At 39.4% G+C, this 60,948-nt stretch overlaps 2 protein-coding genes and 1 long non-coding RNA gene across 3 annotated transcripts in view; 1 reads left to right on the top strand and 2 right to left on the bottom strand.

Annotated features, from left to right (window-relative positions):
• Window positions 1–18,535: 18,535 nt before the first annotated feature.
• Window positions 18,536–20,723, bottom strand: LOC131739454 (uncharacterized). The gene is made up of 2 exons (XR_009330539.1): window positions 20,221–20,723; window positions 18,536–19,086 (listed from the first exon to the last, which is right to left on the bottom strand). It is a non-coding gene; the product is annotated as an uncharacterized LOC131739454 (long non-coding RNA).
• Window positions 20,724–21,027: 304 nt separating this feature from the next.
• LOC117427175 (actin-related protein 2/3 complex subunit 2-B) lies at window positions 21,028–50,178 on the top strand. Its single transcript, XM_034045603.3, has 10 exons — window positions 21,028–21,286; window positions 22,794–22,828; window positions 30,660–30,772; window positions 35,488–35,533; window positions 37,586–37,772; window positions 39,814–39,907; window positions 41,044–41,170; window positions 44,010–44,110; window positions 46,492–46,592; window positions 49,746–50,178. Exons 1-10 carry the CDS (start codon window positions 21,213–21,215, stop codon window positions 49,768–49,770), a joined length of 903 nt encoding a protein of 300 aa, XP_033901494.1. The 5' UTR covers window positions 21,028–21,212; the 3' UTR covers window positions 49,771–50,178.
• Window positions 50,179–53,046: 2,868 nt separating this feature from the next.
• LOC117426982 (keratin, type I cytoskeletal 18-like) overlaps window positions 53,047–60,948 on the bottom strand; it is a 9,300-nt gene continuing 1,398 nt past the window's right edge. Inside the window, exons 2-8 of the mRNA XM_034045272.3 lie at window positions 60,284–60,366; window positions 59,471–59,627; window positions 58,919–59,083; window positions 58,118–58,243; window positions 57,299–57,519; window positions 56,037–56,065; window positions 53,047–54,907 (exon numbers count right to left, since the gene is read on the bottom strand). Coding sequence (XP_033901163.2) covers window positions 54,810–54,907; window positions 56,037–56,065; window positions 57,299–57,519; window positions 58,118–58,243; window positions 58,919–59,083; window positions 59,471–59,627; window positions 60,284–60,366 — 879 coding nt within the window. The 3' untranslated portion in view covers window positions 53,047–54,809. The remainder of the gene's footprint in view (window positions 54,908–56,036; window positions 56,066–57,298; window positions 57,520–58,117; window positions 58,244–58,918; window positions 59,084–59,470; window positions 59,628–60,283; window positions 60,367–60,948) is intronic.

Below are 60,948 nucleotides of genomic sequence, written 5' to 3'. Positions count from 1 at the left end.
TAGTGATGTCAATAAAGAGGTCAGAATGAACCGCCCCCGATGGAAAACACCAGCAGGATCAATGTAGAGTTAAAGGGTGGCATCATTTTGTTCCACTTTGTGGATCAAGTCCAGCCTCAACCCTGTTACATTGGTGCTGTGACCTGGATCTCATCTCCAAGGTTAAAGGTGGGAAGAGTGTAACAGGCAGTGTTGTGTGATGCACTGCCGATAAGGATTCTGTCCCCTGTCAGTGATATAAGAAGACTCCAGGACCCAGGCCAGAGGAGGTACTGCGGGTGCTTTATTTATTTATTTATTTTTTTTGTGCGTGTGTGAAAACATGGGAAGGAAAAGCTGCAGGAAACGGCAGCAGTGACACCTGCAGCACCAACAGCAGCAGCAACAGCAGATGCAGCAGGGCCGGACTTAGGGTCAATTTTAATCTTTGCAAACTTTGTTTTTGGCGCCCCTGTCAGTATTTTAACGAAAATGAAGAATAAGAATGAAGTATAAGAAAAAAAACTTTGAATAGTTTTAACATGACTATTTATTAATTCTATCACAAATTCATAACAAGTAACTTAGAAAAACTTCTCAAGCCTTTGTCGCAGCAAAATCGGCTATGGCTCCGGAAAGATCGATTTTGCGAACAACATTGTTTGCAAGGGCAGCAGTGCAGAGTAGTGGTTAGGGCTCTGGACTCTTGACCGGAGGGTCGTGGGTTCAATCCCAAGTGGGGGACACTGCTGCTGTACCCTTGAGCAAAGTACTTTACCTAGATTGCTCCAGTAAAAACCCAACTGTATAAATGGGTAATTGTATGTAAAAATAATGTGATATCTTGTAACAATTGTAAGTCGCCCTGGATAAGGGCGTCTGCTAAGAAATAAATAATAAGAACAAAAATAATAATAATCGATAGGACAGCTAACGAAGAAAGCCTTTCATCTCCCATAGTTGATCGTAAGTAGGTTTTTATCAACTTCAACTTAGAAAAACTCCGCTAGCCACTGAAATCGACAAAGTTAATAATAATCTGAGTGTTACCCAGGTGTTCAGAAAGTTGTCACTCCGATTATTATTCAAAATGAATTTGCATTACGTTGAAAATCATAGCCGGTAGTTGTTACTAATTTTCCTGGTTCATCCATGTCATCATCTTTTTTTTTTCAACTCTAGTTTCTATTTCTGTAGTTGGTGCAGAATTTCCTATACTGGTTCCACTGCACCCAGCATCAGCATCCTCAGTCTCAAAGTATTCGATTGGTTTAAAGAATGTTTTTAATGCTTCTGCACTTTTCTTATTTTCGATCTGTTGATCAGCTTTTTGCTTTCTGTTCTGGGACCCTGATCTTTTTTACTTTTTAGACAACATTATTTCGCTCCTTTTAAGGGAAACTAAAACAAATATTACACACTTGTGTTAGTAATATAAAATATTCCACGATTACTATTTATACTTTACACTGGCGACACAGTTCCGTCTTCACTAGCACACGACACACTTGCAAATACCAACAACGATACTATATGAACAAGATGGTAACACTGCCTTTGGAGGCGTGGCTTGCTTGTCAAGGGGTGGATGCGATCTCTGTACTGTATATTCAACAAACAGCATGCCACGATGATGTGCAGCATTTAACTGTGGAAACACAGTACATAAAAAAGGTGATATCTCCTTTTTTAGATTTTTAGTGATTATCTAACTCGCTACTCATACAATATTTGAATAATCTTGGTTTAATAAACTTTTATTAAATGTATGTCTTATTCATTGTCTTAATTTCTTTATTTTTCATATTATGTAAGTTTAATTTCATGGTTATTTAAAATCTGTAATGAATATATATTTCATTATTGAGTTATTTTGAGGGAACACCCTATTTGTGCATTACTAATATTGTTGGGCTTACATAATTCTTTTTTAGATATAGGCCAAACCTAAGGCTCGCCCTGAGACAGGGGGAAGTCTGCCGGGTCTTCTTTGAAGGAGAGGAGTGGTGTTTTTCTGTCCACGAGCCCTGGCATATCTCGATGGACGACCGCGCAATGCCACTATAATCGGCCGTCTGCCAAAGCTACGTCATGGACGAGTGGTGTCCTGTTTGTGGGGAGTTTGGACACATAGTGGCCATCTGCCCCACCCAGTACCAGGAAGAGGAGGTGGCTGCACGAGTAATGCCACGGCCACTCTGCTCAGGGATGCCACGCCCGCTCCGCTCAGGGATGCCACGTCCGGATCACCTGGGGTTGCCGGCTGGTCCTCATCGCCTGGGGTTGCCAGCTGGTCCACATCGCCTGAGGCTGCCTGCTGTGCTGCTTCGCCTGGAGTCATTGCAGCAGGAAATACTGTAGCTGGATCCCCACAAAGGGGAGCTGTCGGCCATGAAGAAGGGGGGGATGACAGGAGACCCGCTCCCACCGCAGCATTTTCGCTGCGGGATAGAGTGGCTACAGCCCCGGAAGAGGGAGCTGCAAGCCATGAAGAAGTTGGGGGTGAAGAACCTCCCACCATGGCCACCTTCCTTCCCCTCTTCCAGGACTTTGAGACTGAGGGGTGAGGTGGCCGTTTGGGGTCAAGTGTGTGTTGCACAAGGGGGGGGGGGGGGGGGATATGTGACAGGGCGAGGGGCCCTGTACATAAAAGGGGTCAGGGCAAAGCCCTGCTGTTAAATTATTGTGTTGTTTTATGGTATTTAAAACAAATGTATTGTTTATTTATTTTAGAAATGGGTGCACCTCCTCCCTGGTACAGTTTATTATTTTGTGTTTGTATTTATTTATTTATTTATTTATTTGTATAATGTTGGCAAAAGCCATGTGTTTTGTTATTGTTTTGTTTCTGGCAGAGGCGAGATTAGGCAGCTCATCCTCTGCCAGTGTATATTTAAAAACCTCGTTGGAAGGTGGCCATCTCATGAATTAATTAAGTGATTAATTTGTTGCTAATCGGGAGATGGTCACCTGCATAAAAGCCTTCAGCTCTCTGCACTCGGGGTGTGCGTGTTTGGAGGGGTGAACGGGAGCGAGAGAGGAGAGTTTAAAAGTAAAACTAATAATAAGTAGGATCACTGAAGGCTACTGCCCAGCCTGATCATATTGTTTAGTGTTTGTGATTTGTTTTGTTTACATCTTTTTTTTCTCTCTCTCTGTGAGCAGTGTGTTTTTGTTTAAACGTTTTATTTTATTTTTGTTATTTTTGAAAATAAAATGGCGCAAGCGCCATTCCACCATACCTGCACTGTCTGAGTCCTTCCTGCTTCTGGCCTGACGACACCACTACAGCCATCCCTGACACAGCTGGGTTCCAATGCTATTCACTTAGCCACACAAACACACACACACAGTGTGTGTGTATATATATATATATATATATATATATATATATATATATATATATATATATACAGGGAACATTGAAATTATGAATTGTGACATTTTCTTCCCAAGAACTGCTTCAGTGTTGCTGATACAGCTTATTAGAGCACAAGTTGAAATGTTGAAATATTTAATAACTTGTGTTTGTTGTTGTTATTTTTTGGGGAGGGCGGTTGCTCAGGCATGGGTATCTTATTATTATCATAACTAGAATTACCTTCAGAACCCCATTCAGCCGAGGCTGTGTGGTCCAGTGGTTAAAGAAAAGGACTTGTAACCAGGAGGTCCCCGGTTCAAATCCCACCTCAGCCACTGACTCATTGTGTGACCCTGAGCAAGTCACTTAACCTCCTTGTGCTCCGTCTTTCAGGTGAGACGTAGTTGTAAGTGACTCTGCAGCTGATGCATAGTTCACACACCCTAGTCTCTGTAAGTCGCCTTGGATAAAGGCGTCTGCTAAATAAACAAATAATAATAATAATAACAATGATCTTAGGGTTCGGGCCTCAGCTTGAGAACCATTGAAAGTATGCTCTGTCAAGACCAGGAAATACTAACCATATATAAGAAAATAAGAAAGAAAGTTTACAAACGAGAGGAGGCCATTCAGCCCATCTTGCTCATTTGGTTTGGTTGTTAGTAGCTTATTGATCCCAGAATCTCATTAAGCAGCTTCTTCAAGGATCCCAGGGTGTCAGCTTCAACAACATTACTGGTTTCAGACTCCCACAATTCTCTGTGTAAAAAAGTGCCTCCTATTTTCTGTTCTGAATGCCCTTTTATCTAATCTCCATTTGTGACCCCTGGTCCTAGTTTCTTTTTTCAGGTCGAAAAAGTCTGTTGGGTAGACATTGTCAATACCTTTTAGAATTTTGAATGCTTGAATCAGATCGCCGCATAGTCTTCTTTGTTCATGACTGAATAGATTCAATTCTTTTAGCCTGTCTGCATACGACATGCCTTTTAAACCTGGAGTAATTCTGGTTGCTCTTCTTTGCACTCTTTCTAGAGCAGCAATATCCTTTTCGTAGCACGGTGACCAGAACTGAACACAATATTCTACCTCACTGAATTTTGAGGTTTCTCCTCTAATCAGTACTTTCTTTTTTCTACATGTTAACCACTCCCTAATCCAAGTGCATGCATTTCCTTGAATCCCTACTGCGTTCAGTTTGAGGATTAATCTTTTATGCGGGACTTTGTCAAAAGCTTTCTGGAAATCTAAATAAACCATGTCATATGCTTTGCAATTATCCATTGTCGATGTTGCATCCTCAAAAAAGAATGTTAAACACAATATCCCTTTCCTAAAACTATGCGGACTATCTCCCAGGATACTGTTACCATATAGGTAATTTTCCATTTTGGATCTTATTATAGTTTCCATATGTTTACATTTCCAACTGTTTACATATAATAGAAGTCAGCCTTATTGGTCTGTAGTTAACTGGTTCGGTTTTGTCTCCCTTTTTGTGGATCAGTATTACGTTTGCAATTCTCCAGTCTGTCGGTACAACCCGTCTCAAGAGACTGTTGCATGATCTTAGTTAGCAGTTTGTAAATAACTTCTTTAACATTTTTTGAGTACTATTGGGAGGATCTCATCTGGCCCAGGGGATCTGTTTATTTTAAGAACTCCTATTCCCTTTAACCCTTCTGCCTCTATTTAAAACTGAATAGGAACAGGTCGATGTGGGGCATGTTGTGTGTGTCCTCCTTTGTAAAAACTTGTGAAAAGTAATCATTTAATATATATGCTGCTATTTTTCTTTTTTTTAAACCTAAAAGAGGAGACTCATTTTTTATACATTTAAGGATTCAACACACTTCTTTTTTTTAGATATGTCTAGAGAACCAGCCATTCAATTGATTTCAATTGAGGTAAAACAGTGTTTGGATATTCAGTAGTTCTTGAGGGAATAAAGGGCTGGATTCTCAGAGCTCTTTAAATCATCATTAGTGCATATATATATATATATATATATATATATATATATATATATATATATATATATATATATATATATATACAGACGTGCTCAAATTTGTTGGTACCCTTACAGCTCATTGAAATAATGCTTCATTCCTCCTGAAAAGTGATGAAATTAAAAGCTATTTTATCATGTATACTTGCATGCCTTTGGTATGTCATAGAATAAAGCAAAGAAGCTGTGAAAAGAGATGAATTATTGCTTATTCTACAAAGATATTCTAAAATGGCCTGGACACATTTGTTGGTACCCCTTAGAAAAGATAATAAATAATTGGATTATAGTGATATTTCAAACTAATTAGTCACTGTGCTTTTTGGTATCATTGTGTGCACCACACTGAACATGGACCAGAGAAAGCAAAGGAGAGAGTTGTCTGAGGAGATCAGAAAGAAAATAATAGACAAGCATGGTAAAGGTAAAGGCTACAAGACCATCTCCAAGCAGCTTGATGTTCCTGTGACAACAGTTGCAAATATTATTAAGAAGTTTAAGGTCCATGGAACTGTAGCCAACCTCCCTGGGCGCGGCCGCAAGAGGAAAATCGACCCCAGATTGAACAGAAGGATAGTGCGAATGGTAGAAAAAGAACCAAGGATAACTGCCAAAGAGATACAAGCTGAACTCCAAGGTGAAGGTACGTCAGTTTCTGATCGCACCATCCGTCGCTTTTTGAGCGAAAGTGGGCTCCATGGAAGTAGACCCAGGAGGACTCCACTTTTGAAAGAAAAACATAAAAAAGCCAGACTGGAATTTGCTAAAATGCATATTGACAAGCCACAATCCTTCTGGGAGAATGTCCTTTGGACAGATGAGTCAAAACTGGAGCTTTTTGGCAAGTCACATCAGCTCTATGTTCACAGACGAAAAAATGAAGCTTTCAAAGAAAAGAACACCATACCTACAATGAAACATGGAGGAGGCTTGGTTATGTTTTGGGGCTGCTTTGCTGCGCCTGGCACAGGGTGCCTTGAATCTGTGCAGGGCACAATGAAATCTCAAGACTATCAAGGCATTCTGGAGCGAAACGTACTGCCCAGAGTCAGAAAGCTTTGTCTCAGTCACAGGTCATGGGTCCTCCAACAGGATAATGACCCAAAACACACAGCTAAAAGCACCCAAGAATGGATAAGAACAAAACATTGGACTATTCTGAAGTGGCCTTCTATGAGTCCTGATCTGAATCCTATCAAACATCTATGGAAAGAGCTGAAACTTGCAGTCTGGAGAAGGCACCCATCAAACCTGAGACAGCTGGAGCAGTTTGCTCAGGAAGAGTGGGCCAAACTACCTGTTAACAGGTGCAGAAGTCTCATTGAGAGCTACAGAAAATGTTTGATTGCAGTGATTACCTCTAATGGTTGTGCAACAAAATATTAGGTTAGCGGTCCCATCATTTTTGTCCATGCCATTTTCATTTGTTTTATTATTTACAATATTATGTTGAATAAAAAATCAAAAGCAAAGTCTGATTTCTATTAAATATGGAATAAACAATGGTGGATGCCAATTACTTTTGTCAGTTTCAAGTTATTTCAGAGAAAATTGTGCATTCTTCGTTTTTTGTGGAGGGGTACCAACAAATTTGAGCACGTCTGTATATATAAAATGAATAATAAACAACTTAATGCTTAATTTAAGCCCCTCAATTAAAATTCTTATGGGTAGATGTATTAAAGTGTTGCAGCTGTTGCAATAGTCGCAAAGCAGTTGTAAAGGAGTCGGAAGTCTAGGGTGAAATGTACTAAACATGCTGTGACAGAGAGAGAAATAATTCAAACTGTAAATGCCCCTGATCAATATCCCCTTTGAACGCATCGCAATGGACATAGTGGACCCATTGAGCCAGTCTGACTGTGGATATATGCATATTTTAGTAGTGGTGGACTACGTGACCAGATATCCAGAGGCAGTACCATTGAGGTCCACTAGTGCATTAGCGATTGCAAAAGAGTTAGTGCAGATCATAGCGAGAGTAGGGATCCCCAAAGAAATTCTGACTGATCACAGAAATAATTTTATGTCACAGTGTTAAAAGGAACTGTATAAATTATTACAAATTCGGTCCATTCGGACCTCTGTTTATCACCCACAATTGGATGGTTTAATCAGACATTGAAGAAGATGCTGAGGCGGTTTGTCAACCAGGAGCAGAAACACTGGGCTAAACTCCTTCCCTACCTTTATTATTATTATTATTATTATTATTATTATTATTATTATTTATTTCTTAGCAGACGCCCTTATCCAGGGCGACTTACAATTGTTACAAGATATCACATTATACATTATTTCACATTATACAGATATCACATTATTTTTACATACAATTACCCATTTATACAGTTGCAGTGAGAGAGGTGCCTCAGAGCTCGATCAGGTTTTCTCCCTTTGAGCTGCTGTATGGGAGACAACCACGAGGTGTCATCGATCTTTTAAAGGAAGGATGGGAAGAGCAAAAAAAGATGCTAAAAACATAGTGAAATATGTAATTATGTTGAGAGATCACCTGCAGTTGGTTGGTCATCTGGCACACGAGAACTTAAAACAGGCTCAGCATCGGGAAGAGCAGCAGTACAATAAACAAGCACGGATTCAGACTTTTCGGCCAGGAGATAAGGTACTGCTGCTACTTCCCACTTCGGAGTCTAAACTGTACGCTAAGTGGCAGGGACCATATGAGGTGATGTGGGCAATTGGTAATGTAAACTACGAAATCAGACAACCCGATCTCTGCAACAAAACAGAAATTTATCATATTAATTTATTAAAACCCTACAATGAAAGGGAGGCCCTGTTTATAGCCAATGACAGTATAGAAGAGGATTTTGGTCCCTCTGTCAATACACCAGCTACAGTTAACATTCTGAAGGGGGAACTCCGTGGGTTAGTGAAACAATATGGTGATTTGTTTTCTGACTTGCCTGGCAGAACTAATATGATTGAACATGCTATTATTACTCCAGCAGGTGTCAGGGTCCGAGAGAGACCATATCGAATCCCGGAGAGCCGCAGGGGTGCCGTCGGCTGGGAGGTGGGGGATATGCTCGAACTTGGAGTCATTGAGCCTTCCCGGAGCGAGTGGAGCAGCCCGATAGTGATGGTGCCTAAGAAGGACGGCTCCACTCGGTTCTGTGTGGATTTCAGAAAGGTTAATGCCATCTCCAAGTTTGATGCATATCCCATGCCTCGTGTAGACGAGCTACTCAATCGACTGGGAGGAGCGCGGTTAATTTCGACTTTGGATCTGAAGAAGGGATACTGGCAAATTCCACTGACCCAGAGTTCTCAAGAGAAAACTGCTTCTCTACCCCAGATGGCTTGTTCCATTTCCAGACCATGCCCTTCGGGTTGCATGGAGCCCCGGCCACCTTTCAGAGACTGATGGACCAGGTCCTAGCGCCCCATCAGCAGTATGCCGCTGCAAACATTGATGACGTGGTGATTTTCAGCTCTACCTGGAGAGAGCATATTATTAGACTTTCGGCCGTCCTACAGTCTCTAAGGGAGGCGGGGCTGATGGCTAATCTGGGCAAGTGTGCATTCGGCAAACAAGAAACCCAATATCTTGTCTTCATTATGGGTAATGGGCGGGTAAAGCCGATCGCTTCTAAAGTCCAGGCTCTAGTGGAGACAGCGATCCCGAGAACCAAACCGCAGATGAGATCGCTATTGGGGTTAGCAGGCTTTTATCGCCGCTTTATCCCCGAGTATGCCACCATAGTTAACCCCTTGGTAGAGCTCACCAAAAAGACGGCTCCAAAAATAGTTAAATGGACAGGGGAGTGTCAGGGGGCCTTTGACACGATTAAGAGGAGACTATGCCAGGCCCCAGCACTTATTTCACCAGATTTCAGTAAGGACTTCATCCTCCAGACAGACGGCTCCCAGATTGGTCTGGGGGTGGTCCTTTCCCAGCAAGTTGATGGAGTTGAACACCCGATTATTTACATGAGCAAAAAACTGGCTCCACGGGAGATTAACTACTCCGTCACTGAGAAAGAGTGTTTGGCCATCAAATGGGCCACTCACGCCCTTCGCTATTACTTGCTGGGGTGTTCTTTCACTCTTGTCATTGATCATGCTCCTTTAAGGTGGTTGCACACAATGAAGGACAATAACGCCAGGATAACTCAGTGGTATCTGGCGCTGCAACCTTTCCACTACACTGTGAAACATCGTGCGGGTAAGGAGCATCAAAATGCTGATTTGTTTTCAAGGGAGGGGGGCCCATTGGGGAACTTAGAGTTGGCCGAGTGTGCCTTCGGCATCACTCTGAGGGGTGAGATGTGTGACAGAGAGAGAAAGAATTCAAACTGTAAATCTCCCTCCTGACCAGAAAAGGCGCTTGGTAAGGTTAATGGTATGCTGCCTCCTAGATGGACTACCTTGACGGTAGGCGGAAACCGGAAGGTGACCATATTAGGGGGAGCGCGTAGTTGCACGTACCTGGAAGGATTCCATTGCAATCAGCTGTGGGGCGGCCCACTATTGGAGAAACCATGGCGAAGGGTTGATTGCAAGGAGGAGGTTTTGGGTACAAAGGGGAAGCAGCTACGTCAGTATGAAGAGGAGGGACTAGCGCCCAGACGGGGGGATCGCGAGCGTCCAGCGCCCAGACGGGGGGACCGCGGGAATCCAAAGCCCGAGAGGCAGCTGTTCCCATCTCCACCGGCAGAAAAATGCCTGCTGTCCCCATCTCCACCAGCAGAGGGAAAATGCCTGCTGTCCCCATCTCCACCAGCAGAGGAAAAATGTCTGCTGTCCCCATCTCCACCAGCAGAGGGAAAATGCCTGCTGTCCCCATCTCCACCAGCAGAGGAAAAATGCCTGCTGAGCCCATCTCCACCAGCAGAGGGAAAATGCCTGCTGTCCCCATCTCCACCAGCAGAGGAAAAATGTCTGCTGTCCCCATCTCCACCAGCAGAGGGAAAATGCCTGCTGTCCCCATCTCCACCAGCAGAGGAAAAATGCCTGCTGAGCCCATCTCCACCAGCAGAGGGAAAATGCCTGCTATCCCCATCTCCAACAGCAGAGGAAAAATGCTTGCTGTCCCCATCTCCACCAGCAGAGGGAAAATGCCTGCTATCCCCATCTCCAACAGCAGAGGAAAAATGCCTGCTGTCCCCATCTCCACCAGCAGAGGGAAAATGCCTGCTGTCCCCATCTCCACCAGCAGAGGACAAATGCCTGCTGGTTGTGCCTTCAGAGTCGTACCCGTCCCCTGCAAGAGAGGGAGACCCGCACTAGTCCCCTGCAAGTGAGGGAGACCCGCACCAGTCCCCTGCAGGAGAGGGAGACCCGCACCAGTCCCCTGCAAGAGAGGCAGAGCCGCATCAGTCCCCTGCAAGTGAGGAAGAGCCGCACCAGTCCCCTGCAAGTGAGGCAGAGTCGCACCAGTCCCCTGCAAGAGAGGGAGAGCCGCACCAGTCCCCTGCAAGTGAGGCAGAGTCGCACCAGTCCCCTGCAAGAGAGGGAGAGCCGCACCAGTCCCCTGCAAGAGAGGGAGAGCAGCACCAGTCCCCTGCAAGAGGGGGAGACTACACTTGCTCTTCACTTGCATTTAAAGTATTTAATATGTGAGCACGGGGTTGCACATAATTAGTTCACGTGCTGGGATTTAAGTGAATAATTAATTAGTAATTGAATCCCGGCACAACAGTATATATAGATGCACGTTGTACTCACTCGGGGTTGTGTGTTCGGTGAGTGGAGAACGGATGAGAGAAAACAATTGCTACTGCGTGCTGGTAGGACCAGCACGATACTTGTTTGTTTATTTTACTCACTGTGTTTGTTTGTCTGTCCGTCCATTGTTTAGTGTTAGTCCGTTTTGTTTGTCTGTTTATTTTGGCCGCAAGTGCCATGTCCTGTTTTCTGTTTCAAACTTTTATTTTACAATAAACATACTGAGCGCCGCAGCGACTCAGTTTTCAACCTGAGGACTGCCTGTCTGTGTGTGTTTCTTTCTGGCCTGACATAACCCCTGCAGCTAGCCTGTCACAAGGACAAAGGCCACTTAAGTTTACTGGGTGCCTGTCCAGTAGGGGCTGCTGTAGCACAATGAGGAGAAACAGTCCCTGCTCACTTTGGGTGGGCGACCTGATCTGGGTAGTGTCTGGGTGGTATGATGCATCTTCCACTTCTTAATGATGGACTTCACTGTGCTGAGAGGGATAATCAGCACCTTTGAAATTTTGTTTGTGTAGATTCTACATGTAAAGTCTAATTTCAAAGCGTTGTGGAGTACGCTCAGGTGCCAACAAAATGGGAAAACTTTGCAGGGGGGTGAATACTTCCGCAAACCACTGTATAAACAAGTAGTCCTGTTTTCAGATTATGATAACAAGTTGCACAACCATGGACAAGTTTGTTTTGAGTTATTGGATTTTAATGTTCTTAAGAAGGTTGTTTAAGCAGTTCTGATAATACAAGCTGGTAACTTAAATCCAAAAGACTCAATATTATTGTGAAACATGGGTCACAAAATACTATACACACCATTGGATAACAATCGAAACAGAATCTACAAATGTACCAAAACCATCGTGGGGCTTTAAAGGGTAAATAGCTTTACATGTTTTTTTGGTGTTTCTTTCATTACAATATTGACATTAAACATTGTTTCCTTATTATCATCTCTTCCTTGTCTTTGGTTCCTTATCCCAGATATACATGATGAGACCATAACCTTTCAACTGGTTGCGATTATTATGAATAGATCTGAGTTTTGTTAAGATTTGTACCATTTGTCTCTATTGTTCTATTCAACTGACTACCGCCATCTTGTTTGCAAGTCCATGTGGCTTTGCACACTGTATAGCTAACAAAATAACTCCATCAATTTCCCCGCCATGCACAAATACTTCACTATATACAGTAGATCTCAAATATGTAGTTTTGAAAGAAACATGTGTATTAGCAAACATGTATCAGATTGTCTTGCATCTCCTTGGTCACCTGGAAAGTGATATTGTCCCGTCCACCCCTTCTTTCCTGCTAGTAACGAACCAGTTGCTTCCCTTAAAGACTGACATGCTTTGTAGCCAGTAAGATGCTTTGACCCCAAAGACCTTGTTGGGGTGAAATAACCTAGGAAGTAAAGCAGTAACAGACTTCCTGGAAGGCAATGCATCCAAAATGAGAACGTTCTTTAACTTAGTGTAGTACCAGAGGTCAGGTTAAAGATGTTTGCTATAACATGTACTTCATTCAAAAATGCCCATTCTATAGTGAATGAAAGTGCATTGCAGGTAAGGTTTATGAAATTATTTTGTTCGCTACAAACACTTTAATGAATGTCTTGTTTTGTTTCACTTTGAATATCACTTCAAGTAAGAAAGAAATTTATTGAATTTTATAACCTGCAGACTGCAGTTTAACTTTGACTCAGGGTTATACCACTATAGCTGCAGTTATAACATTGCTCAAGGGATGCTAAACTGTAGTTAAAGCTTCATGCAGTTTTGCATGTTATCATTATTGCTCTGTTTGAATGTTGTTTGCCATATTGTAAGATGATAAACAGTGACTAAAGCCCCTTCCACACTGGCATGCTCTACCCGGGTCGGAACTACCCAGGTCAGGACCGCGATTTCACACTGCTTTTGATAAAACACGGTTGACCTGGGTGACAGACACAAGTACACAATGAGTGTATCAATGCCCTGGAAGCAGCTTGTTACGGACGCTTCCATTCAAGCTTCTCTGGATTGAACCACCAGCCCAAATGTTGATTAGAGCAAATGTTTCTTCATCCCTGCTGCAATCTGGCTCATGGTGTGTCTCAATCACCAAAAAATATGGCTAAACAGAATAAACAGAAATGTTCCTTGCGGAAGTGAAACCTTCACGCAAGCGTGGCGTTTGTTATTTCGTCGGCTTACGAACAGCCATCATGCATTTTGTCTCACTCAACCCAAGTCAAAGCGCACCCACATCTTGAGGGGGGAAGCTGTGACCTGGGTCAACCCGGGTATGACACAGGCACGTGGTTTCACACTATGCAGGATTATAACCCGGGTAGCCAGAACCCAGGTCGGGACCCGGGAAGGAGTGCCAGTGTGAAATGAGCTTAAGGCTTTGAAAAAGATAGTAGCCAAGTTTGTATTTGATATGCAGCAAATCTAAAGCAAAGATAAAATAGTTGAAAAACATTCATCTACCCACAAGCATCCCAATCATTTCTCAAATCAGATTAAATGCTGAGTTTTAACACAGGCATTTTATAAAGTAGGAATCCACTATGTCATCCATAACTATTAAACACTCAATAGTGCTGAATTAAAAAGAGAATATATATATATATATATATATATATATATATATATATATATATATATATATATATATATATATATATATGTATTCAAAATGACAAACATTTTTACTAGAAGTCCTTTTCAATGTCTTTAGTGGAATCAACTAGACTCACTCAAGTTACATAGCTCAACATTTGCTAGGAAAACTAAATGCTGCAAATTAACATTGCAGCATTTATTCAAGGGTGGCGCGTCTTCAAGGGCAGAGTTTATTGGAAGTAGAACGGTTTTCAAGGGCAGCAACTTTCTTTTCGAAGGTGGCATATGTTGGAAGTAACACAGTTTTCGAGGGTGGTGACCTTGGTAAATCTGTTTCCTGCTTATTTGTTTTTTGTTGAGTGTGGTTTTTATGACAGCACGGCATCTATTCAAATCTGGTAAATGAGAGCGGCGTTTCTTTAAGGGTGGTGTTTATTCAAGGGTGCTGTTAATTTGAGGATAAACAGTATGGTAATTGTTATCTATTTAGTCATATAAATCTAAACATAAGTAGATGACCAAGAAAGAGAAAAAGTGGGGGCAGGTTAATGGTTACACTCTTGTGTACCATCTGTACTGTTTGAGAGCTCAGGGGTGCCTTTCACCAGGATGTGATGACTGAAACAGAAAATGATACAAAGAAAATCTAAAAAACAAGAATACACAATAGTTAATCTAAGTCCACAGTTTTTCTTTGCCAGTCTTGCTAGTAACAATATTACCACAAGAGGGTGCTGTCAGCTCAGTGCTGGATAGACATCATTTGGACATAAGAAAATTAACCAACCAGAGGAGGCCATTCAACCCATCTAAGCTGGTCCGGTTCCTAGTAGCTGACCTCAGAACTTTGTAAAGTTGGGTCTTAAAAGATCCAAGTGATTGCTTCAACGACATGACTAGGCAGCCCAGGCCATACCCTCCTAAGTCTAGTGACAGTGTAGAAAAGACACAAAGATAGCAAAAAAGTAAAATATGTTGTTTTGAGCAGCATTAACAACCTGTTGACTCAAGGAACTAAGTCACCTGCCTCAGTGTTTATTCTAATTCACATGACCAAGCTTAATCACTGTTAAATGCAACAGGATACAGATGGCAGCCTGGGGATAGGGAAGGGAACCTATTGTTAACCTGTTTGCCTCCCAGCCAGGCAAACTGTACCTGCCTGTTGTGCTTCTAGACTGTATAAAAACCTGGCAAACAGAGGTGGGGGTGGGTGGGGGGTGGTTAGCACCATGTCTGGTTAAAAAATGTTAACAAGCAGGTGGTAAATGGTTTCCCCAATATCAGTGATCTTGTAAACTTGGATGGTCATTTGGAAGTTTACCAGACATGATTTTGCAGTGCTTGACCATGGGCTTTTAGCTCACTGTGTTTGACTTGAGCTGTTACGATGGTTACCACAATAAACTGTTTATAAGGGAAGTCAATACTTGGACAGGGTAGTCCCTATGGCTTTGCCCCTTAAGATCAACTATTCATTTCTAATAAGTGTCCTTAACTTTGAAACATATACAAGAGTGTGGTGATAAAAAGTATAAGAAACTGTTTTCATTCAAGATCCTGTCACTTATAATTTACTGGCATTGTGTTGCATCAACCCTGAAATGGTAGGAGTAATTCGCTTTAAATAAAAAAGACATATTTTCTCATGTTACCTTTTATGTTTGCAACCATTCTCAGTAATTCTTATTGATTTTTTTTTTTATATGTCTGTAGCAGAGTAACCTTGCGGTCAAGGCTGGTCAGCAGCAGGAAAGCAAACCCAGAGACAGAAGCTGCAGTTTTAAAGTGCAAACATGCACTTTTATTTACAAAAGAGAAATCAAAAAGAAATAAGGCACAGGAGCCAAAATAAACAGTTTACAGTACAAACACAGTTTCATCAACTCATCCTACACTCCTTCACCAAACAAAGGATTTAGCTTCCATTTTATACATGTGGCCATTCTCCAATTAGCAGTCACTCATGATTATTGGCAGAGACGGACTCATCTCTGCCAAATTTACATTCAAAATGCCACCACCACATTATTTACACGGGCAGGGCTTCCGCCCTTCCAGAAGGTCTATGTTAAGGTCCTTTGAGTTTAGGAGCTGCTCTTTATTTCTAGTTGCTGCCATAAACATACTGTATGTAATCTAAGCTAGATCAGCCAGTGGTTTTATATTGGCGAGCACCAGCACTGTCTAATGCACAGCAATATACTGCCAGAAATACAAAATTAAACTTGATTCAAATTAGCAGAGGCCTAGATGGTGCTGGCTCTTACTTATTTAAAGATACTTTGGCTGATCTAGCCTACGATATACAGTGCCTATAGAAAGTCTACACCCCCTTTCAAAATTTGCACCTTTTGTTGCCTTATACCCTGGAATTAAAATGCATCAAAACAGTTTTTTTTTTCATTTATCTACACATCCTTCCCCACAACTTCCAAGTGAAAAAAATATTCTAGAAATTTGTATAAAATTAATTAAAAATAAAAACTGAAATAGCTTGGTTGGATAAGTGTCCACCTCCCTTGTAATAGCAATCCTAAATTAGCTCAGGTGTAACCAATCACCTTCAAAATCACACACCAAGTTAAGTGGCCACCACCTGTGTTAAATTGTAGTGATTCACATGATTTCAGGATAAATTAAGCAGTTCCTGTAGGTTCCCTCTGCTGGGTAGTGCATTTCAAAGCAAAGACTCAACCATGAGCACCAAGGCGCTTTCAAAAGAACTCCGGGACAAAGTTGTTGAAAGGCACAGATCAGGGGGTGGGTATAAAAAAATATCAAAGGCCTTGAATATCCCTTGGAGCACGGTCAAGACGATTATTAAGAAGTGGAAGGTGTATGGCACCACCCTGCCTAGATCAGGCCGTCCCTCCAAACTGGATGACTGAGCAAGAAGGAGACTCATCAGAGAGGCTAACAAGAGGCCAATGGCAACTTTGCAAGAGGCTACAGGCTTTTATGGCCAAGACTGGTCAAGGTGTGCATGTGACAACAATATTCCAAGCACTCCACAAATCTGGCCTGTATGGTAGGGTGGCAAGAAGGAAGCCATTACTCAAGAAAGCCCACCTTGAGCCCCGTTTGAAGTATGCAAAAAAACACTCAGGAGATTCTGTAGCCATGTGGCAAAAAGTTTTGTGGTCTGACAAAACTAAAATTGAACTTTTTGGCCTAAATGCAAAGCGTTATGTTTGGCGCAAACCCAACACAACGCATCACCCAAAGAACACCATCCCTACTGTGAAGCATGGTGGTGGCAGCATCATGTTATGGGGATGTTGCTCATCGGCAGGGATTGGGGCACTTGTCAGGATAGAAGGGAAAATGAATGGAGCAAAGTACAGAGAAGTCCTTGAGGAAAACCTGCTGCCCTCTGCAACAAAGCTGAAACTGGGACGGAAGTTCACCTTTCAGCATGACAACGACCCAAAGCACACAGCCAAAGCTACACTGGAGTGGCTAAGGAACAAAAAGGTAAATGTCCTTGAGTGGCCCAGTCAGAGCCCCGACCTAAATCCAATCGAAAATTTGTGGCATGACTTGAAGATTGCTGTCCATCAATGCTCCCCAAGGAACCTGACAGAGCTTGAACAGTTTTGTAAAGAAGAATGGTCAAATATTGCCAAATCTAGGTGTGCAAAGTTGGTAGAGACCTATCCCAACAGACTCAGAGCTGTAATTGCTGCCAAAGGTGCTTCCACCAAGTATTAACTCAGGGGGGTGGAGACTTATCCAATTATGATCTTTCAGTTTTGTATTTTTAATATATAATTTTTTTCTCAATAAAAACTTTTTTCCTCTTAACAGTGTGGAGTATGGTGTGTAGATAAGTGGAAAAAAATCCTTATTTAAATGCATGAAACTCTGAGGCACTGACACAACAAAATGTGAAAAAAGTTCAAGGGGGTGTAGACTTTCTATAGGCACTGTACATAGAACTAGAATGGAACAGTATTTTAGTTATTGCGATAAGAAGCACTCAGATTGACTGTAAAAAACAAAACAAACAAACTTTATAAGTACTCCGAAGCAAAAAGAAACAACCCACACACCAGAACAATAATTCTCCCAAATCTTAGTTTTTTGAAGGGTATGGCTACATGTAATGATATATGGGGTCTGAGTACCTTGACCAGTTTCACAGGCCTGCTCAGTGGCTGTATCACTCTCAGTTGGTTGTTGCTGAAGTCCATGAGGGCGAGTTTGGGCGCCTTGTCCATTGCGTTGTGGGACATGTCCTGCAGGGACATGCTGTCCAGGCACAGCTGTCTCAGTTTGGGCATGCTCTCTGTCTCCTTCCCCGGGTACTTTAAGAATTATATATATATATATATATATAAGAAAAAAGAAAAAAGAGAAAAGGATATTCTAGGTACTTAAAAAGGTAGAATAATTGATTACAAATCAATTATCAGGACGTTTCAGACTACAAGTCCTTCACTGGCTGAATACAAAAAAACAGTGCTTTAAGAAGTTGATAAAAAACAAACAAGTAGTCTTTTAAACAAAATTCCAGAATGTTGATGATGATGATGACCTCAGAATAGAATGTTCATTCCAAATGGCTCCAAAGTGCCTAGTTTGAAAATAAGTTCACATTCCTTATGTTTCCTAACAGCATTAGTTCCATAGCATTGAACCATCCCACATATTGTGATGTCTTCTATAGTGTGGTCATTTCTGTTAAAATGTCTGGCGACAGGAAAGGTAGAGGTGTTAATTTGTATACTTCTCAGATGTTCCACGAAGCGATCAGCCAAGCGTCGTTTTGTTTCACCAATATATAGCTTGTTACATTTGATGCAGCCAATACAATATACTATTCCTTTACTAATTCAAGTAAAAGTATCATGGATAGTAAATGAGGATTTTGCTCCCTTAACTACTGTGTTGCTGTGAATATATTTGCAAGTTGCACAGCGTGACCTATTGCATGGAAACGTACCCTTAAGACTGTCCAGATTGGGTTGAATGTTACTGAGGACCAGATGCTCTCTTAGATTTTTGTCTCTTCTGTATGAGATTAGAGGAGGGTTATTGAAAATAGCAGCTGTAGAAGGATCATCTTGAAGAATGCTAAAATTTCTTTGATATATATGAACATTATTGTTTTATATTGTATATCTTGGACATTAAAACTGCATTTGGATCATCTTGGACAGTTCCTGACAGTGATGTATTGTAGTACAATACAGTGATGGTATTATTGAAAAGAAACAATAGGGTAAGCTTTGTCTCACTGATTCTGTCTTCCAACTGTGTTTTGAATTCACTCTGACTCGTCTTATTTGTGTATATGAGAGCATTGCATTTAGGTTGTTGGCTAATGCAAACATCCTGTCTTTCATAGGCAAATGATTTTAGAGAGATTCGCTGGGCATATTTACTATTCAAATAATGTCCTGTCCTTTGTAAGCTAGCGAAACCTGCTGCAAAGTGGAGAAAAGGGAGGGGGTCAGGTGATAATTATTAGTATTAGTAAAAGACAGCAAAAGCATGTTAAAGCACGGATAAAAGCAGTGTTAACCATGTTAACACTATGTTGCCAATTATAAAATGGCATGAATAGAGGAAGCAACCTCAGTGGCTAACAAGCGTTCCAACCGGTGCAAATGTGTCCCCACACCAGCACAGCTTGGAACCTTTTTAAACATTCTGCCTAATGCACTTGACAACCAATTCACTTTGGGAGTGGTGGGGTAAGCTGGGCTTTGAATGGTACAGAACAACACCCATAGGCATGAGAATATTGGACCATATTTGAAAACCCTGTTGTGTGTTACTGCTTTGGTCTTGCTATCAGGCAATATTCTATGTTGTTGTTCAAACTGTATTTTACTGTTTAAACTGGTTTATGACTCTTCTGATAAAGTGTAGCTGTGAGGTATGTAGAAAACACAGTTTGGGTCATTAAAATAAATATATTTGTAATCTTAGGAAAACATAGTAAGCTGCAAAATGACTTTGCAAATTTAACTTATATAGGTTCTTATTGTTGGTGTTTTATCTGATATAGGCTAACTGATATCCAAAATGCACTTTTTTTTTTTAATAAAATAGAAAGTGGTGTCACTGTCCCTTACCTTTTTAATCAATCAGTCTGTGTGACTGCAATTACTCAAATACCTTTTTTTCAGTTTTAGTTGCCCACAACAAACCTGACGCCAGCCCTGATAATAGCCGGTGCCATTTTAACTAATTAAGAAGTTACTGGGTCAGAGGGGAACGAAAAGGTAAACTCGCGCCATCAGTAGTTTTAATAAGAACCCCCTGCCACCAAATCAAAAATATGTTTCTATCAAAAAGTATTCCTAAAACCAGTAATCCCTCGCTAAACCTGACATGTCTGGAGACATGAGTGGTCTGATTTTAAATAAATAAATAATAACAAATCGGTAGAGTAACAAGCCTATAACGCAAATCAAATGAACACCTGTAGCGCATTTTGTTTTTACTTTAGCCTACCGGTAACACACAATATAAATCATGCTGCTGCATTTACACATTACTGTACAATGTGAAAATAGTACCAAAAAAGGGTTTAATTAAGACATTAAGACTACCTGTATATGATTTTAGCATATTTTCTTTTTCACTGTAGCATCCAGATCTTAGTTTCTTTTTATTTGGAGGTTCCAGAGGTTCGGCAGGTTTCATGTTTGACGGTTTAAAATCGTATCTTTAATATTAATTAAGCCAATGGAGTGAGAAGAGACGGAACTAAAGGAACAGATGGCAAGAAAGAAAAAAAGGGGGGAGATCTGAACATTTTCACTGCACTGCACGCATTAAGTTTAGTTTTGTTGAGTGAAAACGAAACGTTTCTAATCCTAAAGCAAAGGCTGTAATAGTATAGCTGGCACAGAAATAGTACATGTACTCATATTTCTGTAGGTGTGTGTGGGTCCTCCTCTGGCGTCGGGACCCTAGGCGGTTGCCCGGATGACAACACCGGCCTGGATATTATTTTTGCTTAGTTGCTGTGACGTGATTGATATATAATCTAAGCACTTTTACTGATAAGTTCCCAAAACGTTATAAACACTTGAACGTAATTATTAGTAAAACGTAGCTTTCTATTTTGCATTTTGTAACACAACGTACACTGCAGCTATCGTTAATTTTGAATTTCACCAAATGCCAATTAACTTGGGAGCGGCTGTTGCTATTACGTATTTTTAGGTAGAACAATTTTAAAACATAGCATTGCAGCTTTACAACGTTACATTAATGTCAGGCTAGTCGCTGCACTTTCGATGTCCCAAAACATATACACTTTGACTTCTCACAGGAACTGCCATTTGGGGGCCCCCACCCCTCCAAATGACGTCTGTGATCGCGTTCTCTTACTGTTAAGTTGTACTTGGAGACAGGCAGTACACTGAACAGCCTACATACGGCCCTGACAGGAAGCGGCTGGGCGGAACCGCCTTGCAGGAGAGTAAAGAAACAGAGAGCGTAGTGATTAAAAATATTACTGCTTAATAAATCAAAACTATATATTTCTACTTGATTACTGTTTGAATTAGAACCCCTGTATCACGCTTCTGTCACCATGATTCTGCTCGAGATCAACAACAGGATTATCGAGGAGACTTTGGCTCTGAAATTCGAGAGTGCGTCCAACGGGTAAGGAATTATATATATAAAAATAGTAAATATGCCAATAAGAAATAATCCCGAGTTATTGGCAGGGTAATGTCCATTCAAATTGCATTCCAGCTGTTTAACTATAAAGTAACATCACAAACAAAAGCATTTAAATCATGATGGCATTCTGCGCAGACTGGGAAGCAGTTACTTCCGCATTGATAAAGAACAGGTTTCAGTACTACTAGATAACGGTTTATTCTAAGTTTGACTTTTTAGTTATTAGTTTGTTTCACATTAATACGTTGTAAAATATGTCTCTATCCAGGCTCGTTTTACTCTTTTTGTGTTATTTTTTACATCCTTTCCACCCGCCCTTTTTTGTTTGTTTCCGCATTTTACTCCCAGTTCAGGCAGGGAGAGCAGCGGTATGTTCTCAGCCTTGAATAATTGAGTACTGTTGCGAGCGGGGTTTAAACTGACCGCGAAAGAGGGCACGACACAATATATTTTAAGGTCATATTTAAAAATGTATCTTCATGCTGTTTAAAATCATCACTTAGTTTTGCATCTGCATCTGGAGTATCATGAAGATAAGAACGTAGTTAAAGTGCAGGCACAGCTGTCTCCAAATTGGCATTCAAGAAACCGCCACAATGGTAGCCTATATTTAGAAAGGTTCTTCTGCAGGTTATCCTGTAATTTTGATGGTAAATCACAAATATAAAAAAACTGACAACTGTTCTGTTTCCATTTCCTTTTTTCTTCTTAAAATTTATACTTAATTTCAAAAGGACTGTGGGGAGAGTTTACCACAGATATATATCAAAGTGGAAAACCATTGACTCAACATTTTTGTGTTTTATTTTTGCTATGATTCACCAGTGCTTACTAATCACAGTAAAAACTGTTTATGTAAGTGAGAAGCAGAGTACAGTTGGACACGTTTTGTATGTGCTCAGTTATGTGGGTGTTTAAACTTAGGTAATGTATCCCAGCTAGCTTTTGAGTTTTATATATATAGCAGTGACCAAACATGTTTTTTTTTTACATATATTCTCATCTCTACCACATAAAGTAAGCCTGATCCTGTTACAACTTACATAATGTGAAAGGACATTTTGTGGCCTTAAATTTGATATGTTGCATGCATGCAGCACAAACTATCCAGTAGTTACACATACATAAATTAAAACAGTGAAAGATTCATTTCAAGTACAAACCTGTGTGCCACTTACCATGTAGCCTAAGGGCCTGAAAATTCTGCAGAGGATCACAACTGCCCAGACTGATTTGTTTAACCTATTTTTAAGAATTGGGCCAGGAACACACAAGCAATAGGCATTGCCAATTTCAGTTGATGTAATTTAAAAAAATAAAAAGCAGCAATTAATAGGTTTTACTTTTTCTGGTAAAAAATGTATACACATGACAGTACTGGCCTGAGCTATCTAAAGCTATATCTCAGGAACCATTCTGAAGAATTTGTGTTCACTATTGTCCTGAGTCATACATTAGCTCATGTAACATTTTGTGTCATTTTCAGGAACAAGCCTGATACTGTAGAAGTCACGTTTGCTGGTAAGTTTATTCCTTACATTTTTATAAAGAGGCTATTGAAGAGCTTGGAAGGCAGAAAGAACAGTCTCAAAAGTGAGGATTCAGCCAGCAGGCCATTCTGGAGAGCAGGCTGTAGATTTTCACCCCCAACTTCCATAAAGCAATTGTAGCCGTTAATCATAGAGGAATGTCCATTGCACTGCACTCCTGGCTGCCCATGGTGGCCCTACACTCTACACTCAGTCCAATCCCTGTATGTTATCAGTTCTGATTGTGTGGCAAGGATGTAAACTTGTTTGTGGCTCTATGCTGCAATGTAAGATCTAAACTGTCTGTCTTTTATGTTTCATATCTCAAACTTAAGTCATGGAATTCATTGTCACACCTGTTAAAGTGACTACAAGTATTATGGGAAACCTCTGACCTCCAGGCCCAAACTTGATTCCTGTTTTGTCTTCAAGTAAATCTGTTATAATAGCCATCCAAAATAGGCCCATTCTCTGTTTTAATTCTTTCTCAAAGTAGTACCAATGATCAGATTGTCGTAACAATTTGTACAGAAAGTATTTATTTGCAAGGATATTCAAGGAAATATGTTCAATTAGGTCATGCGTAAAATAATTCACAAGGCACTGTGTTAATGTTATGATGATGATATAGTATGGCAAAGGTAATGACTGCAGATACTGGAATAGATTATTCTAATGAGATCTAAAAATGGGCTGCTGAGGTTTCACAGCTGTTTCTACTAAGCTGGTATGTTCACTCACAATCTAGATGTTAAGACCATTTTACAGGAAAGGCCAAGTTGGCCAACAATAATCCATTTCAAGATGACCTTAAAATAATGTTGTCATATGAATTAGACATCTGAACTCCCAGACTAAGTATGAAGCTGTAGTTATCCCTACTGAGGGCTGCCAGAGTCAATCAGGAAAGTCTTGTCATGACTTTTGATTTTATTTAGCAAGTGTTGCGCGAAAGGATTATTCGGTTAAGCTCGCCATAAGCGATGTTCACTGGTGTTGATTGTGCTAATTCACCATTCTATAGACCTGGTCACATAGGCGATATTTGTCGACAGCAACAAGGAGGCGACAGATGTTGCTGGCTTGTCGCCTTGTGTGACCACCCTGGGCTACACATAGGCAACACGCCGGCAACATGTCTCCCACTTTGGACGATGTTCTATTTTTCAGACAACACAAGGGCAACATTTTTCAATACCAGCCAATCAGATTTGATAATAGTGTCACATGATGATAAGGCTCGACCATAATGTCAGACAGACGGTGTATGATGCATTCTGATTCTTGCATTTCAACCAATTAATTAAATGTAGTCTATAGATATACAATACAGTGTGTATGTGGATAAGCGAATGTTAATGTCCACGATTACAATAACATATTTAAGCTATGAATACAATTCTACAATAAAATACATGTGTAGTGTATCTTTAAAAATGTTTTATTTTAAATTAATTTGCTGTGTATGCAAATACATAACTTAAATCCTATTTCTGAACACTGTGTAACTAAAACATCCAACGGTTACCTCTCACTCTGAACTGTCATGCACAAAAGAGATGGCTGCGCACAATACAGAGGGAAACGAGAGCCTTGCAGAAGTTCATTTTTTTGCCACTACTGTGTGCAACCAAATACAACTTGCAAAATTACATTCAGTTGGCTTGCAATATCTCCCCCCCCCCCAAAAAAAAAACGGCGCCACTTAACCAAAAAAAAATTAAAATAAGTCCATCTGCAGTGAAATTTCAATCGTCAAACCTTTTTTTTTTTTTTTTTAATATTTTCCAACAAAATATTCTAGCATTATTTTAAGACGACTGTGAACTAGCCAGTAATTAATAAAATAGCAGTATGTCCAAACATTTTAATAAATCAATTAACGGTATGTAACAAGATTTGAGTTTGAATTAATAACTTGATTTAGTTACTATTGAAACATATATCAAAGCTAATTAGTCACAAAACGTATTCATCATAGGCATCAATTGAATTTTTAAATGAATGTTACCAAGTACAAAAGTTAGTATGAAAACTTTTCTACAAAAGAAAACCCATTCCCGCACCTCAACTGAGCCCATAGTACAAATGCATTCAAACTCCTGTAGCTACCTTTTTTTGTTCTTTTATACTTTGCAAAACCTATTCTTTGGTAGCGGATTCCACATATTCATATTTTATAAAATATTGATCACGCTGTTTACATCTGCCAGCAGGGCGATCACATGATCTTAACACTACCCTATTGTCGGAGCTCTAGCTCTACATCCTGCCTACAGGTAGGCAATCTGTTAGCTCTGATTTGTGAATTTCTGCTTTGATTGACAGTCCGCCAAGACTCCCTTGCTACACTTTATTTTTCTACAGTTACAGCTGCCGCTGGCGCCTGCTTTTCACTATTAATGGAAAAAAATATATAGAATGTCATTGCTCCCTGTATTAAGAGACATTTAACTTCAATCAACAGGCCAATAGAATGCATCAATAAAGTTATCGGTCAACCAAAACTAATTTGAATACATGCACGTAAGTGAAGCTACATTCATAAAAAATAAACTGACCTGTTAACAGAAGCATCTAATTTAAAGCAACATCCTGATATTTGTCTGCAGTGTCCCTTTTGCTTATTTTGCAGCTTCACAATGGTTCAGGACCTCAACTAATATTTTGTTTCTTTCAATACTTTTGCATTTGGCTATTTGTCAGTTTAGCATCATTATTACATTTTATATTAGGTCTACACAGATTAATTTAAGTCAGAAACCTCCAGTGTCATCTTTTCACTTCTCTGGATGGATTTCTTTTAACAAAAGGTTTAGGTTAGGATTCGCACGCTGAGTGTTTGGGTATGCCTGCTACAGTCAGCACTCGGATATCCGTTACCCAGATATATGTCAGTTGCGTTTTACCACCCTTGTATTAAGAATAAAATCAATCCCCATTTTATATATACTATATGTATGTATGTAACAAATTAATGCACTTACCCTTCACACGCGATTTCCGACTCAGTCACCAGTTTTCTGATACAAAGCCCATCTCTTCAATGGTACAATTTATCTGAATATCCGTCACAGCCTGGGGTTTTTTTTTTTTCTCTCTGCATGCTAAATCAGTCTGTGCAGTTTCACAGCACTTCCTCCAGTTTCACCTGACGAAAATGCAGTCAAAACAAAGCTAATGAGACAAGCTACGGTAATGTAACAGTTAATCATTAAACAGTTTTAGATACAGTGATTTTTTTTTTTTTTTTTTTTTTAATCTTTGATCTTTAATTTTTGTGCATTTTCATTTGCAAGTGAACTGTTACATTAGGGCCTTATCGAGTACTATATTCTGCAATTTTGAATACTGACTTGGAATAATGTTAATTCTAGAAACTGTTTTTTCTTTTTTAAATCGTTTGCTAAATTGCGTTACCTTTTACACTGTACGCAGTTCTGTGCATGGGTATTATTTTGATTTAATTTTGCTGTTGGGTCGGGGAATTTTACATACTGCTGCAATACTAATCAGATTTAAAAGTATGTACTATATTACAATCCACGTGTCATCTCTTTTGGCATGTGATATTTTCAGAATCATATAATTCTGAATTAAAATACTTCTGTTTTCAGATATGTATTTTTGACATTGTATCTTTTTTGTGTTCCCTGAAAAACGGAGAAGGGTTGGAACGGGCCAAAATGAAATAATCATATATGCTTCACACTCGTTTATCTGTCATGGAAGTGAAAATTTTATAGGGTCAGATATGTGAGTGCAGACTGTAGTACTACTGTAGCACCAGCACCTTTCATCAACAAATCATTTTTACAAACCAAAACAGCCCTAGACAGCTGAATACCCAGACTAAGTATGAAGACGTGGTTATCCCTACTGAGGGCAGTCAGGTAAGTGTTGTCATAACTTTTGATTTATGTTACCATATTAAAATTATTAAAAGGTGTCAATATGAATCGTCTACATACAGCAAACTGCGATTAACTCCCGAAAATGCCATCGACTCAGTGCTGGGACTCCTGACGTTTTTTTATTCTACAAAAAAAAATTGCTTTTGGTTTGGTTTTATCTTTTGTCGACATCGTTCGGTTTGGAAGTTTATGCAAATGTTGGTTTATTAAAATCATAACTGTTGCATCCTTAATCCAAGCAGCTGTTCCTTCACTTGTTTCACCAATGACCCTCACCTGTGGAGTGTTTATCTGAATAATTGTTTTGTGCAGCTCAATTTAGCAACATTACATAATTTTGTAGTTCAAAGAATGTGTGTGGTGGACAGTGTTTGTTACACATTACAACATAACGACTGCGGCTGGGTGAAAATGACTCAAGCAACCTATTTAGTTGATGTAGTGTATAGCATACCTGCAATCTCATTATGATGAATAATGTTACATTAACATATTGAATTATGTACTGCTTTGTATTTTTCCATATACTTAACGAAAAACTGACAAATTAAAAAATGTGACATTTGGAAATCTAACATGAAATACTATACTACTGTTATGGCTTCCGATAGACTTTTGCAACATCATTTTGTAGTTTCTTTGAATACATGATGTTAAATAAAATAACTAAATTATGTTCATATATACAGTTGTAGTCAAAAGTTTACATACCCCAATGGAAATGTATAATTTCTAGAAATTTGTCAAGCAAAGAATATTAGGAAAACATTTTGTAGCAAAAGTTTGCTTTTGTGGATGAGGAAAAAAGTTGCAAGAAATAGATGTCTACAATTATTTATTTCAGCAATTTTTTTTGCAAAACTCCAAAAATGCTAATTCAAAAGTATTCATTCCTTTGATGCTGTGATAGTATTGTCTACAAGGTGCTAGAAATTATATAAGGGTTAGGCATAGGATGATTGCTGTCATTACCAATAAGTCAATTTGAGGAAAAAGTAAAGAGCTATCTGAAGACCTTAGGCAGAAAATGATTTATTGTCATAAAGCTGGAGAAGGATACAAGAAGATTTCCAAGTATTTGAGTATCCCAATTTCAACTATTGTTGCTATTATCAAGAAGTACAAGACTCATGGTACCGTCACAACGCTCCCTTGGTCTGGAAGAAAGAAGGTTCTTTCACCAAGAACAAGTAGAAGAATTGTGAGGAAGGTTAATAACAATCCGAGATTGACTGCCAAAGATATTCAAAGTGAATTGGCTGCAAATGGGACTGGGGTTTCCATTTCAACCATAGGTCGAGTATTGCATGGTGAAGGTCTCAATGGTCGCAGGCCAAGGAAAAAGCCACTCTTAGGAAAACATCACAAGGACAGTCGTTTAAAGTTTGCAAAACGGCATCTGAATGATGGATATGAGTGGTTCAAGGTTTTGTGGAATGATGAAACAAAAATTGAGCTATTTTGTCACCAACTAAGACGTAGCTTTACAATAAACTAATGTGATCCATCTGTGTCTCTGTCCATTTGCGTTTCCTTCCATATGATGATGTAGATATCCTTCTGTCTGGTGTTGATGGCTGAAGTGTAATGCTGGCTACAGGGATCAGCTTATTTTGCCTCCCTGGCGCAGTAGCACACACAACAGCTGCCACGCTGGCTCCGGGGATCAACCACACTGCAGTCTCCCCAGCGCATCAGCATGACAACCGTCTGGATTGAGCGAAGTAGGGTACATCTCTGGGGTCTTCAAGTGGGCACCTTCCATCCTCGGTGTTTCGTCGACTAGCCCACGACACCTCAAGAGGGCTCGACAGTGATTCTGGCGTCCCAGCATCACCCCCCTCCGTCCCCCACTCAACTCAGCCCAGCTTACTTACCCGTACATCAGCGTTTCTTTCTTTCTATTGTGCTTGAGATCCCCAGCCAGATTCTTTCCGTCTCAACCACAGCCAGTTGCTGCTCCTCTCTGCTGCTTCAGATAAGTTCTTCAATGTGCGACGCAACTCTTGGCCACTGAATCCGACGTCTCTGGGAAACCGGGTTGTAGAGTGTGCCACAAATCCTCAACAACCCGCCTCCACTGGGTAAACCCAGACTCTCCATCCTCGATGTTCCGCTTCAGAGGCTAGTTGAGCATACCGCAGTTTCTTCCTCTCATACGCCTCATCTACACCATCCTCCCATGGCACTGTTAATTCTACCAGGTGGACAAGGCGTGCTGATCCAGACCACAAGACAATATCTGGTCGAAGGTTAGTGGTGGCAATCTCAGTTGGAAAAATAAGCCGTTGACCAACATCTGCCAGCATTTTCTAGTTTCTAGCAGCTTCCAGTTTTCCTGGGCGAGGATTTAACACCTTTTCTTGGTGGTTGCTCTCCTGGGTGGAGGAATGTTGTCTTTTGGGTGTAATGTTTTGATGGACCTGGTGGCAACTTATTGGTCATGTTACGCTTGTCTTCCAATGCTAAGGCCAAACATCGCAGCACCTGGTCATGGCGCCAAGTAAACCATCCTTGGCTAAGAGCCACCTTACATCCTGTCGAAATGTGTCTTAATGTTGCAGGTGATGAACACAAAGGACATGAGGGATCCTCTCCTACCCAGAGGTTTAGGTTCTTTGGTGATGGGAGAACATCATATGTTGAAATGATGAAGAAACTGATCCTGCTTTGTTCCATTGTCCGTAGGTCATGCCAGCCGATCTTGCGTTGTTCCACACTCTCCCATCTCATCCATTCTCCCTGCTTGGCCTGGGAAACGGCCTTTACGCACCTCATCCTCTCCTCCTGCTTTTGCACCTCGTTGACTACCAGTTTCCTCCGTTGAGCTGGGGCTGCCTTGTGCCATGTAGGAGGAGCTGAACTGAGACCAAGACCCCCTCTTCCATGCTGTCCTATGATATCACCAATTCGAAGGGCAGCCTTTGCATCCTCCACAGCTTTCTTTGCCGCCCACTTTCTTCCAGTTTTCAACACAGGTGCTTCCTCCCTTACGCATTTGTCGCATGACTACGAATGTCATTTCCAGGCGGACCTTGGCTCACTTAAACTCCTCGGTTAGAGCGGAGACTGGTAGCTGCAGTATTCCTTTACCATAAAGTCCCACTCTGCTGAGGCAGCGTGGAACTCCCAACCATTTCCTGATGTATGAACTGATTAAAGCTTCAAGCTTCTCTACTGTTGTCAAAGACACCTCGTACACAGTCAGTGGCCACAGCAACCTCGGCAGTAGACCAAACTGAAAGCACCAGAGTTTTAGTTTGCCTGGTAAAGCGCTGCTGTCTATGCTCTTCAACCCTTCCACTGCTTGTTGTCTGACTTCTCCCCTTTAGTTTTCCTTATTCGGGTATGAATACTTTACTTTAGCCTTTTTGAGTTTTGCAAAAAAATTGCTGAAATCAGTCTATTTCTTGTAACTTTTTTTTTCCTCATCCACAAAAGCAAAACTGCAAAAGATTTTTCCTAATATTCTTTGTTTTTGAAAAATTTCTTTTTTTTTAAATAGTCTTCATCCTAAAATTCTAGGTGATGCATATCAATGGAACATTTCCATATTTCTTTGTGTTTACAAACCATTCAATCTGCTTTGGTTTTGTTATCAAAAACTTTCTAGTTTTATTTCTTGATTTTTAATAGCAGCATTTTTCTTTTGGTATGTTTAAGTCTTTAGTTACCTTAGGGATCCTCTTTTTAAGCAAAGGTAGTTTTTCAGAGTGGAATCAAATATTAATGTTATTGCTGGAAAGATCAGTGAAATTATTCTTGCTAGTTTTATACTGTACAATTCCCCTCTGAAAACTTGCCTTTGCATGTGTGATGGATCCTTAATTGTCTTGATAGCCTTAATGTCAAATCTGTGATGGAGCAGATTTATTTCTTTGGTTTTTTTTATGTCTTCTTATCCTGTAGATTTCGATGGTGTCCTCTACCACATCTCCAACCCCAATGGAGAAAAATCAAAGGTGATGGTCAGCATTTCACTGAAGTTCTACAAGGAGCTGCAAGACCATGGAGCAGACGAGGTGTGTACACATCCGCAAGGGAAGGGCTTGGTTCAGAAGTGCCTAGTCCTGGTGTATGAGAACTGCATGTTGCTGTGTAAATTGCCTTCCCAGCATAATTGATCTTGGATGCAACTTGGTACTAATAATGGAAGGGGGTGGGGGGGGTGTGATCTCATTTCCAACACCGTGCAAGAGTTAACAAATGAGTACAGTTTGCTGCTAGCACTGGAAGTAAAATCCCTGGATAACAAGAGTATATTTAGTAGGGCAGCAGTATGGAGTAGTGGTTAGGGCTCTGGACTCCTGATTAGAAGGTCATGGGTTCAATCCCTGGTGGGGGAACACTGCTGTTGTACCCTTGAGCAAGGTACTTTACCTAGATTGCTTCAGTAAAAACCCAACTGTATAAATGGGTAATTGTCAAAATAATGTGTATTAAAAAAAAAAAAAAAAAAAATGTAATAGTATGTAAAAATAATGTGATATCTTGTAACAATTGTAAGTCGCCCTGGATAAGGGCGTCTGTTAAGAAATAAATAATAATATTTAGCTCTGGCTGTTGCTTTCCATTTAGGAAAGCAAATTAGTATGTCCATTAAAGTGGAGCCCCAGGTATTGTCACACATGTTTTTTTTTTTTTTTCTTAAGCTTTTTACTCATCAAAATATGCATGAACTGAGTGTCATATTGGCGGAAGTCATTCAACCATTTATTTAACCAGGAAAGACAGTTGAACGAATTCAGATTTTCAGTGACATCCTCGCCTAGAGGCTCATAAACTGCAGCAGTAGTTACATAAATCACATCAGACAAAATCTAGATAATGCAATACAAACAGAGTCTACTTTATGGCTAACCCAAATACAGAAGTAGTTAACTTCAACTATCTTCAAAAGACATTCTGAACATTTGCTGCTATGTGTTTTTTTTTTTTTAATCTTTTTTTTGAAATTTTGCAAGCAAGATTTTAAGCAATATTCTGTTTACCATCAGCTGAACAAAGTTATTTATTTTATACGTTAGAATTTTTCTGACAAACAAACTGTAGCTCCACGTTGTTGTGAGCAAGTGATGGATCTTAATAGAATAATGCATACTATGGTAGTGTAATATAGTATGTGATTAATGTAACTACTGCTGCAGTAGTTACATAAATCACATGTGATTATATATATATATATTGTACAACTTGTACAGGGTGTTCTTTTAAAGTTGTAAAATTCTGATTTGTCTTTTAAAAAAAAAAAAAAAAAAAAAAAAATGCTATGCCTTTTTTCAGCTTTTTGGCATAGTAAAATATAAAATGCCAAAGTTTAAATCCTTCTGTAAAGGAAGTGTGTTTTTTCTTTTGTTTTTGTGAATTATAGTAGTTTACAGTAGTATTTCTCCATTTTTTTTGTAAGCCTTCATTTTATATTCCTGTGATATGAAGGTTACCACAGTGTGTGTATATATGTATGTGTGTGTGTGTGTGTGTGTGTGTATGTATATATATATAATATATAACTTTTTTTTTTTTACGGTTATCGTACCATACAAATTTTATACCACCCCATCCCTAGTGTGTAATGTCCCATTCTCTTGGCTGCACAAATTCAGTTGATTTTACTTTTAAAGGTATCCGGATCCACGCTTTTTGTAATTGCTCTTATTTGAAATTGCTCTTATCCATTTATCATACATGTTCTTAATGGAATTTACTCTTGTAAGCAAATAGCATTACTATAAGTGTAACTGCTCTTAGTTGAATTCGCTCTTAAAGGTAGTTATTTACTGTATTCTTTATTTTGCTCTTATTTGAATTTGATCTTATTTTCTACTGATTGTACTGTTATAACTGCTCTTATCTGTACGGTGATAGATGGTGTGTAATGGGATATTTTGCAACAACTGTAAGTCACCCTGGATGTCATTTTACCCTCTGCTTCAGCAATGGTTACTGCAACATTATATGTGATACCTGTCCTTGTAGTCACCAGTTGACTTGTTTTCAGATGTAGTCCCCAGCCCATCAGAAACGCTAGAGAGAGCTCTGTAGCACTACAAAGAGGGTTGGCTCTCACTTGCTTCTAATTCAGTACTTCTGCATTGAAGGTTGCTGCTGTTTCACAAAGATGCCATTTATGGAAGAGAATGACTGCTGTGGTTTGTGCATGAAACAGGAAGTTCTCTCAGTGGTAGAAAGTTTAAGGTGGACTGGCCCATAGCTAAACGTGCTTTGTATAAAGGATGTTTTTTTTTTTTTTGGTGGTGGTCTGTGGTCATCCTTAAATGGGTTGTATGTTGCGGACTTTGTCAGTCCCAATCGTAAGCAGGTTTGCAGTGTTTACTCAGGATAGAGCAAATACACTTGGCTACAAAGGCCTGTAATGGAAGTAGATGTTGTAAACTAATGTTAAAACCATTTCATACCTATTAGAGTAGTGGTAACATTATTGCTAGTCCCCCTGTGTGTGTATGTGTAATATATATATATACACACATCTATCTATCTATCTATCTATCTATCTGTATCTATATATACACACATTATATATATATATATATATATATATATATATATATATATATATATATATATATAAATTTTAATTTATTTAATTAGTTCATGACATGCACAGTTGTATTTTTTTACTATTATTATTATTTATTTCTTAGCAGACGCCCTTATCCAGGGCGACTTACAATCGCAAGCAAATACAAATACATTCAAGTGTTACAATACAAGTAATACAATAAGAGCAAGAAATACAATCATTTTTGTTCAAGTGTGACAAACCACAATTCAATAATACAGCAGATAATAGTGATAGTTACATCAGGATATGATTAAATAGTGATAGTTACATCAGGATATGATTAAGTACAAAATGCTACAGGTTAAACACTTGGCAGATTACAGCATTCTGAAGTACAGGATTAAATGCAGTAAAATAGGGGGCAGATAAGAGCAAAATAAAGCACATTTAAATGAAGGGTGATAATGTCCCAGGATACAACAGAGGAGTTCTACAGGTGCTGTTTGAAGAGGCGAGTCTTAAGGAGGCACCGGAATGTGGTCAGGGACTGGGCAGTCCTGACATCTGTAGAAAGGTCGTTCCACCACTGCGGAGCAAGGGTGGAGAAGGAGCGGGCTCGGGAGGCAGGGGAGCGTAGCGGAGGTAGAGCTAGTCTTCTAGTGCAGGCGGAGCGGAGAGGTCGAGTGGGGGTGTAGGGAGAGATGAGGGTCTGGAGGTAGCTGGGTGCAGTCTGGTCAAGGCATCTGTAGGCTAGTACAAGAGTCTTGAACTGGATGCGAGCGATGATCGGGAGCCAGTGGAGCGAGCAGAGTAGTGGAGTAGCGTGGGCGAAGCGAGGCAGAGAGAACACCAGGCGGGCAGCAGAGTTCTGGATGAGCTGGAGCGGACAGGTGGCGGACGCAGGGAGGCCAGCCAGGAGGGAGTTGCAGTAGTCTAGGCGGGAGAGTACCAGGGCCTGGACCAGGAGCTGGGTAGCATAGTTGGTGAGGAAGGGTCGGATTCTTCGGATGTTGCTCAGGAAGAATCGGCAAGTGCGTGCCAGAGTGGAGATGTGCTGGGAATAAGAGAGGCAGGGGTCCAGGGTGACTCCAGGGTGACTCCAAGGTTCTTAGCGGAGGAAGAGAGAGAGAGTGTGGTAGATTCCAGAGGAACAGAGATAGAGAGATCAGAGGAGGGGGAGGAGGAGGGAAAGAAAAGGAGGTCAGATTTAGAGAGGTTGAGTTTGAGGTGATGTGAGTGCATCCAGGAGGAAATAGCAGACAGACAGGTAGAGATACGGGAGGAGATGGTGGAGTCAGAGGAGGGGGAAGGAGAGGAAAATCTGAGCATCATCAGCATAGAAATGGTATGAGAAACCATAGGATGCGATGAGGGGGCCCAGGCAGGTTAAATCCCAAATCCTGTGCATGTATTCTGGACACTTGACCCCACTTACTAAATCGGTAATGGCTAAGAGGAGGAGGAGGCTGTGTGGTCCAGTGGTTAAAGAAACGGGCTTGTAACCAGGAAGTCCCCGGTTCAAATCCCACCTCAGCCACTGACTCATTGTGTGACCCTGAGCAAGTCACTTAACCTCCTTATGCTCCGTCTTTCCGGTGAGACGCAGTTGTAAGTGACTCTGCAGCTGATGCATAGTTCACACACCCTAGTCTCTGTAAGTTGCCTTGGATAAAGGCGTCTGCTAAATAAACAAATAATGTTTTATTTAATATTCTATTCGACTAGGAACATGAATGATCTAATCCTTTCCATACCACTTTAATCCCCCAACTGAAAATTCAAATGATCTTCCTCGCTCTGAGCCCTAGATTTCACCACTCCTTTTTGATGCAAATCTTATATAAATATGATGCAAATTAATTTACACAAGGGTTGGACAAAAAGAGAAACGCCTAAAGTATGTAGCACATACTATGGTGGGGATAAACACATGACTTAATAACTTGGACATGTCAGTCTGTATTAAAGCTTAATGTAAAATGTTAATATAAAATAATAAAGCACTTTCATCGGTCAAACATTCTGTCAAGCAGTTTCATTTTGCTTCTCCAGCCCACCTTTATTCCCCAGCCCAGTTTCTAAGCTCTCACAGCTCCAATAGATTTTCTAAGGTGACTAAGGACTTGATTTGTTTGGCGATTAGTCCATCTTTAACTATGACTGCATGCAAAATCTAATCCAAATCTAATTCTGATATTGTTTTTTCACTAACAGCTGCTGAAAAGAGTCTATGGGAATTTCATGGTGTCGCCTGAATCAGGTAAGAGCTGGTGACTTGGAGCCATTCTGGGATTGTTTGTTTAAAAATAATTTTAAATGCCAATGAAACATCTGGATGAAATGTATATTAATATAATATAGTCTTGTAAGTGCTTAGACAGCACAGCTGTATTTCACGTCATTTTATTCTTTTAACTTGAATACTTCATGGGAGCATGTGACCATCTACATTTCTGGTGACAGGAGGTGTATATTTAATTGTGATACCTCTGCACACCTTTGTCACGCTGGTATTATTAAATATACAGTGCCTTGCAAAAGTATTCAGACCCCTGACCAATTCTCTCATACTGAATTACAAATGGTACATTGAAATTTCGTTCTGATTGATATTTTATTTTAAAACACTGAAACTCAAAATCAATTATTGTAAGGTGACATTGGTTTTATGTTGGGAAATATTTTTAAGAAAAATAAAAAACTGAAATATCTTGCGTGCATAAGTATTCAACCCCCACACATTAATATTTGGTAGAGCCACCTTTCGCTGCAATAACAGCTTTAAGTTTTTTGTGGTAAGTATTTACCAGCTTTGCACACAGTGTCGGAGTGATTTTGGCCCATTCTTCTTGGCAGATTTGCTCCAGGTTGTTCAGGTTGGTTGGACGACGCTTGTGGACCGCAATTTTCAAATGCCACTGTAGGACATTTACCTTTTTGTTCTTGAGCCACTCCAATGTTGCTTTGGCCTTGTGCTTGGGATCATTGAAAAGTGAATTTCCTCCCAAGCTTCAGTTTTTTAGCGGACTGAAGCAGATTCTCTCGCAGTATTTCCCTGTATTTTGCTCCATCCATTCTTCCTTCAATTTTAACAAGATGCCCAGTCCCTGCTGATGAGACGCATCCCCACAGCATGATGCTGCCACCACCATACTTCACTGTAGGGATGGTGTGTCTTGAGGCATGGGCAGTGTTAGGTTTGCGCCACACATAGCGCTTTGAGTTTTGGCCAAAAAGCTCTATCTTGGTCTCATCTGACCACAAAACCTTTTCCCACATCGCAGCTGGGTCACTCTCATGCTTTCTGGCAAACTCCAGACGTGCTTTCAGATGGTACTTTTTGAGTAACGGCTTCTTTCTTGCCACCCTCCCATACAGACCAGTGTCATGCAGAGCTCTTGATATGGTTGACTGGTGCACCATTACTCCACTCCCAGCCACTGAACTCTGTAGCTCCTTCAAAGTGATTGTTGGCCTCTCTGTGGCTTCTCTCACAAGTCTCCTTCTTGTTTGAGTGCTGAGTTTTGAGGGACAGCCTTTTCTTGGCAGTGCCTGGATGGTGTGATGCAGCTTCCACTTCCTGATTATTGATCCAACTGTGCTCACTGGGCTATCCAAACACTTGGATATTATTTTTTACCCTTTCCCTAATCTATGCATTTGTATTACTTTATCTCTACCTTCTGTAGAATGCTCTTTGGTCTTCATTTTCCTTCAGATTCACAGCCTGACCAATGATCCTTCAACAGTGGGGTTTTTATCCAGAAAATGTGACAGCAACTTTAATGGTTCACAGGTGGAGGCCAACGGTAAGGTAATTGTGTCCTCGTTAGGGCAATTTCTTTCATCGGTGTAAACTGGGAGCTTCCACAGCACAGGGGTTGAATACTTATGCAAGCAAGATATTTCTGTTTTTTATTTTTCTTAAAAATATTTCCCAACATAACCAATGTCACCTTACAATAATTGATTTTGAGTTTCAGTGTTTTAAAATAAAATATCAAACAGAACGAAATTTCAATGTACCATTTGTAATTCAGTAATATGAGAGAATTGGTCAGGAGTCTGAATACTTTTTACAGTGCAAGGCACTGTATCTTAATTACTGCAGTTGTTATGGTCTTAAGCCCAAGTGTATTAATTGTGTGTGTTCTATCCCTGGGGCCCCCTTGTAAATAAGACAATGCATCAAGAGTTGTACAAGAGGTTTACAATAAACTAAATAAGATCCATTCTATTGCGCTTTTTTAGCAGCACAATCTGCCTACAGTCAAGTTGAATTTGAATCCCTCCCCCCCCATTTTGTTTTTAGGGTACAATGTTTCTCTTCTGTATGACCTGGACAATATCCCTGCAAATAAAGAGGATGTGATCCACCAGGCTGGCATTCTGAAACGCAACTGCTTTGCCTCTGTGTTCGAGAAATACTTCAAATTCCAGGAAGAGGGCCGGGAGGGCGAGAAGAGGGCCGTCGTCCACTACAGAGAGGATGAGACTATGTATGTGTGCAGTGCAGCCAGTCTAACAATCAGATCAGCAGGTTTTTTCCTGCATTTTATAGAATCTGATCTTTTAGTTGAATCTTTTGGATTGTACATAAGTGAATAGAATGCTGTAAGATTTTTTTTATTTGAAAGGCATTTTTGTGCCTTTTGAATCTTAAATGAGAGACTGTGTTCAATTAAGCATTGTTCTGCTGGTGCACCTCCTGCTTAATAACTGTTAAGTTTCTACATGTGTGGGTGCTTGGAAATGTTGGTATGGCATGAGAGGCAGTTTTATTGTATAGTTGTTATATACATGCACAATTTAACAGTTTTTAAATTTAAATACATTATAAGCCAATAGAAACAAAAATGCCTTTTTGTTTCACAAAAGGATGTGGGAGAATATTGTTGACAGACAAAGACATTGGATGTACAGTAATATAGAACACAACTGTGAAACTAGTCATTTTCTGTAGAACTCAACTGCTGTTTACAGTACATTTCTAGTCGGGTAAGTAGAATAACACTATGTAACACAATTTTTGTTCCTGGGTAGTAAGTATTATTTCCTAATTGCTTATGCCTCAAAAGTATAGAAAATGGCTATTATTCCCCACAAACGTTGCTTTTGTGACCAGGACAGTGATATTTTGAAATTTACCTATTTCCAATGAGAAAACGGGCGAATTTGTGTCTTTTCGTTCACATAAAGTCAGAAAAAAACAACATATGAATCCAAATTAACATGTATTTATACTAAAGTAATACAAAAATGACTACAAAAGATTTAGAAGTGAGTAGTTTTTCGAGATTTACGATTATACTGTAAATCACTTTCATGAATCAGCCCCCAAATGTAGTCTCCCATCATGTTCTCGTTATACTGTCCTTGGTAGCGACGTTCAAAGTCCAGTATATCCTGGTGGAAGTGCTCGCCTTGCTCCTCCGAGTACGCTCCCATGTTCTCCTTGAATTTATCAAGATGAGCATCAAGGATATGGACTTTGAGGGACATCCTACAGCCCATTGTGCCGTAGTTCTTCACCAGAGTCTCAACCAGCTCCACATAGTTTTCGGCCTTGTGATTGCCCAGGAAGCCCCGAACCACTGCGACAAAGCTGTTCCAAGCCACTTTCTCCTTACTAGTGAGCTTCTTGGGGAATTCATTGCACTCCAGGATCATCTTTATCTGTGGTCCGACGAAGACACCGGCTTTGACCTTTGCCTCAGTCAGCTTAGGGAAGAAGTCTTGAAGGTACTTGAAGGCTGCCGACTCCTTATCTAGAGCTCTGACAAATAGTTTCATAAGGCCCAGTTTGATGTGCAGTGGTGGCATCAGCACCTTCCGGGGGTCCCAGCCGTACTCATCATACTTCAAGGCGTCCAGCAAGGTCTTGATGCTGTTGTAATCCTCTTTGAGGTGCACCGAGTGAGCCAGGGGAAGAGACGGGTACTTGTTACCATTATGGAGCAGCACGGCTTTGAGGCTCCTGGATGAGCTGTCAATGAAGGACAGTATAACGAGAACATGATGGGAGACTACATTTGGGGGCTGATTCATGAAAGTGATTTACAGTATAATCGTAAATCTCGAAAAACTACTCACTTCTAAATCTTTTGTAGTCATTTTTGTATTACGTTAGTATAAATACATGTTAATTTGGATTCATATGTTGTTTTTTTCTGACTTTATGTGAATGAAAAGACACAAATTCGCCCGTTTTCTCATTGGAAGTAGGTAAATTTCAAAATATCACTGTCCTGGTCACAAAAGCAAAGTTTGTGGGGAATAATAGCCATTTTCTATACTTTTGAGGCATAAGCAATTAGGAAATAACACTTACTACCCAGGAACCAAAAAAAAAAAAAAAAAATTGGTTACACGGTGTAATCAATTACATTTGTCTTATTGAAATTACAGCTTGTCCCCACATGAATGCATCCCATCAATGTCATTATATAGTCGGATTTACCTAAATTAGCATAAACATTTGTTAATTATGCTTAAAGCTCAGTGGCTGTTTCAGTAAAGCTAACAATCTCTCCCTGGCAGGTATCTTGAAGCGAAGAAGGACAGGGTGACCGTGGTTTTCAGCACAGTGTTCAAGGATGATGATGATGTAATAATCGGGAAGGTGTTCATGCAGGTAAGGCAGATTTTAGATGTTCCAGCGCTGTTTTCAGTGGAGTTTTACAGCTGTGTGGGACTGAAACAAGAGATGCACACAAATATGACTCCCAATGCACAGCAGTTTGAGCCATTCAAAGTTTTACTGTAAGATTAATTCAGCCCACCTCCTTTCTAGGTGGAGTCATTGAGAAGATTTTAATCCATTTAACTGCTGAGTAAAGCCTAGACTGGATTATCTTGAACACCGTGATTCGTATTGGTCAACCCTAGAACCTTGGTTTGTTATTGGCTGTTTCGTTCTTGTCTGTCTTCAGTGGTAGTTTGGCATCTTGCTGCTCCACGGATACTAGAGCAAGTATTACAAATTAAAAAAACAATTCCTCACCTCTCCTGTTGAGCAGTTGAGTTTGCTTTCCAGTTCCTCTTATCTCTAGCTGCCAGGCTGTACTGCTTGGTACAGCTATGGATTTATGAATTTATGGAAGCAGTGTTTTTTCTGCACTTAGATGTAGCATGATCAGTTTACAGTGCAAATCAATCTGACTGGTGGCATCAGAAATCTGATAACACAAGTCCTTGCCAGCTGCTTATTTAAATATACTGTAGTTTCAGTTCTGATGGTATGGAATGGTTGACATGACTGCCTAACAATTCCAATTAGGCATCCTTGTTCAGGGAGCGTATATGCTTTTATAAGTCCTCAGCCACTGCTTTTTCAGCTGCTTAAATTTTAGAATATTCAAATTATCTTCCTCTGTTCTGAGCCCTAGGTTTCAGCCAGCTTCATATTTCAGTGTTTTGAAAGTCGTCCAGCAAAGTTGGCTTTACGTATGGCTGAGTTTCATGATTACCTTTGTAAGTTTCCTAGCAAACCAAATGACACAGAAATGTTTTGTAGCATACAGTATTGCAAGAAAGCTGAAAAATAAAACAGAATACAGTAGTTCAGATACCAGTCAAGCAAAGATGAAGATGCAAGTAGTCACAAAATATTTTTTGTAATATTTACAAATACAATGTAAAGATAACCATTGTGTACTTAATTGAATTTAAATTCTTAAGAGATGAATGTGAATTTTGTGTTGCTTGTTTTCCTTTGCACAGTGTGCCTACATTACTGTAGAAATGTTTTTGTTTGTTTCCATAATATAGGAGTTTAAGGAGGGTAGGCGTGCCAGCCACACAGCTCCTCAGGTCCTGTTCAGTCACAGAGAGCCTCCCCTTGAGCTGAAGGACACTGACGCTGCTGTCGGAGACAACATTGGGTACATCACCTTCGGTATGGAACTTTGTGAACACTGTACTGTATAAAACTTGGTACAAGTCTGAAATATCGGTTATCTTAACTAATGTATTCTTTTTATTTAGGTTCACTTTGTATATCACTTCTGTCAGGCATTTCCCATGAATGTAGGACATGTCAGATTTGTTCTATGTGAATTTTGTATTTCTTACCCACCAGGGCAGGATGTTACAAGGGGTTAGGTTAATGGTTACACTAGGTGCATTAAGCTTCTTTTAAAAAGTCAATGGGATGTGATGACTGACGAATGCATTTGTTCAGATAACTGATATTGCATACCCATACCAAGTTGCTGTTTTTGACAGATGTATCAAATAGATGAATACTAAATAAAATGTATATTGTATTTGCATAGAGGAGCAATGCATTTGCTGGCATAATAACTTTTTTACAAATAAACTAGGGTTCTGTTTTAAAAGAGAACTAGATTTCCAAATAAACTGACCATTTCATGTACAGAGCTTCTTTCACCTAGATTTTAATGTTTGGAAATATACAGTACTCTATTGCTGTGTGAATAGGGATGAGGCCCAGAGACAGACTGCTGTTCAAACAAAATAGTTTTATTAAATAGAAAACACAAAATACAGGCACAAGGGCCAAAAGGGTTTTTAAAACACAAACAATAAACACAAAGTAAAAACTTACAGAAATAAGGCTTTGCTTTGCCTTCACTGGATTGCAAAATTAACAAAAAACAGCACACAAAGGAAAAACACACTTGCTCCCTCAGCTACCTCCTTTTATGTCAGGTGGCTGGGTGCTAATTGATTACTAATGATTCACACCTGACACAATAAACCTGGGCAGGGAGGAGAATTTAACCCCATCCCTGCCAATATTTACAAGGGCAGAGCCCTGCTCTGCCACAGTTTCATAAACAGGTGTTCTGAAAGATTTCCTTTTTTGTTGACTTTTTAACCGTTAGCAGTCCATTTATTCAGTGCGTGTCAGACGCGTCAGGTCCAATTTATTTTCACACGTGCAGTTTATTTTAGACGCGCTGTTTAAAAGTATTTTTTTTTCACAGTAAAACAGGTTTAAAAGGCACTGCATATCAACAGGACACTCAGTTCTGCATCTCCAGCCCCGCCCCACCCCTTGTTCGCTATATTTTTCAAATGTCTCTTAATAATAGTACATACCGATAAATCATCTCTTGATCACTTGTTTTATCGCCAAACTCCTCAATAATGCAATCCAAGTCATTATTTTATTACTATAACATCTAAAAAAAAGCTGCACATTTCTGTGATGTTCTTTGAGCGCTGGATGCGGAAGCAGCTATCTTGTTTGTTTATGTTATCTATGTGGTGTCGGGTCTATCAGTATTCATGAGATACGGCCTTTTTTTTCGGCTTCTCTCGGCTCCTATCGGTCTCACTCGGCCATTGAATGTTTTTCTTGGCTTTTTCCGGAGAAAAAACGACTAGAGACCTGTTTTTTGCGTCTTTTTGATGATGTCGGACAGGGTCCGACATTGGACTGGAAAAGGAAAATTGCGATGCTGGACCAGGTCCGACATAGGACCGCAAAGGGTTAAAATGTATTTGTTTTATAGCATGGAAACTTGTATCATAAACATGCCTATTTGTCCTTCCGACACCAAATGTGTGAAGAGTTTCCCTTTTGTCTTTATATAATAGTGACCATTAAAATAATAGTCCTTCACTTTACAGAAAGAAAGCTAAATATATAAATGGCAGAATCATTTTGCAGTGTGAAAGATTAAACTTAAGGAAAGCATCCAAGTTGAAAAGAGAAGTTGATTTGAAACAGAAGTTAAATAGTAGGAACAAAAAGTGGGTATTGTTAGTAGTTAAAAGAGCAAACAGTATTTTTCATTCATTCTATTGAAAAGGTGAGAAGGATCACTTCCCTTTTTTTTACCATCAGCCTATGCCCATTAACCCTTTGTCTTGCTGTGTCTGATGTGTTTGTTTAAAATGTGAATGGTAATGTTAGGTTATGCCACATATTCAAAGTTCATGTGGATGCCTTTAAATTACACCATTGTGAAATAGGCAATCACAGAATTCTGTGACAGCTAGTGTTCCACCAACAGTTAAACATTTATTTTTGATCATGATAAACTAGACATGATTGTTCTCTCTCTCTCTCTCTCTCTCTCTCTCTCTCTCTCTCTCTCTCTCTCTCTCTCTCTCATCTCGCTCTATTCTTCAGGGAACAGATTCGCTTTACACAGGCAGTTAGCTAGTCCTAAAAGGCAGATATCAATTATTGATGTCCCTTGTTGGAAGGTGTAATGTTTATGTAATACACACATGCCGACACCTTCTGTTGTACTGGTGCTCTGAATTATGAATGGAGCCATGGCCTCGGACTCTCGGGTTTCATACCATATTGACTGTAACATGGATTGAATGGGATCGCGTGCTACAGGGAGTAACAATAAACTCCAGCTGCACATTGGGGTGCTTTTCCAGTGCAGCTGGTAACCAGTTAGCTTTACTTAAAGAATAAACAATCAATCTAAAAGGATGATCTGTGGATTACCTCAATGTCTATTGTGTTAATTGAAGTCCAAACCCTACCCCAGTCATATGTGGTTCCTGTTCAGAGCAAGAAACTTATTTCAATCGCAGGCTTTTTGCCGATTTCTTTTTACATTTATTTTCAGTGGTGTAAAGTCTAGTGAGTTTTTATAAGGTAACAAACATATTTATGAGTCTTTACTGAATAATTAGTGGTGGAAAAGTGTGTGAGTTAGCTAGTCCTAAAAGGCAAGCACAATAAATATGTGTTTGTGTGCGGTTTTTTTTTTTCTAACTCTCTTGTGTGTTTCCTCTTTCAGTTCTGTTCCCTCGCCACACCAGTGTAAATGCCAGAGACAACACCATCAACCTCATCCACACCTTTAGGGACTACCTGCACTACCACATAAAGTGCTCCAAGGTAAGGGGTGGGGCGTGCTTAGAGAAGCACTTACTGTGTAGGGAGGGAATGTTAGCACTCCTGAGTCAAGAGTACCCAGTATGTGTTAACAAAAACAGTTGAAATAAAATGGTTTAAACACTTTAAAAACTACTGCCCCTTATAGATAGCAACAGCGCAAGATAATTTCACTGCACCCAGTATTAGTTTTAAATATAGTAAAATAAATTAGTAAAATTCCTTTAACCTGACTGGTAAATATGAGGTCCTTAATCACTGGTAAAGGACCTCGAATGTCAGTTCAAAATATGTTTAAACTCTGTTCCAAATAAATCTGCTGTAAATACAGTATTCATGTTGTGGTGATGTAAGGCATTAGGACCCTGGTGTTGGCCACATACAAGCCATCTTAGCAAAGGTAACTCTGGGTTAATTCACTAGTTAATGGGGTAATGCTGATCAGCTGTGACTGATCAGCTTGGGGAATAAAAAGGCCACAGTTTTTGTGTGTTCTGTGATGGGAGGGTTTGGAGAAGAGGGTTTCGAGGGGGAGGTGGGATGATTTTCTGGTAACAAACAAAGGTATTGATTTTGACAACAAAAGTTCTGGATGGTGATTTGGATTTGGTTATTTTCTGATTTGTTTTAAACAGGGGAACAGGCTTACCCTGCCCTGCATTAGACAGGACAACTGTAAACCTATTTAGTTCATGCCCAAAGAAGGGCTAGGTTTTGTTTTTGTGTTTTATTTATTTTGAAAAGTTTGCTAATAAAAATACGCTATAGCGTTTGAAAAGCACTTCAAGTGTACCGTGTGTCTTTAAAAGGACAGACGCTTGTCTGGAACACAACACAGACACCTGGTGAAAATTCTTTTACATTGTATTTTACTTTTTTTCTGCTTAATAGAAGATCTCTGTTCTTGTACACACTCTCTGAACATTGTCTGTCAATGTATAAGTGAAATTGTTCAGTGCTGTTGCTAATTAACCCCACTCAGACCCATTGTTTACTAAGTATGTTGGTATCCCAGAATAATGTATTGTGCCCCTTTTCAAAAATAAATCTAGTGACACCCTATATCTTATTCCTTTGCTATGAATGCAGAATGACTGGGTGTCATATTTATTCCCCCAAAAACGTGTTTCTGTTATGTTGAATGTGACTGGCACATTGAATGTTGTACCACTCCAGTCACATCAATGTCCTAAAAAAAGAATAGCAGTGCTCCTGATTACATTACTAAGCTTAAGGAGACAGCCATGAAGCAACGGAAATATGTATATATAATTTACACCGGCTAATTTGTATAAACCTGTTTAAATAAGTTAATACACATTTTTCAATGACTACTGCTGTATGTGTAATGACCCAAGTACATTTTACACTAGAGAACTGATTATGATGAAACTTGGTATGGTGACCAAATTACATGACTGCAGAAAACATATTCTGGTCATAAGAAAGTTTACAAACGAGAGGAGGCCATTCAGCCCATCTTGCTCGTTTGGTTGTTAGTAGCTTATTGATCCCAGAACCTCATCAAGCAGCTTCTTGAAGGATCCCAGGGTGTCAGCTTCAACAACATTACTGGGGAGTTGGTTCCAGACCCTCACAATTCTCTGTGTAAAAAAAGTGCCTCCTATTTTCTGTTCTGAATGCCCCTTTATTTAATCTCCATTTGTGACCCCTGGTACTTGTTTCTTTTTTCAAGTAAAAAAAAAAACTATGTTCTTATATATTTTGTAACTTGTTGTTTAAAATTTTTAAATTAAACTCACTTTTTAGGCATGGGCATGTGGTAATTAAATTAATTTGATCAGAAATGTTCTGGGTGCTTTTAATTACAGTTGCATTTATTTATAATTCACATTTAGCACATGATTGATTTTAAAAAACAAAAGGCATTTAGATAGGTGTTGCATACTCTCTTCCTCTATCAAGGAGAGTATAAAACACAGAAGCTCAAATAAAATAGTGTACAGCTATGGCAAAAGTTTTGCATCACCTAGAATTTTAGGATTGAGAAACTATATGAAAGTAATTTTTGATCTTTTATTTAACGTCATGTAATCAAAAGAAACTACAAAATGTGTATCTCAAGTCTACCAGAAGCCACAATAATAGTACTGTATTTCATATTAGGTTTGTCTCATTTTTCAATTTGACAGTTTTGTCGTTATGTGTATGGAAATCTGCAATGCAGTATGTAATTAATATGTTAACATAACTTTATTCAGCAGGTTTTGTTCGACTTTATGAAGCAAAATTTGTTAATTCTATAGGTTGATGCTAAACTTTTGGCCATCGCTGTAGATTGTCTAATTAACATTAAAGTATTTAGCTTTGACTTTCCTCTTCAGTTACGGCTTCCTCAGTAACTTTTGCCTTGACTTCCCCAGGCTTACATTCACACCCGCATGAGGTCCAAGACTTCAGACTTTCTGAAAGTGCTGAACAGAGCCCGTCCTGACGCAGAGAAGAAGGAAATGAAGACTATCACGTAAGAGTCCATCCAATATTTGAAGCGGAAGCACCATATGGTTTCTATTAAGAGACTACTCTCAATGTACACGGAACCCACAGAAAATAGTTCATGTTATATTAATACATTTGTTGTAACACGCATTTCTAACCATTGAATGATTTTGCAGTCTTTTTATAAACGCTAATAACAGTCTTGAAGGTGTATCTAAAAGGTGTCTCCGTTTTGCCCAGCGTCAGGCATATAAATTGACTTTAAAAAGGTTCAAGGTTAAATAATCCACAGACACAATGCACAGTAATTAAATTATTCAAATTGTTAACACAAACTCGTTTTTATTGCGTGTCTAGGTGTGGAGGTATGCAAATAAAAACTTAAGAAGCATTCAAAATCCCTTTTGAAATGTGTCCATATTAAACTGACTTCCCACTTCTCCCTGCTGCCCTAGTGAACTCAAACAAAGGAAGGCAGTGTAGCCCTTTGTATACCCTGTGGTGCAAACACTAGCGTGTTCACAATTGAGAAACAAAGCGCTTCAAACTTTAATTGATATGTTCTCATTATTTGTAACAGAAAAATATATAAATATCATTGCATTAATACCACCATTTCAAGGAGGAAACATTAGTCTGAACGTTCTTAATTGAAATACATAGCTTCGCTCTAGATTTAAATTAACCAGGGGACACAAGCGTCAGGTTGGGTTGAAACCTGCTTGGCACAACATCGCTGTGTGAGCCAATTGTACATGCATCTGATACAAATAAGTAGGTTATAGATGACCCCTTTAAACTCTCTTACTGCTCGTCCAGAAACAAAGACGTTTCAAAAGATCTTATTTTCCTATAGTGTGCTTTTGATTATATATATATATATATATATATATATATATATATATATATATATATATATATATATATATATATATATATATATACACAGACGTGCTCAAATTTGTTGGTACCCTTACAGCTCATTGAAATAATGCTTCATTCCTCCTGAAAAGTGATGAAATTAAAAGCTATTTTATCATGTATACTTGCATGCCTTTGGTATGTCAATAAAGCAAAGAAGCTGTGAAAATAGATGAATTATTGCTTATTCTACAAAGATATTCTAAAATGGCCTGGACACATTTGTTAGTACCCCTTAGAAAAGAAAATAAATAATTGGATTATAGTGATATTTCAAACTAATTAGTTTCTTTAATTAGTATCACACATGTCTCCAATCTTGTAATCAGTCATTCAGCCTATTTAAATGGAGAAAAGTAGTCACTGTGCTGTTTGGTATCATTGTGTGCACCACACTGAACATGGACCAGAGAAAGCAAAGGTGAGAGTTGTCTGAGGAGATCAGAAAGAAAATAATAGACAAGCATGGTAAAGGTAAAGGCTACAAGACCATCTCCAAGCAGCTTGATGTTCCTGTGACAACAGTTGCAAATATTATTAAGAAGTTTAAGGTCCATGGAACTGTAGCCAACCTCCCTGGGCGCGGCCGCAAGAGGAAAATCGACCCCAGATTGAACAGAAGGATAGTGCGAATGGTAGAAAAAGAACCAAGGGTAACTGCCAAAGAGATACAAGCTGAACTCCAAGGTGAAGGTACGTCAGTTTGTAATTGCACCATCTGTTGCTTTTTGAGCGAAAGTGGGCTCCATGGAAGAAGACCCAGGAGGACTCCACTTTTGACAGAAAAACATAAAAAAGCCAGACTGGAATTTGCTAAAATGCATATTGACAAGCCACAATCCTTCTGGGAGAATGTCCTTTGGACAGATGAGTCGAAACTGGAGCTTTTTGGCAAGTCACATCAGCTCTATGTTCACAGACGAAAAAATGAAGCTTTCAAAGAAAAGAACACCATACCTACAGTGAAACATGGAGGAGGCTCGGTTATGTTTTGGGGCTGCTTTGCTGCGCCTGGCACAGGGTGCCTTGAATCTGTGCAGGGCACAATGAAATCTCAAGACTATCAAGGCATTCTGGAGCGAAACGTACTGCCCAGTGTCAGAAAGCTCTGTCTGAGTCGCAGGTCATGGGTCCTCCAACAGGATAATGACCCAAAACACACAGCTAAAAGCACCCAAGAATGGATAAGAACAAAACATTGGACTATTCTGAAGTGGCCTTCTATGAGTCCTGATCTGAATCCTATCGAACATCTATGGAAAGAGCTGAAACTTGCAGTCTGGAGAAGGCACCCATCAAACCTGAGACAGCTGGAGAAGTTTGCTCAGGAAGAGTGGGCCAAACTACCTGTTAACAGGTGCAGAAGTCTCATTGAGACCTACAGAAAACGTTTGATTGCAGTGATTGCCTCTAAAGGTTGTGCAACAAAATATTAGGTTAGCGGTCCCATCATTTTTGTCCATGCCATTTTCATTTGTTTTATTATTTACAATATTATGTTGAATAAAAAATCAAAAGCAAAGTCTGATTTCTATTAAATATGGAATAAACAATGGTGGATGCCAATTACTTTTGTCAGTTTCAAGTTATTTCAGAGAAAATTGTGCATTCTTTGTTTTTTGTGGAGGGGTACCAACAAATTTGAGTACGTCTGTGTATATATATATATATATATATATATATATATATATATATATATATATATATATATATATATATATATATATATATAATTTAATTTATTTTACAAGAAATGTTTTTAGAGATGCATTTAACACCATTCTGTAAAGTAACAACCTTTCTAAATATGTAAAACCTTTTTAGAGGTGTGCATGGATACTGGGATTGCAGGAGGTGCTGGGGGATTATATTGTTCACCTGTTTTATTCCCAGCTGGGAGATTTTGTTCACAAAGGATCAAAGAACCGGTCTGCTTCGAAAACAACCTGAATATTTCCCCCTCTGATAATATTTGCAGAAGGAAGTTGATTCTGTTAGTCAGTGATTGCCAAGTATCTAGCAGGGCAACCGAGCCAGAGCAAAGCCCATACATGATGGCTACCTGCCCTAGTTCTTCATTTCCTGGTTTATATTGGAGGATTCATTCCTTTAAAGTGTGAGGCAGAGTAGAGGGTGAAATTTAACCTGTAAAATGTCATGTAATAGTTACTCATACTAATGTGGAACCCTAATAATCCAATACTGATATGGCTGTAGAGTGTTTAAGTGTGACTTACTATGTTTCTTTGGTATCCAGGGGGAAGACTTTTGCATCTCGTTAAGAAGACAACCCTCAAACAGCTGGATCTGCCGTGTCGCCAAGCACAAGCTCTCTCCACTATTCTGGTCCAGTACAAAAGCCTCCAGTTGGCCAGTAAATTCCATTTTATAGGAGAAGTCGTGGAAATTTGGAAAAAGAAGAAAAAAAACTAAGAATAAAAACGGTTCTTGCTTTTGCATAGTGAAAATAAAATCCTTAAACAAAAAAAACATTTGATACAATGTGATCTTTTATTTCTTTGGACATTTGGTATTTTGCCTTGCAGCTTATCTCTGCTGATTAATTAAGTGTTTGCGATAAGAATGCAGTATCCCTTTTCTCTTTCACATCTCTGCCTCGGACGAGTGATGAAATGTATGTATCACTGACAAATCAAAAGGTGACAAAAAATAAATCTGTCTTAATAAAACCATGTGTACTATGTCTTTTTTACACTGTATACTGTAATATTTTAAATGAGTTTTTGTACTGAAACAAAATATGAATATCTACCAAATGGACTGTTGCTAATCCAAACCAGTTGGATCCGGACCCTAGTGATTTGTTTGGACTAGTGATTGGAGTACTAAAAATGCTTTGTTTATCTTAAGTTTTTTTTTCCCCCATACTTGTATGTAAAAAATATATATATATATATATATATATATATATATATATATATATATATATATATACACACACACACACACATGGGCACAAGAAGACATTGATTTGACATGTCTGTCGAGTGTTTAAATTGTTATTTGACCATTCCTCTGATTACAGACTCTTCTCCAAAATGGCCAATAAAGTTATCACTTTTGTTTTAAAAGTAGTTGTTTTGTTTTTTTTGTTGGTTTTTTTTCCTCTTGGAAATTGAGGCACATGCCAATCCTCATAATCAGCCTTGTAATTAAAGCATCTCAAATAATGCTTTTCCTCATTCTGGCAGATGTACAACAGGGATATGCAGCTGGCATATGTTTGAATTACAGTATTTACTTGATCTAAATAGCATTGCATTATAATATATAATACTGCTGCCATCGTGGGCTTTCAGTTTCCAATCTTCAGTTTGTTTTCGGGGGGGTCAAATAACTACGCCTACAAACTTTGGGTTTCTTATTCATTATTAGTTCTAGATTTGCTTCCAACAGTTCGTTATGATGCTGTGTAGAGTTAATGAGCCTTGATTAACTCCAGGGAAATGGGTCTGTCACTACTTGCATGTGTACTGGTAGCCTAGTAACAATATTCAGTAGAAATTAGCATGGCAAACTTGTTCCTGATAATTTAATATAAGGTGGTATTGTTTATGAACTAGCAAGAAGCAGTTAATGTAAATGTAAAAGCTCCTAAATCTATCTAATTTAACATTTACAATTTTGCTTACCAACATTGCACATAGCCCCACACATCATAGATCTAACACATGTAATATCCTGTAACAAATACAAAGCATGTGAAATGGTAAAATCTCAAATCTTGTGATCTTAAAGCACATACTGTACCTGCGTTTTTTTTAAAAAGTTGTTTTCTATTAAAGTGCTCAATTTAATAAGGGTGCCTCCCTGTATACACATCTATACAGTGAAGTATACCAGTGCTGCTTTCAATAATTTTCCAGTGTGTTCAAGCAAAATCTACATCATCAATTATATAAAACATCAAGTCTACATAGAGATTTTAGAAGCCACTTAGTACACTCAGTCACCATCATTAATTGGCAAGAGCAATTGGTTTACTAGTGCCCTTTAAATGGCTTCTCCTATTACAAGGCTATGTATGACTGTCTTGATTTGCCAGTATCCATCCCTTTGTACATCAATACAAAATGGTTGCCTCCATGCAGCAGTTTATTAGTCTGAACTGGTTCAGTGTTTCTCAAGACCTTTGTGGCTGCACAGAGTAAATATCAATAGACATTAGGGCTGGCCAATAGGAGGAATCAGAGTGCAAGCCTAAACCATGGCAATAGTATGGACTGAATGTAAGCTGCATGCAGTTGCAGTTGCTGTTGCCAATGCTGTAAGGTTGACAATTCTAGGGGTTACTGCAGGGTTATTGATGGTATTTTGTGCCCACGTGAAGTCAGCCTGGTGGCCACATTTGAGAAACACAGGACTAGTTGACTGTGTGAAGGAAAATTAGTAATCTGACTTTTAATTGGTCCTTAGAGAGTTTATTAAAAGCCAGTGGAAAGGTAAAAACAACTGGCTGGATAACACATTGGTGTTGCTTTATGAACCGTAAAGCTTCAAAACAGGTTTTCATTACATTTAAGACAGCACTTTAGTGTACAACTGTAATCCTTGATGCCTTATTTCAAGCTTTATTGTGAGTGTTATACCTTTTGTAGTCATTTTACAAATCTGCAGACACGCACAGCTAAAGCCTCATATCCGTCATTTAACTTTCTAGGTTTCTGCTGTAGAGAGACGGCACATATATCTTATATATTGTGGTACAGTCTCAATAAACTTGTGTTTTACTGTGATGTTGTTTTAACTTCTGTTCATACTGTATCAATCATGGGGTTTCCATGCAGGGCAATTTACATGTGAAATGGCAATGCGCATGTTTGGGAGAATTACTCATGTAAATCAGGTCTGTGGCTGAAAAAAATGGCCAAAGAGAGGGATAGGGTAAATCTCATTTACTCGTGTAAATGACGAAAAACACGAGAAAATCCACGCCCAGTTTCGCACGGAAACCCGCATTTCATGTGTAAATGTGAATAAGCGTGTTTATCCTTAACTATAAATATTGCAAGGGAGCAGGTCAGTTGTTACTGTGGATTCCAAGATGGCAGAAAGTAAGTGGCTGATAGGCGATTTTATGGTTAGCAGTGGTGTAGTTCACCTTAATGATAATGCAGGCGGCTTTTTTTTATTATTGTTTTTTGCTGCGTATGTCCTGTCATGTTGTATATCTCTTCTGGGTTTACAGTTCTGTATAAAACCAGTTACCATGAACTGCGTTATGCCCTTGTTATGGTATTAAAGCAGTTGTTTGAGAATACCATTGCTGTAAAAACTACGCTAAAGTTAAACACGAAGAGCAAGTGAGCTGCTTAAATGTCTGTAACTGAATTAATTCCTGTCCTTTTTTTGATCCCAGCTATATCTGAAGACAACGCGTGGCCACCCTCCACGTTAATAAATATAGTTGATGTACTGGATCTCATGAGCCAGCTTGACCGCCCAAAACAGCACAACATATATACCAGCAAGTTGTTGATATCCTCTCTGAACTGAACAAATAAAATTGCAAGTTAACATATTGATTGCGTTTTATTTATTTGCATCATTAATATTTAGCACAACAGTAAATCCAGCACAACTTAAAAGAAAGGAGAGCATCTCTGACAGCACAAGCCTCCTCAGATCGCTGCTGTCCAATTGAAATTGGCGGCTGAGGTAACCTTCACAGTTGCCAAGTCCGCTTATAACAAGCGGAATTAGACTTGTTTTTTGAGAGTCGCGGGTTGGAATTTGCATAAACACCCACTCTAACATGGCTTGGGCTTGTTTTGAAAGGCAGTGCCGTGTTTTTTTTTTTCTCTCATGAGACTTGGCAACACTGGTAACCTTCCCCACCTGTCTCAGGCAGCCACTGATTCCTGAATACCTCATTTTGTTGTTAACAAGAGTTTGTACAGGATACAGCAGGCAGTGGCAATTTTGGGAACAAACTAATGCTGCACTTCAGTCCGTTTCATCAGTATCTGCCACCTCCCTTTCAACTCCCCACTACCCGTATTTGCCCAAGCGTGGTGTTGAATGCTTCCTCAGCAGCTGACAGCCGTCCAGATGGATAGGGTTTCTAAGCCAGGGTAGTATACGCAGCATCACCTGATCCCCTATATGCTGTATTGCCTGAATGAAAGAGTAATATATATAAAGTCTCTGCCGGTTTTCAGCCATGTTGATCTGCAATACCTATTGGTCAGTTTCATTTTATACCTTCGAGTTCATTTTTAATTAATGAGTCGTAAGATAAATGAGTTGAAACAGTATTCACTACTAACAACATGACACCCCACTAATGACATTTGAAAAACAATTTGGGCAAGAGCAGTAAAACACATTATTAACCAACCAGGCACAAGGTATTTTGCTTTATTGCAGCCTTAGATTCACTTGTGTACCAGTTCTCTGTGCATGGAAACCACATTTTCACAAAATGTCACTAGTAATCTTCAAAAACAGCATGAGTACTTTGTACTTTACACAAAGCCAATTTACATAACAACTCCCACCTTTCCCATTAATTTGCATGACGTCGGGTGAAAAGCCCGGTTTACTCAAGTAAAATAAACTGAGCGAATGGAAACCCAAAAAAGCATTTTACACAAGACATTTTTCTCAAGCAGATGTCTCAAGCTAAAAAAAAAAAACACGCCATGGAAACTCCACCAATGATACAGACCACACACTTTGAGATGTATAAACCACTTTGTCAGAGAGATCATTCCTCTTACATTTTCACTTCAGGAATGCTTGACTTTTTTCCTGAAAAACACTGCATTCTAGTTAGTTTTGCCTTTTGTGCTTGAATATGTAATTCATAACCTACTATTGCTGCAAGTAATCACAGGAGCAGGTCTGTGTGGCTTACAGTATAAGATGCCACAGTGGTAAGCAAGTATCAAGGGGGAGTAAGCTTATGTCTCTAAAGTCAAAACTACCTTGGGGGAATGTAGACAAACAGGACTGCACACAAAGCAGTAAACAGTGTAGTAAATGTAAACACACCCAGAGGAATTTTATTTTTGAGATGCTGTGGTTTTAAAATGCAGCATGAGCTGTGCACTATTTAGAGAATAATGAAAGAAAGACAGAAATGTATCAATTGAACCCCATCTTTATTGCTAAGAACAAGGAACAAATGAATGAAAACACCTGAAACTTGACCATATAAAACTTATGTTATTTAAAAAAGGCAAACGCTACTGTTTCGGCATAAGATCAGCCTTGAGCAGAGGCAGTACAAAGCATTTATTAAAACCCCCTAAATCCATGTGAGGTTAATAATAGAAGGAGCAGGGCTTGTGTTAGTTTATTGCTCGATCGCTTCCTCTTTCTGAGACACGACCTTCCCGTCCACAAGCTCCTGGTTTATCACCACCACCCTCCTAATACTCTGCTGTTGAGGCTCTGAAACAAATACAAGGAAAGGAAATGTGTGTATTGCATTTCATATACATGGTAGGAAGAAGAATACCAGGAGCACCATTGACATGAGGAGAGGCTGTTCTGTTGTTGGCAAACAGCTTCTCATGTCAATGGTTGAGGCCATTTTAGGGTGTGTGGATTAGTGCAATTTGGGGATGTCAAGAGTTTTTGAGTGGCCAATGTATAGTACTCAACCGACTAAATCATAAATGAAGCATAAATCTCGTTCTACGTGTACTTTTGATGTATTTAGCCCATAGCTTAATTACTGAATCCCATATATGGAAAACTAGTGAGCTCCCAAGATGCTGAAACACCCTTACAAGATAGTGAATGGACAGAATTGTTTTCAAACAGGATAGGGTATATATTAAAGTAGAAAAAAAGCACATCCTGCTGCCTGATGTTGATATTTAGTCATATCCATTTAAGTTTATAAAAAAGCATGTAAACCTTTGAATAACACAACTTTTCATACAGAAAAAAATGTGACTGAACTGGTGTAACCTTATGTAAAGTAGATTGTTGGTATGCTGGGACACTGAACAAGGTTAATTACAGGCACTTAACTCATCCATAGCTTTCTGACTGTGCTGAATAGAATCAAATGTAACTCTCTTAAATTGTAGCTAACAAAATAATTCCATAAATCTCACCCATTTTGCACTTCCATAGCAATATAGGTCTCAAATATGAAGTTTTGAATGGAATATGTCTTACAGCAAACATGTATTTTCATTTTAAAACAGACACCTGGTACTTCACTAAGTTCTCAGTTTGCTTGCCATGCTTTCCAGGAAGTCTGGTACTGCCTCCTTGTTCATTTCACCCCAGTCTTTTGGATCACTGAAAGCAGGTCATTCACAAGGGGAAGCAGCTGATTGACAGGAAAGAAGCCAGTAAATGGGTGGGGATAATTGTACCCTCCCAGTGAAATGAACCACAAAAGCATGAGGTTTCTTTAACCATGATTTAAAATGAAAATACATGTTTGCTAAAGCATGTGTTTCTTTCACAACTTCACATTTGAGACTAATATAAATGTATGGAACTGTTTTGTTAGCAACTGTTACTTCAATAAAGAAACAAGCCGTTTTCTCAAGACACTCACCCGCATTCACTGGCTGCAGTGGCTCAGCTCTGCAGAACAACAAACAAAAATGTGTTTGGTTGAATGGAATGAAGTTAACATGCCATCTGCAAAAAAAGCTGAAGCATTTGCTCTTATTGTGTAACTAATGTATAATGACAGTGCTGTCATTTCTAAGGGATGGCATAATGTTGCTGTTATATCTTCTAGTATGTAAGCTTTTCCTACAATACAATACGACCAAAAGATATAGCAGAACACAAGTAGGGAAAGAACAGCAATGGCTAAAAATTTGGGTACAGTTTGTAAGAAGCAGTTATAGACAAGAAGACGCTGTGACATCCTAAGTCTTTCTTTAAGGTGAAAGAGTAAGATTGACATGAACTTGTAATATCTGTATCTAAAGAAGTGCCATGTAGTACAACAATCCCAAACTGTGCTCATGATGTACTGTTTTAGCATAACATTATTGATTAAATGTTTATCACATTTTTTATTTAAATGACTATAAATATTCCAGCAGAAATACAGTGCTTAAAACACCAAAATGAGAGTTTGTGCAAAGAATGATCCAGCAGGCAAAGAAATAGTGAAAGGAAATTATGGAATGTCATCTGATCAAAGTGCAGACAGCAATGAAAATGTTTATGAGTTTAACAGTTTGGCTGTGCTGCTGTGCTACTGGCTATGATTGACTGCAGTTCTGTAGAACCACACTCTGTCAATGTAAATATGATAGTTTATCAGATAACAAGGAACGGATTGTCTTTCTGCATGGCCTAACAAGTGACTTAGCAGGATCTAAAACACCATCTTGTTAAATTAGATCCTCTAAGTAGGACTGAATGGTGTGCAAACAAGGGAAGAGCCTTGATGGTTCCAACAGCCATTTCTCTTTTCCAAAACTTTCTCAATTCTATTCCTTTTGATGACCTGCTGATGCCAAAGCTATTCCAGCATTTTCCAACAATGTACTTGTCAGAACCTAAACTAGCGAAGGGGTGAATTTCAGTACCTGTGGGTTAAGAGCTCCCCCATAATTACAGCATCTGCATCTAGGAAACCACATGCAAAACATGGGACAAGCTACAAACAGTTTAAATAGCTTACTTTCATGAAGTGTGGTTCATTCCTAACTAGGTATTCGAAACAAGTATAGCAAATAGCAATAATAAATGTATTTGATTTAGTCTATAAAAAGACAGCTAGAGAACTGTACTTGTCATCCATTTTAGTGATGACTGTATCTTAGGTTGTGACATAGAGAATTGCCTGCCTCTCACCTCTCTTCCTCGCCCTCCAGGAGGCGCCGGTAGGTAGCAATCTCAGCCTCCAGTTTCATTTTCATGTTGAGCAGGATGGTGTACTCGTTGGCTTGGCGTTCCGTGGTGGTGCGCACCTGCCCAAGCTCATCCTCCAGCTGCCTGATAGCCTGGTTCAGCTTGCCCACTTCCATGTTGTAGCGGTTCTCTATGTCGTGCAGTGTGTCCTCCAGCGAACAGTTCTGGAAGAACAGGGGTTAGAGAGAGATAGAATTTATCACACCACGGGCCAAAGTGTACAACTCAAGAGGGTAATCAGTGAGCTCCTACATTCACCTGTTCATTCTGTATCATTTGCAGTTTGTATTTTATTTGATTTTAATTAAAAATGCAACCATTTTACCTCCCCATAATTTTTACAATTTTTCTCTACTATTTGACTGCCCAATAGATTTTAAAATTCTTCTAACACTGTATTCCTCAGAAAGGTCGTATTTTTTTGTTACAGGCTTACTGCATACTTTTAAGTGTGAGTCAAATTACGTTTAATAACCTATGTATCTTCTTTTAGATTCTTAAATCTCAAATGTTCACACTATTTTAAAAAAGCACCCAAAAATTAAGAAATAACTATGAAGATACTTAATTTAATAGCTTAACTTTGTTTCCTAATCTTAGAACTGCGCTAAGAACAATTTTAAAGTAAACAGCTTTAGGAACTTGACCCATAGTGCTTAAATACAGGATAAGTGCCTATAGTAAAGAGGGGTTAGACCACCACTGACTGAGCTGCTCAGTCTCTTAGCTCCCAGTAGAGTGTGAGAGGTAGGTAAATCGCACCGTGTTATGCAGTGTCTGCAGTTCGATCTCCAGCCCCTTTTTCTGCCGGTGTAGGTCATTCAGTTCACTCTTGGCTGACTGCAGAGCCTCTGTGTTCTGGGTGACCTCCATGGACAGCTCCTCAAACTGCAACACAAACAGAGGTAACGCTGAATACATGCCGCACGTTTACAATGCGTTTCGTAAGCTTCACAAAGAAACAATAATAACCTTACTAGAACTGTATTATGCTACTCTATATAATTCACAGTTACAATTGTCAGGCTACACACTCTGTATTTCTTTTCCACCTGTAATGCATTTAATCACTGCCGTTTCAATGGTGTTTTCATATTATTAAGACAAACTTTTTTCTTTTACCTTGGATAACATTGTCTAATTGCTGTAAAATTGCATTTTATTGTTGTTAAATCATAACATATTGTATTGATGCAGAAAGGTCAAATGATGGGAAATTCAACTATAACTTCAAACGCTAACCTGATGAAAGCACTGGCAAAGTTTCAATAAAATGCCTTGATCAAAGATTCATCAAAGGCATTTTTGCTGACATGTACGATGGCTCATTTACAATAAAAAGATTGTTATGTCGAGATTGCAAGATAAATATGATACGATTAACTACTTTAATATTTGGATGGAGGTTTAATTGGTTCAATTAAACAATTTAGACCAGGTTGGAACAAAGACAAGGACTGGAAGGGCTAACTTTTCCCATGGTAAACTTATATGGATCTTTCACAAGTGACTCCCTCTCCCATTCTGGACCCAGTTTCACAGCCAGGTCTTGTTCTCTCTTACCTTGTTCTTGTACCAGACCTCAGTGTCCTCGCGGCTCTTCTGCGCAGCCGTCTCATACTGGCTTCGGATCTGTGCAATCATCTCACCGAGGTCCACACCCTTGGGGGCGTCCACCTCCACAGAGACACTGGAGTCCGAGATCTGGGCTCGGATGCTGGCCACTTCCTGTGAGGGGGGCAAGAACAACAGGAAATGGTCAGTAACTGATTTGAATACATGATAGTCCCTTGTAAGGTCGTTCATAACATTTCAGACAGGACAAAATTGTGTTATCCTAAAAGCTACAAAATTGAGTCTCTGATGTTCTAGGTGTAACAATAAAATATATTTGGGAGTTTTAAGCAGAAAAAATATGCAGCAACCTCAGAGCTACAGCGCCGGAAGACAACACAGCTCTGGGCAGCTTACAGGCAAGCCTACAGGCGCCCGGCCAGACCATAGGGGTCGCTGGTGCGCGGTGAGCTGAGGACATTTGGATTCTATAAGGAATCCAGAAACGAAAAAGAATGAATTCTGAATGCAAAGAAACAGGAGTCATATTTAGAGCATTACCTCCTCATGGTTCCTCTTGAGGAAGGCCAGTTCCTCATTCAGGGACTCAATCTGGTTCTCCAGCTGCATGCGGCCGATGCTTGTGTCATCAATGATCTTGCGCAGTCCACCGATGTCCTGCTCCACCCCCTGCCTCATGGCCAGTTCCGCTTCCCACCTGCAGGGGGAGCAAATGCATCAGGGTTTTATCAACCTATACCCAGGATAAATCAACCCTGCATTGCATCAACAACTTTTTTTAACCAAGAATATGTGGTTTCTGTAATTCAGGGTGATTCACTGGTGCTGTACAATGCTCTAAAAAAAAACTATAATAAATTGAACCCATAATATTTACAGTATATATTTTGTAAGGGTTCATCTTTCACATGATATATCCTGGTAATAAAAAATGCGTTTTGGGTTTGAATGCAAGAAGAATTAATTCAAGACTGCAATATATGCCATGACAATTGACAATCTACACAGCGTCTCAAACCAGCTCTGAGCCACCTACCAGAACCCTATTTATCTATTCTAAAGACTAAAGTGTTTATTATGCTAGAATCAACTGCACAAATGTACCACAACCTTTCAGGGCAAATACATTTTAATAGGAAAAGTTTCCTGCCATTGTAAAGATTATTATATAAGCTAACGCGTAGGGTACCTTAACATGAAAGAGAATTCATGAAGCAAACGGTCTGCTCAAGCTGTGCCAATTGATATTGCAAGCTTAATTCACCCCGCATTCGCCACTTACCTACTGAAGCTCAGTCTCGTAAAGGTTGTTTTCTAAAACAAATCGATCAAAAAGATTTGAATCAAACTCACTTGACTTTGAAGTCATCAGCTGCTAGCCTGGCATTGTCAATCTGCAGGACCAGCCTGGCATTGTCCAGAGCCATGTCGCTGACCTGCAGGGGAAGAGGAGTCCGGTTACATCCAGCTACACGCATTGAAACAATACAACATTGTTTCAGCCATTGTTCTTTTAACTAGTGTCTTGCTTATGAATGTTTTGGTCCTATAAAGCATGATCCAAAGTATGTACTGTAATACTTACAGTATATGGCAACAGAACACTGCCCCCCAAAGGCAATAGCTTGTTATTAACTGTCCACTCTGTATTACTGTATGACAAAAGCAGAAAGCTGTAGTCTGCTGCATTTTGTACAGGTGTGGTATTTGTCAGAAACTACACTTCAGATATAAATATATACCCCAGTAAATGTAAGTACTGGCTATCAAACAGTATGTTTAACTCTGTGTGGTAGGCCTACTATGTAAAAACAATTATTTAAGAATGTAATTATGGAAAAGATTAAAAACAAATTCAGGTTCATTGTTCAACCTCGTGCTTGTTCACGATAGGAAAACGGCTTGAGAACTCACATTGCGGATTTATCTATGCGAGGGTGTGGTTCTTCCCAACCTTATCAACACCTCTAATATTAGTTTAGTTCATTTTTTCTCATAACAATAATACTAACACGCTT

Source organism: Acipenser ruthenus, chromosome 11 (assembly GCF_902713425.1).
Source record: "Acipenser ruthenus chromosome 11, fAciRut3.2 maternal haplotype, whole genome shotgun sequence".
Taxonomy (NCBI): domain Eukaryota; kingdom Metazoa; phylum Chordata; class Actinopteri; order Acipenseriformes; family Acipenseridae; genus Acipenser; species Acipenser ruthenus.
This window is presented reverse-complemented; position numbering and strand designations above follow the sequence as displayed.

What these genes read in the sequence shown, in the direction of transcription:
- LOC117427175 (XM_034045603.3), top strand. Translation starts at nt 21,213, where the DNA reads ATGATTCTGCTCGAGATCAACAACAGGATTATCGAGGAGACTTTGGCT. An exon ending in AAGACCATGGAGCAGACGAG is followed by an intron (nt 30,773 to 35,487) that starts GTGTGTACACAT and finishes TTTCACTAACAG; the next exon opens with CTGCTGAAAAGAGTCTATGG. An exon ending in ACCACATAAAGTGCTCCAAG is followed by an intron (nt 44,111 to 46,491) that starts GTAAGGGGTGGG and finishes TGACTTCCCCAG; the next exon opens with GCTTACATTCACACCCGCAT.